General features: G+C 42.7%; 1 protein-coding gene and 1 long non-coding RNA gene across 4 annotated transcripts in view; both read right to left on the minus strand.

Moving 5' to 3' along the window:
- The window catches only part of LOC142047356 (uncharacterized), an 87,767-nt gene extending 64,502 nt beyond the window's left edge, over window positions 1–23,265 (minus strand). Inside the window, exon 1 of the long non-coding RNA XR_012656601.1 lies at window positions 23,047–23,265. This is a non-coding gene — a long non-coding RNA (uncharacterized LOC142047356). The remainder of the gene's footprint in view (window positions 1–23,046) is intronic.
- Window positions 23,266–31,879: 8,614 nt separating this feature from the next.
- Window positions 31,880–60,460, minus strand: NAB1 (NGFI-A binding protein 1). Of its 3 annotated transcripts, none has more exons than XM_032763323.2 (8): window positions 60,214–60,460; window positions 52,703–53,536; window positions 46,796–46,929; window positions 45,360–45,411; window positions 38,619–38,729; window positions 36,845–37,004; window positions 35,346–35,495; window positions 31,880–33,604 (listed from the first exon to the last, which is right to left on the minus strand). In XM_032763323.2, the coding sequence occupies exons 2-8, from the start codon at window positions 53,519–53,521 to the stop codon at window positions 33,513–33,515; spliced, it is 1,518 nt and encodes a 505-aa protein (XP_032619214.1). In that variant the 5' UTR covers window positions 53,522–53,536; window positions 60,214–60,460; the 3' UTR covers window positions 31,880–33,512. The 3 variants fall into 3 exon arrangements, with proteins under 3 accessions (XP_032619214.1, XP_032619216.1, XP_032619215.1); XM_032763325.2 differs by lacking the exon at window positions 60,214–60,460 and adding an exon at window positions 59,451–59,658; XM_032763324.2 differs by lacking the exon at window positions 60,214–60,460 and adding an exon at window positions 59,451–59,654 and having other exon boundaries at window positions 31,880–33,601.
- Between the last annotated feature and the right edge of the window lie 11,629 nt (window positions 60,461–72,089).

Here is a 72,089-nt window from a genome sequence, read left to right on the forward strand (position 1 = left end):
ATTTCCTCAGTGCAGATCTTAAACTCTTTTCAGTATTTTACTGGAATATAAATGCATTGTAAAAGCATCTAGAAATTGCCCAATTTCCTTTTTCATTCCTATTACTGTTGGTTTTTAATGGGGTAATCTTAAGTAGTCGAAGTGAAGTTAAAATATTCCTGTTTATTCCAAAATTTCTGTAAGTGTTCAACTGATAACAGCTATAAAGACAAATACTATCTATACTCTGAACACGGTTATATCTGATACATGTGTGCTCCTGATATTCAGTCATTTCTCACCTTCAGGGCTGCTTCATGCAAGAAGTGGAACAAACGTGACAGCCATGTGTGTGGGTGAGTGCATGGCTGTGTGCGTAGGCGGATGCGTGGGTGTGTGTTTGTGCCTCTGCCTGTTTGCGTGTGGGAGTAGAGGATTGGTGTGAGCAAGAATACGTTAAAAAAATCAGAGCCTTGCTCAAGGTCTTGCACAACAATTTTGTTTGCATTCTCTTTAATTGATTGATTGATTATTTTGTAATCAAGCCCTGGAGTTGGACATCTACAACTGAACTTACAACTAGAAGAGTTTGGGATATTTGTTTAACTTCAGGGAAAGCTACCACAGCTTTTGGGGTCTCTGAACACCTATTTTAAGACTTGTGTGGGTGCAATACCTGTCATTTCTTGGCCCTTGACCACTCTCCACCATGAGCCCTCTTTTTCCAGAGCGCTAATAAAGTACCCAAATGCTCATGGGTGTTGAATGTGTTTGGAACAGGGAATGTTTGTGTTTCCACTTTGTAGTCATCACATCTACTACGCATGGATTGTGCTGTATGTCATACAGTAATATAGATACAACATGCACAAATAAATAGACTATATACACACACACAATACTATATATACATTAAAAACAAGTACAGCTGGCAAATCTCAGTTTAGGAATTAACAGAATTCTAAGGAGTGAAAATATAGTGGCGTACTATAGTATCTGTCTACAGTATACATTTTACAGGGCACCCACCACACAGTATCTAGAGATCTGAATGCTGCCGGCTTTTTTCAGTTTCCAGAATATAAGAAATAAAAGCTGCAGCTATTTTAAAAACAGGCAGGCTTCCAAGGCAGTGGCCTTATTAACCATAACACTGCACAGAATAGGCAGTGAATTGGAGAGCAGGCACCCTATAGACAGAGGACTCGGCTTCAGTTTTAGCCTCCATCCTCAGCTACAGGTACTACTGTTTAACGTTCACCCAAATTTACTGCATCTCAAGCTTCATATAGTACTTTAAAAATACGTATCTGAACATTATGGAGAATACTCTATAGGACAGAACCTACAGTAACTCAATCTAATATGCTATCAATACATGGATTTAGGCTTTGTCTACACATATACTTGCTCCAGTTTAAATAAGCCAGTTTATTTAAAGCCCTCTGTAGACACTTATTTCAGTTTAGATTAAAGCTGTTCCTAGTCAATTTGTGTCAAACTTAAATAAGCCTGGTTTAAACCAAAATAAGGGAATGTCTTTTGAACCAGTCCAACTTAGTCTGTTTAAAAAAAATAAATCTCACCTTAAATTAAATCAGTGTAAATCTGCATCAGACAAGCCCATAGCTCACATATTAATAAAAAAATATACCCTTTGAGGGGCTAGTGCTCCTCTAATTGCAGCTGATGCCATCTAATCCTGTGGAGAGCAAGACTAACCAACACAATGCTTAAAACATTGGTGGCAGCTGGTGGTTGTCAATCCTGGTATTCCCAATTTTGCTAACCCCAAAGGACTTAAATGATAGAGAAAGCCTATAATGACCCAAGCTCTATAGTCTCTGACTCCTCTGACTTCTAAGGGTTAGCTCATTGGCAAGTAACACCTGTTTTATTGTACTCCTAAAAGTACTCAGGTACTTGTATGGCCTCCATCATCCTAGCATTGGTCACCTCAGATCTTTAATCTTTTTATCCTCACAACACCCTCAGGGAAAATATGTAGTAAAAAGTCTATGGGCTGAATTCAGTCCTGGTGCAGGTATATGCAGCTGCCCTGATTTCAGGGGAACTGCATCCTCTAAACCGAGGCTCAGGCTTGCTCCCATTGGAAGAATTGGACCCTGTGTTCTAGATGTTATTTAAATTCAAAATTTCCCCCAGATTGAGCTTTGCCAGCCCCAAGCAGTCACAGGTAAGGATAACATCATAAAATAAATACGGTAAGTATTTTATTCGAGTATAGGACATGCATGGGGATTCCTGATCAGTCAGTAATAAAGCTTTTGCATCATGCATATTAGGCTGGAAACCCTCCAGAGAAATCCGTGTCCTCTTCAGACAGCACTGAAGAACTCTCTCTCTAACTGTAGCCCACTTGGACGTGGAGTGAATTAACTTGCTATTAAAAGGAAAGTTAACCTTAATGGAGCCATTAGGGTTTGTTCATACCACAATCAGTAATCATGGGATCTTATGACTTCGACACTCCTCCTTCCTCACCCCACATCTGTATTCTTTGTTACCCTCAGTTGGTCCATCATGTCTAATTTTAGACAGTCTGCTCTTTGGAGCAGGGACTATGCCTAGATCTTTCTGCACTTCTGAGTGGTGGCGATCATCACTACATTCATTTGGTATCTAATGGCCCCAGACATGGTTAATCATGAAATACTGCATACATCCAGTTAAAGACACCGTGCAGACTAAGATTTTTCTCCCCTCCCATTTTCAGTACAGTCATTCAGACTTTGATCCTTGTGATTTCCTGTCTCCACTGGTAAACAGAGGTGTTAAGGTTAGGCTTTGACAGCCCGCTAATGAAAAAGCCACACCAGAAACGGAAGCAAACAAGTAAGGGAGTCCTCCACCTACTGGAGGATTTTCTGTTCAATCTGAAGTTATGCCAACAATAAAATGACAAGAGAGACTTTAATAGGCAGAAAGGTTTGCATTGGCAACCTTCCTGCAGTGGAATAGTGTGAGCTTATTAGCACTAGATCACAGGTCTGTTTGGGTTTCTATTGTGAACCCTTATTTTCAAGAATAAAAATTAACTGGGCCATAAAAATTAGCTACCAAGAAATGAGCTGAAGCTCCAGTCTGCGGACCAGGGGGAGGTGTGTATGTATGTGTGCTGGGGAAGAGGGAGTCACTGATTGTTTACTCTCATTATACAAATATGTGACATCCATATATATTTGTACAGTGCTTCTCACAATGGAGCCCAATCTTGGTGGGCCTCTAGCATTACAGTAATAAACATGATTATTAAGTACTTATAGGGCTGTCATCACTGTAGCATTAAACACCTCGCAGCCATTACAGGATTTTTTCCTCACAACACCCTTGCAAAGCAGGGAAGTGCTGCCCCTATTTCACTGATGGCGAATTGAGATATAGGGTAGATTAAGTGATTTGCCCAAGGTGTGGCTGAGCTAGCACCTGAACCCGGCTCTCAAGTCCAGTCCAGTGTTCTATCCGCTAGACCATCCTTTCTGTCTACATGGAAAGCTAAAATCCAAATTCAAACGTGAATTGCCCAGTGCATGGGGGTGTTCAGATCAATGGTTGTGGTCCCACCCATTATATCTGGTAAGTCATGATGGTCACAGTGCCTGGCATCTGTTCACAACCTCCAGGCTGAAAAACCAGGAAATAGGAGTAAACTGCATTGATGTAAATTGTGACTTTGTCCATCTAGTTATCTCCTGAGAAACAAGGCGATGACCCAAGCAAGCCAGTAGCACAGTCAGGATTAGAACCCAGGTTTCCTCATTTTCACTCTCATGCTCTAGCCATCAAGCCAAACTGCACGAGCATCCCTGGGGTAGAATTTGTCCCTCACATTTTTAAATATGTGAATAAAAAAGACTGTCTGATGAGCAGTGTTGTAAAGGTTTTATTTCCATGAGATCAGCATTACCCTCAAAAGTGGGGCAGCACCCTGCACAATCACAGTCTGTTCATCTTTGCAGTACTTCCCCCTCTGCATTTTCTCTTTTGAAGTGGAGAAGTTATGATACCATTGCTAGGGTTAGATCTTAGAGATAATTTCTAGAAAAGCAGCATCATTCCAGTCGCTACACTGATTCGGCAGACTCTTACACTCGTGAGTAAATGTGCACACGTTTGGAGGATCAGGCCTTTGGTCTCATCCTAAACACTGGTAACATATAAGGAGACTATCAGGTCACACGTGGCTTAATATTTAAGCTTTGTAAAAATAAAACTACCACAGAACTTACGTCCAGGAGAAGGGTGGGGGAGGAGGGCTGTGGGGTTTTATTTTAAATTTATGTATTTATTGAGCATGAGAAGAAAGAAGGTAATTCCAATGGAAACAGGGTTTAACACCCCTTTCCCCCCGCAAAAGAACAACTCCCCATTCTTCTTTCATGTTTGCAACCCATTCCTTCGGGGCCTCATGTATAAAGGCAGAGAGTGGACATTTAAATAACTGTTAACAGCAAAATTAACTAGTCTAGTTTCTCTGTCCAAGCTCAGAGACTTGAAAACTGTTCAAAGAAAGAGGAAATGGAAAGTTGAAAAAGGCACCCCTCTCAGATGCCTGGGCCAGATCTGTCTTGCTGTATTCCTGGAAGCAGCCTCACTGAAATGAACAGGGCTACATGCGGGGTGTCTTTTTAAAAAAAAAAAATGGGGCAGAGGTCAAAGTGTAAGCATAGAGAACATTATATTATAATCCTGCAAAGATGGGGGAGGGGGAAACCACAAATAAGTAGAAGAGAATGTTAACCTATGAAAAGGGGTGGGGGGAACCAAAGTTGAGGGCACTATTCCCCTTGTCACACAGCAAATGATACTCCTGGCTATCTGCTTTAGGAGGATTTATCCCTCTGTTGAGTTATTCTTTACTTTGTCATGTTTTTTCTTTTTCACTTTTCATTGAAGCCTTAATATTCAGGGAGTACTGTACATTCATTAATTCCTATTTTGAGCAACGTGGTGGATGCAGATGTGTTTAGGCATGCAGTTCAAAGCAGTATCCAGACTGGGGAAACAAACCGATGGTACGATCCAACTCTCTCAATTGTTGCACCTCTTTCTCCCTGCTTCTCCGTCTACTAGTACTCACCACCATCAGCAGTGGTAAGTGGGGGTCTATGACCACCAGCAACACTTGCCCACAATTTGAGCACTGACTTCAAGAAGCTCACCCTCGGTTTTTCTTAGTTGTGTCCGTTTCCAGAAGCATTAGATGCTTCCAGCTATGTCAGAAAGGTTGTGTAAGCAAGGCAGAGTGCCTCTAATATGTGGAGATGCATATCTGTTGGCACGCTCACTGCTTAAACAACTTATTGATTCATACCCAAGGACTGCCATTACAGATTTGCTTGAATGGACTGTAAATTACCATAGTTATGGAATAAAGTTCATACATAAAGATTAATCAGCCATAAACAGAAGTAACAACTAGAGATTACATGTTATAGTTATTTATTTGCTATTTATTTCTTTGGATTTCTACAACAACAAAGAGGTGCCCATCCAAAAGCTCTGGGCACACTGCCATTATTTAAAAACACACGCACAGCATCAGCCAAACCCCAGGCAGCCTCACCCTCTACAGAATGCAGCTGCAACCAAATTATCAGCAAGCAACCCAGGGCCTCAGACTCTCCCCCTTTAGAAATCATACTCTTCTTAACTGCTCAGAAAAACAGGTGGGCTTTGCACAATGACTTGAAAGTCAACACAGCTGGGCTATTTTGGACCAAGCCAGGACATTTTGGTGGTGGTGGGGATAGGCAAATAAAACATATTCCAGAGTGGAAAGTAGAACACCATGCCAGCAGCACCCCCCCACCCCCCGCAATATATCAAGGAGACCACTAGCTTGAGTGCCTCTTTTGATTGCAGTTGTAGGGTTATTGCATGGGACAGAGTCTCTCTCTCTCTCCTCAGATACACTCATTTTTCTTTTCTTCATAGGCCAAAATTCTGCCCCTTTGAACATGGGGCATACTCATTTGGGGAGCAGACTTCTAGTGGCTGAGTGGAGGACTCAGGAGGCCATCTACCCTAGCAGGCTGGCTTAGGGAGCCATGAAAATAGGATGCATTGCCCTAGAAGCCCACATGCAGGGATACTTTGGGCCTAGCCAAACTGCCAGCAGAGTTACTGGACACCACAGCCTAATGCCAAGAGAGTTCTAATTCCATAGCATGCCCTCTTCCTGTGTGGTTGTGCTCAGGACCGGCGCCAGGGTTTCTGGTGCCCTAGGCACCGGGCCATTTCGCCGCCCTGCGCGCGGGTCTCGAGGCTCCGGTGGAGCTGCCACAGGCATGCCTGCGGCAGGTCCACCGGGGCCGTGGGACCAGCGGGCCGTCCGCAGAAATGCCTGCAGCAGGTCCACCGGAGCCGCGGGACCAGCGGACCGTCCGCAGGTACAACTGCAGCAGCTCCACCGGAGCCGCCTGCAGCCCCCCCGGCAAAATGCCACCTCCCCCATAATGCTGGCACCCTAGGCGACTGCCTAAGTCACCTAAATGAAAGCGCAGGCCCTGGTTGTGCTAGGGGTGAAGAGGTCTCTGCTATCTCTTCTCTCCTGCCCCCAGTCCACCTTCCCAATACTGGCTGGAATTCTCTCCCTCTCCCCCTCGATAGTACTGTGGTTTATGTTTTCCTGTGGACCTTAGTTACATCAGGTGTCACAAAGTCTTTGGCTCTGAAGGCAGAAAGAACATCAGTAAAAGAACATTCAGAGCACCAGCTGTTCTAAAGCTGTAGGGACTGGGCTCAAACAGAGGCTGAGCATGCCCCAATGTCACAGTAGTTCAGCAATGAAGGATTTGACTACTCAAGTGCTAAACAATGACTTGCTTATTCCCAATATTATAGCTGTCTCCTAAGAGTAATAAGGGAGGAGAGTCAGAGCTGGATATGGAGTACCTGGCAGCCAAAGTACTTAGTAGCCTTACAAACAGACTCTGGCCCTGCATGTCAAATGTAGGCATCCAAATTTGGCTTCCAAGTTCTGCCAGTGGGTATACAGAGTGGGTAAACTCTCCCCATACTAGCCAAGGTGGAAAAGGAAGTGCTGCTTTTCCAAGCTAGGAAGAGAAATGGACTTTATTAAGAGATGTGAGAGCTGTGTTTCCCCTTCTCCTAACCCCACTTATATACTGTACTTGCTAACTGTAGCCCCATGATACACAGGCACCCATTGTAGCTGCCAAATGCCTCTTTGAATGTCAGTTGGAGTGCTCAGATAAGCACCAAATAAGTGTTAAATTATCACCATAGTACCTAAAGCTAGGGCTGCTCAAAATTTTTGTTGAATCTCTCTCTCAAAGAAAAATTGGGTTTTTGATTAGATGTATTTGGAGTTGGTTGGTTGTGATTCCCCCCCCCCTTCAGAAAACTTTGACTTTTAGTTGAAAAACCAGAAAACCTGAAAACTTTTTAGTTTCCAGCCAGCCCCCCAAATATTTCATTTCAGAAATGGCACCACAGAGCCTCAGGGGAGTTATAGTATGGGCATCTCCTGTTCTCATTCTTCTTTATGGGCAGGCCTTGCCCGCCAGAGTTCTATCCCCCATAATGTTCGTGGCTCAACAAGAAGCGATCATAGTGCATTATGGGAGATATAGTCTACCCAAAGAGTACGACTTAGAGAGGAAAATAGGAACATGAAGCACGAAGCACCTAAATTACAACTCCCAATAGGCAGAATAATTTCTGAATCAAAATATTTCTGGCTTTGATGGAAATATTTTGTTTTTGATTTTTGCCAAAAATCTAAACCTTTTTTGTATTCATTGACATTCTCTGCAGAAAAAAAGTCTGATCAGGTGCTACCTAAGACATAGTTAAAAGCCTCAACAGCCAGAGGGGTCCATCATGATCATCTAGTCTGACGTTCTGCATGTCACAGGCCACAGAACCCCATCCAGTTACCCATCCATACTCCTCTAACAGGCTCATAACTTCCAGCTGAGTTACTGAAGTCCTCAAATCTTAATTTAAAGACTTCACATTACAGAGAACCCACCATTTACTCTAGTTCAAACCAGCAAGTGACCTGAGCCCCATGCTGCAGAGGAAGGTGAAACAACCCCGCACCCAAGGTCTCTGCCATTCTGATCTGGGGGGAAAATTCCTTCCTGACCCTCAGCATGTAGGCAAGGCCCACCATCCAGACACCCGGGAAAGAAATCTCTGTAGACGAGGAGGGATCTGAATTACTAGTCTCCCATCACCAGCCATTGGAGGTATTTGCTAACAGCAGAGGAGGATCAATAATAGGCCATTGTAGGCAACTTCATCATCCCATCCCCTCCATACACTTATCAAATTCAGTCTTAAAACAAGTTGGGATTAGAGGGGGGCAAAAAACCTCTTAGAAGACTATTCTAGAACTTCACTCCTCTGATGGTTAGAAATCTGTGTCTAATTTCAAGCCTAAACTTGTTGATGGCCAGTTTATAGCCATTTGTTCTTGTGCCAGCATTGGCACTTAACTTAAATTTTAACTTCTCTTCCTCCCTGGTGTTTATCCCTTCGATGTGTTTAGAGAAAGCAATCATCTCTCTTTTCAGTCTTCTTTTGGTTAGGCTAAAGAAGCCAAACTCTGAGTCTCCTCTTGTAAGGTAGGTGTACCATTCCTCTGAGCATCCTACTAGCTCTTCTCTGCACCTTTCCAATTTCAATTCACCTTTCTAAAACATGGGAGACCAGAATTGCACACAGTATTCCAGATGAGGTCTATTAAGGTTAACTGTAATAGGTACTGGAATTAATTTACCTTAGTCACTCTCACCACCAGATGATGCTGAAACTGACCAAGATGTGTGTGCCTGTTAGGAAAGAGAGAGGTGTGTCTTTGGAAAAATTCAGTGATAGTGCAATTAATGTACCTGTAGTAGAGAGGGGGCACTATACACCAAAAAAACTTGACAATTTTTGTTTGGTTTTTTACACAGGTTTGACAGTTTGTGTGTTTTCTATTAACACAGTCGCAATGTTCCCCCCTTCCCCGTTCATCTGCATTAGAACTAGACCCAAAGCAAAAAGTAAATGTGTAGAGTGTATCTGTCCAAATCCAAATGAATCAGTCATCTAATATCAAGCAAAATATATTGCTTGAATCCTCAAGTAATAATTAGATAGTGGGAGAAAGGCTGAATACAGAGGGTTAGAAATACCTATAGGTCCTCTACTTCTTAATGTTCTGCTTGGATGATATAATGGATTGTGACAGGGATAGCAGGATTGGGTTGTCCCTCTTGTGTTTCCTAGCAGAGAAAACATCTCCAGAAGTATCATACAAATGAATGTGGAGTCAATTTTTCAAAATGACTTAGGCTCTGAGGTGCCTAAGTCCCACTGACTTTCAATGAGACTTGAGCTCCCTAAATCACGAAGGGACCTTTTAAAATGTTACCTGCAAACTACTTCTGCTAAAGCCCAAATTGCTTAGGTATCTATTGTCACCTGAGCTGGCTGAAAACTTTCCAGCAGAATAGTTTTCAATTGGAAAACGCTGATTTGACAGAATTGAAAATGTTTCACAGGAATATTTCAATATCAAAGATTTTCAAACAGAAAATCAAAATGTTTGCTTTTATATAATAGAACAAAGAAAATTTTATAATAAATTACATAGAGTAACAAAAATCCAAGTGAAATATTTCAGAATATAGTTTTGCAAAACATTCAGAGACTTTAACTTTGCATCTCCATTTGGGATAAAGCCAAATTTAAAATCTCATCATTTCAGGTGGGATAAAAATTGGGGGGTTTGGTCAGCTCTACTCAAATAGTGCAGAAAGTGTGTATATTGGGGGTATTCTCCACCATCTTCACGTGGTTAACTGTGAGGAAATGGCACTGCATTCTCCTTCCAGGAGGGTTTAATAGCAACATAGAAGGGGCAAGGAGATGTGGATTTGTAGTTACTGGGAGCTCAAGGTTCAGTGAGAAATCCTGGCTCTCATCCATAGATCATGGAGCATCAATTCAGCATGCCTGCTCCTTTGTCCGCCCTCCTGGCCCATTGCCCTGAAATCAGTTTTTTTCTTATGTATCCCACAGGAAAGTTACATATGTCGATTAAATGAAAGCCCTTCAAGCAACATTGCAGCAATGTAAAGCACAACAGCTGTAAGCCAGAGTAGCTTGGCATCACAACTAGTTTTGGTATTTATTTCTTAATTAACATTGTACCAGATTATAGCAAAGAGACTTTTTTAATTATTACAATAAAATTGAACCTGGTATTAAATAAGATTTAATTTAAATTAGCTCTTAGATTTTGTTCTCCTGTTGAATATTTAGTTCCAGTCTAGGGTCTGACTCTGTCCCCTGTCCTGCAGTCAATGGCAAAAATCCTGTTGATAGCACTGAGAACAGAATCGGGCATCTAAATTTACACAATGCATTACTGGGTTATGAAGAGGCACTACATTTTGTACCAATTCTACTACTGACCTTTTGCTTAGATACACTTTTACAAGCTGCTATATTATGAACACTCTTACCGAGTAAAAGTCCTGAGCAGCTCCAACTTCAGAGCTTGTATTTGCATCCTGTACCTGTTCGCATTTTCAGATCTGTTATTACAGATTAGAGCTAGGGCTCAAACCACGAAATTCAGATTTGGTTGCAGATTTCCCAAAACACAAGACTCGTCAAATTCAGAATTTTGGGCTAACCTGCTATTGAGAAAAAGTGGGTAATTCAGAACTGACGTTTCAAGTTAGTCCATTAGAGAGAGAAAAGATGGTCATGTGGTAAAGGCACTGGACTGGGAATCATGAGAGCTGGGTTCTGTTTCCAGAGCTGCCAGGCATCCTATGTGACCAGAGGCAAACTATCACTCTCTGCTTTCCCATCTACAAAATGGGAATAATAATGCTTCCCTTCTTCGGATGTGTTTGGGTGCTATAGTGATAAGCTCCATAGAAAAATTCTACCAATAAATAATATATACACTGAAAGTTTCACTTCTGGATCTGAGTTTTCCCATAGTTTGGGGATGTTTACCTCCCACCTCTTCTCTATTAAAAATGGAATAGGTTAGAATAGCAACGCTGTGCACGAAGGCTGATATTCACACTGTTACGCTGAAAGGTGCTAATGGCTGCCATCAAAGTGGTCTTGGATCCAAAGACAAAAAGTGACCTCTAAAGTTAATAGGTGTGCCAAGCTCTCTTTCACGCTCAACGGAAGGAGCAATTTATGTAGTGAGAGAGCTGAAGACAGCGGAGGCTACTGCCCAAGGCACTAAGCCTTATAGCAGTGGTTCCCAAACTTCAACAACCTGTGAACCCTTCACTAAAATGTGAAATCTCGTGAACGCCCTCCTAAAAATGAATATTTTCAGGAATTTAAGTTTAAATCTCCTCAGTGTGATGCTAACATTCACTCACCTCTCACTGAAGCAAAACAGCACTCTAGAGAAAATGACTTAGTATCGAATTACTGAGGTACCTGAACGCTCCTACAGTGACTACTACCTGGTTCTGGCTGGTTTGGCATGCAAATACCTTTTCTTCTACCAGGGCCAGGTGCCCTGCGAGGGACAAATTAGCCTGGACCACCCCCCACGTACAGTGTGGCCCCTGCTCACTCTGCCCCTCATGTCACTCAACTTCCCATCTGCGAAAGACAGGAGTCGAAGTTGCCACCTGCGTGCCTGGGGTCCCAGCTGCCTCCCTGCCCATGATGGGGCTCAGGCAGCTGGCCCCTGCTGGCTGGGGTCTGGGCTGCCGGCTCCACACTCCGTGGGGCTCGGGTTGCAGGCCCCCACCATCTGCTGGGGCTCTGGCTGCCAGCGCCTCTGCTGACTGGGGCTCGGGCTGCCCACTCAGTGCTCCACAGGGCTCGGGCTGTCTGCTCTGCAACTGGGTCACACCTGCTGCCTCCCATGCCCGGGGTCCTCTGGCCGCCATTAAGGAAATTTTTCTGGTGAATCCCCTGTAACATTGTATGAACCCCTCAGGGGTTCACAAACCCCAGTTTGGAACCACTGCCTTATAGCCCAGCTGAGCAGAGCTAATTCAGGTAAATTAGCAGGAGTCTTCTGATTGCCCACTCAGTCTGTAGCCAATATCACAGCTTCTGTGTTGGAGGCAGGAAGTGGGGTGAGCATGACTCAAACAGATTCTTGGGCACAAAGCTCACTGGAATGGCAGACCTGGGGATTTCTGTGCATAGAAACAAATAGCAGGCAGTTTCTCCTGAGTCTAGGGAAATGGGATTTTCTGTACTTTTTTTTTAAATAAAAAAAAAAAAAAAAAAAAAAAAAAGATTACACCAAGACTATACCTAACAGAAACAGCCCTGAAAGGGCCCAAATATTGACTAACCACTCAGGTCAAAGTGGCAACAACGTGTGTGTTCAGGTATTTGATCTAAAATTCAAAACTGAAGATTAATGTGAGTTTGGGAAATAGCGCACTTTCAGACCACTGGTCTGGCTCTTTGCCTTTAGAACAGCAATACAACTGGCTCGATTCACTGAATCGGGCAACCCTGAAAATGAACTTCCTTGTCTTGCCGGGGTATCTTTATTAGTTGTAATCAAGAGTGGTAGTAGCTTCAATGGATGCTTCTGAAATATTTGACACTGGCAAGGTTAACCTTGACTTTTTGCCTTCATCCCACTCCAATGTGCATTCGACATCCAGTAGCACAGACACAGACAAGGCACCCAGATAAGGTTTGTAAAATTTTGTAGATGTTTTTGAGTTGTGGTGGGTGTCTCATCTTTTTAAGGTAGTGAAGGCAATAATAAATAACTGAAATGTTATTAGTCACTTAAATCAATCAACACTGACAGTTACAGCTTAGATACAGCACAAAAAGCAAGAGGTTTACCAAGAACTAGGAAAATGTTAGCATCAATTCTCATAAATTGTCTTTCAGAAGTAAGAAGGCTTGTCCAAAGTTTATTAGTCAGGCAGCCTCTTCCTCTGTGTAACACAGATCAAGGCAAAGTAGGAAAAAAATAATTTTAAGCAAACTCCAAAGCCCCAAGGCAGACATTTTGGGGACAGTAGAGTAGCATCTGTCCCCCTTCTGCACCATCCAGTTTGCGAAGAGTTACAAATACAGCATAACCATTGTATTAAAAACACCACCACACTTGGAGCTTGAAGCTACTGGAGTCATTTAACTCCAGCTGACACTTACGTACAACACTGCTGCTGTCCTTCCCTCCTTTCTCCCCCAATGCACTTTTCGAGACCCAGAGCCTGCACACTCAGCATATTATCACAGCCAGTGAGTCAGAATGAGATCTCCTGACATTGCTCAAGCCACCATGGCTGCCTCTACAGAGGCTAAATCCTGCCAAGTTCTGAGCATCCTCAACTCCTACTGATTTCCTACTCAGACCACCCAGGACAGAGCCCTCTCTGCAATAATCTGACATGCAGAGGACCAGCTGGTAGCTAAAAGGACTGCTGTGGTCTCCAAAAAGTACAGCAAGAACTTATTTGTCAACTGGACCAATGTATTATTATAGACAAGGTGCCAAGCCATAATGCAGGACACAGATGGTTAAGGAGAGATTACTGGGAAAGGGGAGAGTGTAGGAAGCATTCCTGGGGGAAAATATGGGCTATTATACGAGGGATTTGAAGGAAGAAGAAAAGAGATGCATAGACAAGAAATGGAAGTCTAGTACAGGTATGAGGGATAGCACTATAAAAGGCTTGGGAGTGAGTGTGTGAAAAAGATGAAAGGAGTACAGTGAAAAGGAAACACAGGGTGGGAGAGTGCAGGAGGAGAAGGAGGAGGAAACGTAGTCTAGAGATGTAGATAGTGCCATCTAGCAAGTATGTGACACAGCAGGAAAAGAATCCATACTCCGAACTGCCAGTTCTATGTTTTAACCAGGAGACCATCATTTCTGTCCAGTGGGGATGAAGCCCGTGGGTCCAACTCTTTCCCCACAGGGAAAAAAAAATTACAGTACTAAGCCTCAAAAATACAACATTCCATAGTGTTCCTGTTTCAACAACTTCATGCAAGTGCAAACAGCGTAGAGGGAAATGGGGATACAGTATGAAAACAGAAATACATTGGAGTTAGCTGCAGACCTAAATCTTGTCTGGTTTTATCCAGCACATGGGAGAGCAGAGTCTCACCTCTGTGTCTTGCCACACCAGTTCTGCCTCACTAGTAGCAGCCTGGTAGATGCTTTAGAAATCGAAAGGCATTGCACACAGAAAGAGCCATAGGAGTTACAAGTAAGGTGGCCAAATATCTTCTGTTTAAATGGGGGGTTGAGAGAGGAGGCTGGAAAAGGGAGATGTTTGGTGAAAATACATCCAGTGATGCTGAAAGTTGTCAGGTTTTGGTCAAAAACTGGAAAAACGTTTGCTTTGGAAAAACATCTTCAAAATTCTGGGGGGTTGGTCACAATCTCATTGAAATATAATTTTCATTGGGGAAAAGAATAATTTCCTCACCAATTCTAGTCAGAAGCAACATGCACAAGACAATTTTTCACAAATATTGAAAGTCAAACATCACTGGAATGAGTGGTAATTATTCCAAAGTAATTATGTAATGTTAGAAATGCCTTTAGGGCAGGGTCCTACAAGTTCTACCATAAATAGCACTTACTAAAATAAGTCCCAGTAGTAATTGTTGGCAGCTCCATGCCCTTATTCTAGGAGGCACATACACTGAAGATTAGCTACATATATTCACTCTGTATATGTGTCACTGACTATAATGGAGGGAGTTGGGAATATCAGCAAAGAAATGCATGCAGGTTTGGCCATCTGCTTGTATATCACTGAAACTAACAAACAACCAAATATGAACATTAAGAGATGCACAAACACACCCTCGGACAAAGGTATTTTGGACTCCGATCATTAATCTCTCTCATAGTTACATGATTTCCCCCCTATTTTCTATATGCCTATGACTTGCTGACAGTGCACTTATTCATAGCACGAAAGAGACATGGATCCAGAACTAGACCTTTATTTTTTATACCTTGCCCAGAGTTACTTTTTTGGCTCCCACCTACCTTTTTACATCAAATGTTTCATATTGATATTAATTCACTAGCAAACAGAAAGCCGGCTTTACTCCTTTATAATTAGGATGGTTGTGGAAACAAAAAATAAATTGCTAGATAAATGTTATATTTTGACCTTACATAATGCTAGTGATGGTCTGTCACTATTTTAACAAGGTTCTGCCCCAGTGTTTTCCCCCTTGGCCTGGGATAAATCCTTTGTACTGGAGGTCCCTGTGGTCACAGACAGGAGAGAAGGAGGAGTGGAAGCTCTAGTCATTTCTTTTTTTGTTTGAGCAAAACTTCTCTCTCATATGCACAAGAGGAGAAACAGCACCACTTGGCAACTTAGGATCAAGTGCATTGGCTGGAAATGCTTCTTTGTTCCTGACAAATATTTGGGGTGAAATCATGGCCCCACTGAAGTGAATGAGAATGTTGGAATTGACTTCATCCACTGAGTGTATTAGGTGTATGGCAAATCGGGACATCTGGTCAACCCTATTTACCTAGCGAGTCCCAATATTCTGAGCTTTTTCTTATATAGGCACCTATTGCATCCTACCCCCTCACCCAATTTTTCACACTTTCTGTCTGGTCACCCTAATGGCAAAGTGCTTCAGCTGTATAATTTACAGTGTATTTGGCAAAGGGAAGTTAATATCCTGTAGTGTAAATCTAAAGTGGTGACAGGGACCATTCCTTCCAAGGATATTTTTTAAAAACACCAGCCATTTGGTGCAACGCGATCCAGTTCAAGTGCAAAACATTTGGGCCTCAGCTTCCAAAAGTGCCTAGCGATTTGGAGTGCCTATCCCGAGACACAGTAGAGGGCCTGATTTTCAGAAAGTGCTGAGCGCCCAAGCTCTGAAAGAGAGGCCCCTTTTGGGTGTCTCAAGTTGGGCATCCAAAAATTGAAGAATCCAAAAATCACTAGCTTTTTTGAAAATGTAGGCCTCAGTCTTCAGAAGTGGCCAGAAGGGACCAGTGATAATCTCTAGCAGTTATGATTTAGCAGTATGCAGACTGGACAAGGGGAAGCTCCATCAGAAGAAGGGAAATATCCCTAGGTCTCCCTTAATTTGGTGGCAGAACCTCCCAGAAGCCTTCTCCAGCACAGGAATGTGTGAATGTTTCAGAGTGCTTACAAATATTAAGTTTCCTTCACAATATCTCTGCGAGATAAGCAATTATTTTATACCCACTTTACAAATGAGGAAACTGAGGCACAAATACAGGATTAAACCCAAAAATCAAACAGCAGTCAATGGCAGAACTGGTAAGAGAACCTAGAGACCACGACTCTGCCTTTAACTACTAGATTACAAGCACATTTGTACCCTCTAATGGTACAAGAAAGAATATCAAAGGTCTCTTAAATTCTGAGTTTTACTCCCCTCCCCCTAAAAAAAATTCTTCGTTTCATATCTAGTAAAAATCCACAATGTAGTCAGACATATTTCACATGAATTCCTGAATCCAATGTTTCTATATCTACTTTTTATCCCTTTGAAAGTGTTAAGTTGCATATGCCAATCATGAAGTGCTCACTAACACTTAATTTGCTGCTAGAATTTTAATACCATGTATTCAGGATTCCTTGTTTGCCCTGTAAAAAGTCTATTTTCACACCTCAGAAAATGAGAACAAAGCAAGTGCTCTTTGGCCCTAGGATTTAACCACCTATTGTAATTCTTTGTTGATCTAATCTTTTATTTTAATTAAAAGACGTATAGTATGGTTTGCAGCTTTTTCTATCAGCACTTAGCACAAGTTTTGCCATCTGTTGTGCAAGATTCTCTTCTGGAATGATGTAGCACATCATTCCTAATCCCCCAAACACGTAATTCCCTTCAAATATTTTTGATTTCCCCCAAAAATGCACATGGAAGGTTACAGGAATGCGTGTCCCAAAATCTTCACATGGTTAAGGAGAGCCATCTAAAATACTGTCATGAAAGCCAATAAGATAGGTACAACATTATGGTACACTTCTGAGAGGAGTGCAGTTAGTATAAATTTTTTTGTGCTATGTTTGCAACAGATCATCTCAATCCCTTCATAGCAGTTATGTGCATACATAGGTTTGCATTAATTTCCAGGCACTTCATGGGAACAGATTACCAAAGGGATGTGGTAAATTCTCCACTCTTTCAAATCTTTAAATTGAGATTGAACAGCTTTTAGATGCAAGTTGTTCAGTTCAATGCAAGAAATACTAAGAGAAAGTGTATGGCCTGTCTTATGCAGGAGGTCAGACAAAACAATCAGAATGGTCCCTTCTGACCTTAAAATCTATTACTGTATGTTCTAAGCAAGACAATGGAGTTTATCTGGGGACAAATTCTTTCCGTAATGTACCTGGATGAGGTCCTATATAGCTAGTGAGAGTCATACACGGGCTCATACGAGCACAGAATTGACTTCAGTTTTCTTGTAGTGTCAGGCAAATACTTTCATTTAGTTCAGAGAGTTGCCCACTATCATGTCTGGTGTACTAAGCCTTTGTCCATGTGCAGAGCTCAGTTTGGTCAGCATAATGCACACGGTAAAATTCCTATGGAAAGGATTCACAAAATCCAGATAACTATAGAATAAATGAAACTGGCCTAAGCCATATAGGACCTGAATGACCATACCTATATCACATGCCACAAAATTCTGATGCCCTTAGATCAGTGGTTCCCAAACTTGTTCCGCCATTTGTGCAGGGAAAGCCCCTGGTGGGCTGGACTGGTTTGCTTACTTGGCGTGTCCACAGGTTTGGCCGATCGCAGCTCCCAGTGGCCGTGGTTCATTGCTCTAGGCCAATGGGAGCTGCTGGAAGTGGCATGGGCCAAGGGAGCAGGCCAGTGGGAGCCACGATCGGCCGAACCTGGGGACGCGTCAGGGAAGCTCTCCCATCAGCAGAGGTAGCATCTTCTCAAAGCCGCAGAGATGCAGTTGCCCTGCTGCAAGTGTAGACAAGCCCTGAGTGTAGCAACCTGCATGGAACTAGGAGGGAGAAGCACAGGTTGCAAAAGAAAAAGAAGAGTTTGGACGAGGCACCAGGAAGCCAGGCTTTGTGCCTCGGGTTAGAATGGCAACTGCACCATCTCTGTAAATATTCTCTTAATAAAGAGCCCATTTGGTTTCAGGAACATGGAATACTCATGTTATTTCCCAGCACATGGCACATGAAACTTTGAGTTACCTGTCTCTAGTTATCTGAGGTTAAACTAGCATTTTTTTCCCCAGAGGCCACCACGGTACACCAGTGGCACTCAACCTTTCCAGATTACTGTACCCTTTTCAGGAGTCTGATTTGTCTTGCGTACCCCCAAGTTTCACCTCGCTTAAAAACTACTTGCTTACAAAAAATCAGACATAAAAATACAAGTGTCACAGCACAGTATTATGGAAAAATTGCTTAGTTTCTCATTTTACCATATAATTATAAAATAAATCAATTGAAATACAAGTATCATACTTACATTTCAGTGCATAGTATATAGAGCAGTATAAGCCAGTCGTTGTCTGTATGAAATTTTAGTTTGTACTGACTTTGCTAGTGTTTTTTATGTAGATTGTTGTAAAACTGAGCAAATATCTAGAGGAGTTGAGGTACCCCCAGAAGACCTCAGTGTACCCTCAGAGGTATACATACTGTGATAGGGTTGCCCACTTTCTAATTGCACAAAACTGAAAACCCTTGTCCTGCACCTTCCCCAAAGCCCTGGCCCACCTCTTCTCTGAGGCTCCACTCCCCACTCACTCCATCCCTCGTCCCTCTGTAGCTTGCTCTCCCCCACTGTCACTCACACATTTTCACCTGGCTGGGGTACAGGTATGGGAGGGGGTGAGGGTGTCATCTGGGGGTGTGGGCTCTAAGGTGGGGCTGGAGATGAGGGGCTTGGGGTGCAGAAGGGGGCTCTGGGCTGGGGCTGAGGGGTTCAGAGTGTGGGAGGGGGCTCCGGGCTGAGGAAGCGTGCTCTGGGGTGGGCCAGGGATGAGGGGGTTGGGGTGTAGGATGGGGCTCCAGGCTGGGGCCAAGGGGTTTGGAGTATGGAAGGGGGTTCTGAGCTGGGGCAGGGGCACAGGAGGAGGTTTGGGGTGCAGGTTCCAGGAAGGAGTTTGAGTGCAGGAGGGGCTCAGAGTTGGGGCAGGGGGTTGGGGTGTAGGAGGGGTCTTGGGGTGCAGGCTCCAGGCGGCGCTCACCTTGGGCGGCTCCCCAGAAGCAGCAACATGTCCCTCGGTTCCTAGGCAGAGGTGTAGCCAGGCAGCTCTGCACGCTGCCTCTGCCCGTAGGTGCCACCCCCACAGCTCCCATTGGCTGCGGTTCTTGGCCAATGGGAGCTGTGGCGCACATGCTTAGCGCTGGGTTGGGGCAGTACATGAAGCCCTCATGGCTGTCCCTCCACATATGAGACGAGGGACATGTCGCCGCTTACAGGGAGCTGCACAGAGCCAGGTAGGGACCCTGCCAGCCACGCACCAACTGGACTTTTAACCGCCCGGTCAGCAGTGCTGACCAGAGCCACCAGGTCCCTTTTTGACCAGGCGTTCCAGTCGAAAACTGGCCCCTGGCAACCCTAACCCCTGGTTAAGAACAACTGCTGTACACAATAACTGGGTCAGAAGAGCAAGAAAATGCTGCAGATAAAAATGCCACTAAGCTTTATAGACATAAGAAATGAATAGAAGAATAAGCAAGGCATGACTTGCTTAATATCAGTTATATTGAAAGTCGAGACAACTATAGTTAATATCATGATTCAAAGCATTTTACTGACTCCTCCCCGAATTCAAAAAGGATTTACCTCCTTAAAAAAAAAAAAAAAAAAAAAGGGGTTGTTTTTGCCATACACCAAAAGAAAATATTCTCCAATACATAAACATGTTACAATCACATTCAGACACCATGATGAGTGTCTGTACTTCTGGGCTTTTGGAGGAACCTGGCTGCTCCTCATGCCTCACAATGCATCCGAGGCCTGTCAGTATCTGTCACAACATGCAGCGTGTCGTGTCTCACTGCTTAATCAAGCAACAAGCAAAAATGAAAAAGATTTGGATCTAATATGTGAGTGGGCTGATGTGTGCAAAAGAAATGAATATGAAGTAAAACATGCTGGATCCTAAAGTAATAACCATATATATTCAAAAAAAAAAAAAAAAAAAACTGGAAACTGATCCAGAAGGAGAAGCTACTAAGACCAGGTGTATTAGAAAAGTTGTAGTGAACAATTTAATTCCTAGCATTCCAGAATTTTGTAATTAGCTATGAGAAACAGTCAGCTTCTGATCTTGTAATACTGGGAGAAAAGTCTAGCAAATGCCACTGAAATCAATAATACTTAAGGGTTTGGGTTTATTTTGGTTTTTTTATAAAAAAAAAAATCTCTTCTACCCCTATGGTGGTATGTGCTTTCCTCAACCGGTCTTACCAGAGGCCTGGGAGTTTGAGGTTTGAATCATCTTAGCTGTTCTAGCCTGCACTCTTCTGACAGAGAGCTCTGATGTTGTTCTGGTTCTGTTGGAGCACTCACCCAGCTTAGGAGTCACAGCCCGAGTGCTCTACCAACCACTGGGACACTTTGGCCTTCACTTTCCACATTCTCTTCTAGTTCCTTCTTTCACCCTGGTACTATCCCATGCTTCTCATATCCTTCTTCCTGATGTTGCTGTCATTGCACTCATTCTATCACCACCGCTGTCTTCTGGTCTTGTCTATTACCACGATGTCTGGTTGATGCCAGACGTCCTGTCCGTCCGGATCTGGAAGCCCACAGAATCTTAGCCCTGCTTATCTCACACCTCGTGTGGAATCTCCATCTGGTCTTGGGAGGGTCTAGCCCATACGCTGTGCAATGTCCTGTACACAATGCACCACTTGGTTGTGTCCGTTCAGTGTATGCTGTCCTGCCTGCATCTTACACCCTGCTGCATCTTACCCCTGCCACTATATGGACTGTCTCTTTGAGCCTCTCTGCACAGTCTGCACCTTGGGTCCTCTCTAGTGTGGTAGACCCTGCTTCATGGATCTGGTGCTCAGTGGCTGTCCTGTTGCTGCTATGAATAGTGACTCAGTGCTGTCTTTCAGCAGCCCTTAGCCACTGTAGGATTTCCAATGTCAGCCACTCAGCTATCTGTCGATGGTACATCCCATGAAGGTCTTGTCTTGCCATGGCACTTCTTCTGCTTGGTCTTCCTCCCATGTCTGCTGCGCTCTAGGCATCTCTTCAGCAGCTCATCTTTGGCGGCCATCTTTACTGATGTATCCTGATGTTCCGGGTTTCGTCCAGGAACAGTGGCTTGATGCTCACCAAGCCCCGCCCGCCTTCTTTCCTGGCGTGGTATAACAGTCTCTGGTGTTGGACTTGGGGTGGAAACCTCATGCATTGTGAGAGCTTCCGGGTTTTCACATCGGCAGCCTCCATGTTCTCCTTTGGCCAGCTCAACTATACCGGCAGGGTATCTGATGACCGGCAGGGCATATCTGTTTGATGGCGTGGATCTTGTGTTCTTCCCACTGAGCTGGCTCTTCAGGACCGTTCTTAATCTTCGGTATGATACTGGATGTGCTCTGTCTTCCTTGCCTCCTCATCGTGGTTTCCATGTGACTGTGGGACGCCAAGGTATTGTAGCTGGTCTGATGTCTGCTATGTGGCCCGCTGGTAGTCCACCCATCATGTCTTGACTACCTTCCTCTCTTCACTACATCGCCACACTTCTCCAGTCCGAATGACATCCAATATCCTCACTGTAGATACGCGTCAGGTGGATTAGCGAGTCGATGTCCCGTTCATTCTTAGCATACAGCTTGATTGTCATCCATGTAGAGGAGGTGGCTGATGTAGTTCCACTCCTGAACCTGTACCGACCAGTCTTGTGGATTTCTGCTGAGGGGGTTTAAGCCTATGCAGAACAGCAGCGGGGACAGTGCATCACCTTGGTATATGCCACACTTGATGGCCACTTGTGCAAGCTGCCTTGAGTTGCATATATATATATAAATACCCTTGTAACAAAGAATTTTAGCCATGGATCTTATGTTCTTGGGAGAATCCATGTAAGCGGGGGAATAGTCCCGCTATTGTGGGGAACTTTCCCAGCTTATACACTACTCCAGTGGAATTGGCTAGTGAAAGGATCTGAGTCCTCGCTCCCATTTCCTTTACCCAGAGGCCTGCTTGACCTTGATGGCTCCCCTTCCACTCTCCTATGTGGCAGAATCCTTGTAACCCTGACAAGGCTGGCAAGATAGACAAGATTCCTGGCACTCAACCTCCAAACTTCTTGTGGTCAGGGCCGACTTTAGCAAGTGCAGGGCCCGATTTGTACTCACCCAGCAGTGCTCCAGGTCTTCGGCAGCACTCAAGGACCCGCTGCCAAAATGCCGCCAAAGACCTGGAGCAACTGAAGGGCCCAATGCTGAAATGCTGCCAAAGACCCTCCGGAGCGCCGCCAGGCAAGTAAAAATTAAAAAGGTTCCGGCGCAGGGTCCAATTCCAGGGAATCGGGCAAATCAGCCTAAAGCTGGCCCTGGTTGTGGTCACTTAGGACAGAGGCTAGGGTGGTCCCACTCCAGGGTACTCTCTCTGCTCTGGATGCTTCCCTGACTCACTGATCATTACATACAGTTCAAAGCAAATACAATTTATTAAACTACAACTAATTTGAAAAAATAAGAGAAAAATGGGAAAGGTTAAAGGAAAACATGTAGCCCCTCTCTGTGGCATGGGGACATCACAACCTGCGTCTCTGGAACGTAAGGGAAGTTCAGTCTGTTCCCTACATGTGCCAGGCCTCCTCCTCAGGCCCTGGCTGTACTACAGGGGTGTAGCAGATCAGTCACTTGCTCTGGCAGTGGCCACACACCCTCAGGCTTCAGGTGGCAGGACCCTTCCTCCCAGCATTGCCCCCTCTCCCATCAGGATTATTATCCCCCTCCAAGTCCACCCTGCAAGAACTCTTGGGGTCTCCCTGCACTGGTCCCTCTGCCCAGGTCCCTCTTCTCTCCCCAGCTGCTCATGGCACCCAGCTCCAGACTGCTCCAGCTCCACTTCCTGCCTCACCTCCAGCTCCATCACTGCTGCTGCTCTGCCTCCAGCACAGCTCCCTGGGTTGCTCTTCTGGCCCCTCAACCTGCTGCTGTGGCTTTGCTCCCAGCACGGCTCTGCTCCTCTGCCTCTGGCTCTGCTTTCAGGACGGCTTTGCTCCCCTGCCTCTGGCTCTGCTCCCAGCACGGCGCTGGCCCCTGGACTGCTTCTCTGGCTGGCTCTGCTCTCTCCTTAGCTCAGCCCTCTGGCCAGGCAGCTCCAGCTCACACAGAGGATAGGACCCCACACTCCCGACTCCCTCATTGGCCTGCTTGCCTTGTCAATCAGGCTGATCTGGAGCGTTGGCCTCTCCCCATTGGCCCTGGGAACTGTCAGTCTCAGGATCTTGATTTCCCAACAGCCATTCTCCCTTCCTTTTGGTACTGGGAAATGGCCAACCAATCCCCCACCACTAAGTTTTAGTAAGACACCAACAGTCGCCTTACATTCATTTTGAATACAGTGATCAGGTCTGGTTTCTTATTTTTAAGATGATTGCTAATTTTGCTTTCCCAACTAATTTCACCATGACCCAAAAGCCCAGGCATGCCTCCGTGTAGTTCCTGATGGATGCTGCCTGCTATGGCACACAGCTTTGAGTTCTAACAGGAGCACTGATAGGTTAGACATAGTTGGAGGCTCAGAAAGATGAAAATTGCAGGGCAAGCTATCTAGGGGAGAAAACAAGGCTTCAAAACACTGCTGTAGTGTATTTTAACCCACTACAACAGACAGCTGCTTTCAAAGGAAATGGACCATGAGAATGATAAACATGACCTGGGAAAAATAAATGAGAGACTTGCAGAAGACAAATAAAAAACCTGTGCACACGAACAAAGTGAGCTTTTGTTTCTTATTGCAGCCATCTACATTGGCTGTGAAAGAAACCAAACTCAGTATCATGTCTGATCAGGTTACTAATTTAGGCCCTGATCCTGTAGCTAACTCAGCTAGGGTATAAGGGTCAGCCCATCCAGGGCCAATTTCAGGACTGGGACCTTAGGGGCCAAATGCATTGTATTTACTTATGTGAGTATGGCCTACTGACATGAGTAAGGACTGTATGAACAACCCAATAGCAAAGCCAATGACTGTTCATAAGAATGTAAGATCAGCCATACTGGGTCATACCAATGGTCCATCTAGCACAGAGGTTCTCAGACTTTTGTACTGGTGACCCCTTTCACACAGCAAGCCTCTGAGTGACACTCCCCTTAAATATATAAAAAAGTGTTTTTAATGTACAACACCCTTATAAGTGCTGGAGGCAAAGTGGGTTTGGGGTGGAGGCTGACAGCTCGCAACCCCCCATGTAATAACCTCGTGATCCCCTGAGGGGTCCCAATCCCCAGTTTGAGAACCCTTGATTTGGCACTTATATTGTCTTCCAAAAGTGGCCAACACCAGGTATTTCAGAAGGAATGAACAAAACAGGCAATCATCAGATGATCCAGCCCATTGTCCACTCCCAGCTTCCAGCAATCAGAGGCTAGGGACATCAAGAGCACGGGGTTGCATCACTGGCCATCTTGGCTAATAGGTCAATAAATGACTTTCTTTTTTGAACCCTGTTAGTTTTGGCCTTCACAACTTTGCTAATAAGTTCCACAGGTTGACAGGGCCTTGAAATTTGTTCTAGAAAGACTAGAGCTGATGCAATTTAAATTAATTCCAAACTCAAGAAAAAGGACTTAACTTCTAAGATTTAGATAAGCCACAATACTAACTGAAAAAGGACAATTTTGTGGAAAGATATCTGCAACTAGTAGAAAGCCAAGTAAGGTAGAGGAGTACAGGGATGATACAAGACTCAGCAAATAAGAGACGGCTGAATCCCCATTCCACTGTGCAGCTGAGGTCAAAACTTGGCTGCTCCCTATTTTATAATGGCTATTATATTCTGTGTGGGTTTCATGAAACCAGTTTAATTTGATTTGCTTTTCAGTGGTTGTGACATTTTGTACATCCTCCCCTTTGCAGATACTCTATGTGCCTAACTCCTCTCTGGCTGTACAGTAAAAAAAACAATCAGGTATTTTAAAAGCACTTTGAACACCTCACAGAATCCCGCCCCCCATTGATATTTTGTAATAGGGGGTTCATGTCTGTGCATCTTTTTCCAGTGCAACTGTATTCAACCCACAAGCTGTCACAATAGCCATTTTGTGTGTCTTGTAAAACATCCATCCCAAATGTAGGAAACGATGAGATTCCACCTACGTACTCACCACTGAGCATCATCCTACATACTCATGCCTGAGTGACCTATCTGTCAGTGCGTACAACTGTAATAGGAGAAAGGCCTAGCTTGCTTAGGATTCTGTGGGTGTTTAGCATGGCACTTTTTAAGCAGCTAAACACAAATTTATGAAGTGTAAACTTTTAATGGCATATAGATGACTCATTACAGGGTTTCAAAATGCGTAACTATGATGCACATTCTAATTCAGCTCATCACCGGTGGCTTCCAGCTAATTTGTTTGGTTTACCAGGCTGTGCATAAACCTTGGAAATCCCTGCCGAGTCCTATGATGAAAAAAATTCCCTGCATTTGCATTCTTGATATGGTTTTTGAAGAGTCAGGATTTTCCTATTATTTTTGCCAGTGATTTTTCACCAACAGCTTGTGATTTTTATGATCCAATAGTGCTGTATTCTTGCAGCGTTTGGTTACATTTGAAAAATAAGAAACAAAAGCTCAGTTTGATTGAAGGCATAGATTTTTCCAAGATATTTATCTATAATTTTTCTCAATAGCATAGAGAACAAAGCCATCTAGAATCCTTGAGGTAATGAGAAATTAACTGCCTATGCATATGTTTTAAAGCTACAGTAGAAATTCATAATTGCTAATAAATAGATATTAAATATTTAGGAAAGCAAACATGATAATTAAATAAGAACTGGCTATGATGATGTAAATTAAATATGGCTAGACTAAGATACAAGAAGCCAGTGTTTACCTTCACTTACATGTGTGTCCTCTGATTGGTTGCTGTGGGCCTATACAATCATGTATGTCACCCAGTGTACTATGTACCACATCATATTGTAATAGATGATAGATTTCTCTAACTAATATTTTGAAGACCCTTGAATTGTCTTTTTAAGATAAGCAAAAACAAAATGTTTCGGTATCAAAACATCAGCTCCTGGGAAAGCAATATCCTTTACACAGGACGTGTTTGCTAGGGTAACTATACCAAAAAAAAGCCAGTACAGATAGAAGGAGTTTTGTTAGTTTGTCTGTCTGCAAACTAGATGTCTCAAGGTTTTGGCAATAGTGTAGGTTATGGGTTCTCAAGCTCCCGAGCATGGACCACATCTTGCTAGAGAGATTGCCCCATGGGCCGCTGCCAATTCACAAGTGCATAACACTCCCATGGAAGCCGACACAGTTGCTTACCAACTCTAATGACCACAGGTTGAGACGCTCAGATCTAAGTCACTGCTCACTTCATCCTGGTTCAAATACAGACTAGCACAAGAACTAGTGGAAGTTTTTGCCATATTATAAGTATTTGATGGCTTTCATAAGCAAGCATAGGGAGCACAGTATTGCTCCCAACAGGTAGGAGTGCACCTCCCAAAAAACACAGCAAAAAGATGCTAATAGTTTCAGGAGGCAAAACAAAGACTGAAAGGCCATAGAAAGTACACTGACTTCCAGTAGCAACTTTCTCCAGGTCAGGGTTAAAGCTCATAAACAGGGCTGCATGGGAAAGCTTCCCTTAGAGGATACTCGTTCTACTCCATATTAATTTGCTTTTTTTCTGCATTGGTTAGGTTAGAGATCCCTGAGAGCATACCTTATGAAGGAAGCAATTAGGAATTCCATTCTTTCCTCTCCAAAGGGACTTGACAATAGTCATTTTTAATATTCTTCTCCTTCTCTGCCCACAGAGTTCTTCTTCTTGGTGGTGAGTAGGCGTATGTGAAGAATTTATCCTTTCCCCCACTGAATCACCACCGCATACCATCTTTTCAACCCTTCTGTAGAGCAGAAAGGAAGCAAACATTATTTCTCTTTATTTTCCTGTTAAGAAGACATACTGTTAGCTCAGCAATGCAGTTTGGCTGGAGACTAACTAATGATAGAGAAGAAACTAGTATCTCCCAATCAATGTAAGGAGTGCTACCTAAAGGAAGAATTAAAGATTAGTGCTTCTCTATCATTTGAGTCATCAGGTGAACCTATCAGCTTCTTTCTGCTTATTGGCTACATTAAGCTCCAACCAACCCTTCTGTGACTAGTTTAAGAAATGCACAGATGCTGCAAGACTCTATCAGCTGTTGCAGTACAGGTATTCCTGCTTTATCAAAGCCCTGCTGCAGTAGCCATCCCATCCTAATTCTCTATCAGATCTTGTGAGGGTTTCTTAGGCTTAACCCTCGTATAAGGAACAGGAAACGTGTATCTCAGGGATTCCATTCCATGCATGTCATTTCCACCCTTCCTATAAGGCATCATTTTTTTTAAAGCATTATCATGCCATGCGGCTGATAACAATGACTAAAAGAAAGAATTGCTTCTATAGTCACAGTGGCACCTTCTAATTCTGATTTAGCTGAATGCTGAAATATCTCATAATAACCAACTATGATGAAAGGGCCAGATTCCAAAACCCATCATCCATTTTAGTAACCTTACTCCATGAGCAGTCCCATTGAGCTCAGTGAAACTGCTCATGGAGTAAAATACTATTCAGTGTGAATAAGAGTAGCAGAATGTAGCCAAAATGCTTACTAATTCCCAGATCATTATATTAACAAACATGTGGCTTTTAACCCTGGGTCACCAGAAAACTTCTCAGCACTGGGAGCTATTTCTAGAACAGCTGTTCTATTACAAGCTTTATTTTTAAAAGGTGAAGGAAATGAGGCTTTGCAGTTAAAAGAAAAGTTTATAGTCATCATTATGATTCAAATTGTGGCTGTGATTGGATCCTCTTCCCTCAAGCCACATAAATTGCCTATTCAGAATCTCAGTGATAAGGAAACAGCATTTTAAGCAGGTGGCCAATAACCAAAGTTTATGTTACGACTTCTTGCCTGCACCAGGATAGTCACATCCTGGAATTTATGTTGATTGTTAAACAAACACCAGCACCTAGGCTACAATGGTGGGTGGTGGTGTTGTTTTAAAAAATGTTTTGTTGTTTTCAAATGTAGTACCTTCCAGTTAAGGATCTTGAAGCATTTTTATAAACAATGTTAAGTTTCACAACACCTCTGAGATGCTTTAGATATTGTATTAACCCCAGTACAGACAGAGGAACAAGAGGTTAAGGACCTACTCAAGGTCACACCTGCAGTTCATGAGAGAAGAGGAAATATAATCCAGATTTCCTGACTTCCAGATCTGGGCTTTAGCCAGTAGGCCAGGCTTCTTAGGAAGGGGGGAAAGAGTAAATCTAATGACTGGTGTGTGCCTTAAAAATAACCAAACTTGATGAATAAACTGCCTGGTTAACTTCTCTCAGTCCCACTGTTCTTCTCATTCATAACAACCTCCCACTTGTTTGTATGTTGTCTAGATTGTGAGCTTCTGGGGGTAGAGTTTGCCTTCCTCTCTCTGTAATGAGCCTAGCAGTACTAACTTAATGACAAAGCATACGTGCCTTCCAAGCTTTCCACATTAATGGGGAGAGGAAAGGGTACTCACTTCCTTCCTTCCCACCTACCTGTCCCCTTCAGAATAAAAAGTCAGGCATGCTACAGTGAAGGATAAAATGTAAGAAAATTATATTTAGTCCTTGGCAGTCATTTCCCCCCACCTTTTCTCCATTCTCAAGGCCACTGTTTTGTTTTGTTTTATTTTATTTGGTGGGAAGAGGTGAAGGAGGGTGTTTTCCTCCCTGAGTCCATCTGCCCAGGTCAGTTTTGAAATGCTCCTCAGCTCTGACTTGCACCTGATTTCTTGTTCTATACCAATCTGTAAGCAGAGTCAAGATGAGCTCTACCCTGACATCTGGTGGAAAGAATTTCAAAGAGTGTATTTGCATAGGCACGCCTACCCCATCCCAGGCTGCCAAGCTGTGGGACTGCTTTGTGACAGAAATGACTCAACCTTAGTTGGGTGGTACTTGCTAGACAAGGGACATGGGTTCCAAAACCCAGTGAACTGAGAGAGGCTGGGGCCAGGTATCTGTGCCTGGTGGTGCAGTCTCCCTGTAGAGCCAGAAGCACCAGTTCCACCCCCTCCTCTCTCCACTGTGGAATGTCAGAGTTGATTTTTTTTATTCTCTTAAGAATCTAGATACAGGTTACTGAGCTGAACTCACTTTGGGCTAATGGTGCATTAGCACTGGGGCTTCCCTACTATGTGCTGAGATCACTGAATTGAAATCACAAAAGAGCTGAAATTACTGAGCTGAGAGCACTGAGTGCTGTGCTAACTAGTGGGGGAGCCTGAAGCTATACTGAGGAACAGAGCAGCTGGCGGAGTGGAGCAGTTTGTGGGGATGGCTGGAGCGGATTACGGGACAGCTGGTGGAGCAGAGCAGCTGGCAGAGTGGAGTAGCTGTGGGACGGGTGGAGTGGCCCACAGAGCGAGCGGCCCAGAGAGCGAGCGGAGCCGAGCAGTTTGCAGGGACAACTGGAGCAGCTCACGGGGCAGCTGGTGTAGCAGAGCAGCTGGTGGAGCGGAGCAGTTTGTGAGGACGGCTGGAGGAGCAAAGTGGAGCAGCTGGTAAAGCGGAGCAGTTCGTGGAGAGGGTGTAAGCAGAACCCACGGAGAGAGAGGCAGGGCAGTTGGCCCTGGACCACGTAAGGTACCCCTTTCACCCAGGCTGGGGGGAGGGACCTCTACAGATAGACTCTTGAATTCTGGGGTGGTATTGACCAGATACTTTTGGGTTGTTGGACTTTGGGATGATTGGACTTAAGACCCTAAGGAGAAAAGGACATTGCCAAACGTACTTGGAGGTGGGTTTTTGTTAATGGTTTGTGTTATAACTCTGTTTGTGGTGTTTCTCCAATGGGATGCCGCATTAATTCCTTCATTAAAAAGATTTTGCTACACTCAAACTCTGTGCTTGCGAGAGGGGAAGTATTGCCTCCTAGAGGCACCCAGGAGGGTGTGGTATGTAAGTGTCTCAGGTCACTGGGTGGGGGCTCGAGCCGGTTTTGTATTGTTACTGAAACGGAACCCCTGAATACTAAACCCGGCCCTTGTTGCTGCCAACTCAGAGGGGCAGAAGGGCAACCTTTTTCCATTTACAAATCCCTTTGGAAATCTTAGACAATCTGCAGACCCCAAGGGATCCACAGGCCAGGGGTGCCAGAAGGGTGAGGGCCAAGGGGTCATGACCCTCCCACTTTTGAAAGTGGATGGGCCTCGCTCATCCACTTTTCACCAGGGGCCTGGTCCCCTGCCTCTTTTCTGCCTAAGCCCCCTCCCCACCCCCACGGGAGCTCCGACAGCTGTGGGGAGCCATGGACCCTCCATTGGGCTGGGGGAACCCTAAATGCAGCCCCCAGTCCATATCCCCACCCCCCAGGACAGATGGATGGTCTGTGGCTCCCCACAGCTGCTCGGGCAGCTCTTACCATGGCCCGGCTGCTCTTCAACCTCAAAGGTCCTGCCCCTGAGCCAGAATGGAAGCTGGGTCTGAGTAGGAGCTGCACAGGCAGCTGTGAACCCTCCACCTGGCCTGGGGCCCTGAAAGATGGGGACATGGGCCAAGGGCTGCTCTCAGACCCCCTGCCCAGGGCAAGTGGACAGGCAGGACCAGGGCTTTGTGGCCCTGCAGTTTTAGGAAGAATCTGTCACCCCTGCCAGACCTCAGGCTGTAAACTACTGGTCTATACTCTCTCAGCTGCAGTGCCTTTCTGTTCTTATATTTCTATGCTTTCATCTTCCCTCGGACTTGTTCCTCTTCTCTCAGCCCTCCTATCCCTTAACCTACTCCCCCTTTCCCATGTCAATCCTATATCTCACCCAACCTCCCACTTAGTCTCTTCTCCCTCCACCCAGAAACAAGCTGCTTTTCAGAAAGTGAGGTGAAGTGTGGCTGCCGGCCCAGGCACCTGCTGACAGTGGCAGAATGGTTGAGAAAAACTGAGTGACAGACTATTTGCCATTATCCATTGTATGTGAGATCTGGGAACACCTTAAACAGTTGTACCCGGGGGGTGTACACAGCTGCAAATTTAACATGATAAAAAATGCCTCATATATTGGGAATGACATGATCCATTGGACTGTAAACCAAAATACCATCACAGAGCTAACCTGCTGATGACAACTGAGTCATACTGTATTTACAAACTCAAAATAAAAATATCTATTATATACTTTAATTTTAGTAAATTTAATACATTAGAGTTTACAAAATAAATGTATTCTAATGAAACCATATGATTAATGAAATGAGCCATTTCCCCCTCCCCCACGGTAAACCAGACCAGTAAACTCTTAATATATTTAAGAACTTTGTGTGGTCCAGCACAGATTTTGGGCATGCTAGATGTTGACCAAACCAAAAACAAAACAAAATCAGAAGGAAGTTTTCTGCTTCTTTAAAAACTTGTTGCTTGTTAAATTCTATTACTAAACTTGTTCAATTCAAGCCTTTACAAGCTTCCAAACTGTAATACTGTACACAGAACTACCCAGATACAAACCAGTGCTATGACAGACATTACAAACTGAAGAAACATACTTACCACCCACTCTTATCTCTCACAACATAAAGGAGCAAATATAACAATATATTCAACTGCTTATTTCTAGCAATGAAGTTGCAAATTCCATTCAAAGTAAGTTTCTTCTGGAGTGAGACAGTACAATACAATTCAAGAAACATTTAAAATAAAAACAAACGTTTTAATAGTATAAAAAGTTGTTTACTGGTGTTTCTACTATAAAGCTTTGTTCCACAAATCAAAAGTGATAAAATAATTAAACAGGTTTACAGTGATCAGAGACTGCAGTGTAGACATTCCAGCTCACATTTCGTTGACAATTTCAGTACGACATACATTATGATTGAATAATCATTACATATCTAAGACACAGCGAAACTGCAGATGAAGTGCACACCTCACTGTGGAAGTTTATCCATTACTTGTTGACTCACTTCCCCGTCTCAGAGAGCACTGTGGGTAAAAATTATATTCAAAACTAAGGTGTATAGCTATTTTGACTGCAGAGATGCAACTATACAATAGGAGTTACACTGACATTATGGATGTATACAGACACACCACATTAAATACCAATTTCCCTAAGTTAATTCCTTGTTTTTAGACAAAACGGCATTTGCGAAAATGAACATACAAAAAAAAAAGAAAGAGTCAAATAAATAACGAATACAGATGTTAACTAACATACACAAGGGAACATATTGGCATACTGTATGCAGTATATGGTATACTCAGAGAATCATGTGGGTTGGGAAGCACCTCATAATGGGTCATCTACCAGTAATGTATCCCCTTTCCCCTCTTCTCTGTTATTTTATTGTTCCTGGATATCGAATATAACCATTTCAATCCTGATGCATGAATCCTGCATTTTCCATCTTTGCCACACTTATGATTCATTTTGTCTTTAACATCCACAGAGAATTCCAAAATGTTCTAAGTGTCTGAAGCACAACTTTTTCCATCCTGTCCATAATGTCTAGTGTTCTGAGTTCCCTCCCAAATGAGAGCATACGAGCCCTGGTTTAGCTACTCAGTATCTGAAATGATTGTTCTGTCCAATGAAATTGGAGCCAATAAGTAGGATGCTCCCATATTCTGGCTGATATTTTCCTATTCACCATTCCCATGTAGTGGATAGGTATATACTGTAAATCTATTACATACAGGCTGCTGAAACCATTAAAATAACATTAATAAGTGTCAAATGTGTCTGCTATAATACAGGATCAGGTTTATCAAATACTATATCCACATAACATTTTGAACCATTAAATATTTTATGTATTTGCTATTTTTTTCCTACAAATACCATTGCAAACTTGCTGTTAGTTGTATCACTCTAGGTTTTTCTTACACTTTCTCGGAGGATTTTTAACTCAAATGTATAACAATCATATCTATGCTAGATACATTTAAAGTAGACACTGAAATTTCAAGTAAAATGAACTGTAGCCACATCTACCGGACTCAACACGTGTCCCAACATCTAGATTTACTTTGATAAGTTATACAAATACATAATACATTCTTAAATAAAGGAGGCTCACAATATTAATTTGTGAACCTTTCCACATTATAAAACCACATTACAGGAATGTGTATCCACCTGTATTACTGTTTTAGATTGCAGTGTCTCTTGTTTTTCAGTCTCCACAGACTACTGTACCAGTTCTTAGACTTTGGCTATGAAATCTCTTATTTGAATGAGGCAACACTGGTTATTAAGGCTTGTTTGTTTTTCTTCTAAAGATTTATTCTTTATTCTGATGCAATTTTCCAGAGTAGGATGACTATCTTGTATCTTCAGGTTCTGTTTTTATGACCTTCCTTTCTATGTTGTTAAAAGCTGAGTGAGGAAAGTCTTTTAAAATACCAAGGCCTTCTGCAAAAATAAAAAAAGGGGGGGAGGGGGAGAGGAAGAGGAAGAGGAGCTGTTAAAAAATATTGTGTTGAAATAAATGTCTTCTGTGTTTACCCTAAGAAAGTGCCCACTGAACTACATGGATGCTGACGACATATCAATATTCATAGCAGAGGTGAAAGTAAGCTGGTCCGGTCCAGCGTACCAGCAAGAGCCAGTACGCCATGCCAGACTGGACTGGCTTCCGTGGTGGTGATTTAAAGGGTCCAGGCCTCCAGCCACTGCGGGGAGCCCTGGGCCCTTCAAATCCCCGCCGGAGCTCCGGCAGCCAGGCTCCCACGGTGATTTAAAGGGCCTGAAGCTCTGCAGCAGCTGGAGCTCTGGGCCCTTTAATTCACCCCTGAGTGCTGGGGCTCCCAGCTGTGTCTGCAGCTGGTAGCTTCAGGGTGATTTAAAGACCCTGGGCCTCCCAGCCAATACCCCAGGATTTTTAAATCTTGAAAGGCCCCGCCTCTTCTGGTTGAGGCCATGCCCCTACTCAGGACTCCAGTGTACCGGTAAGTCCTTTAAGTTACTTTAACCCCTGATTCACAGAAGACAAGATTCTGCCCCACCCTCCTCTTAAAGCATACAAGTCCTGAACTATGTCAGAACCACCACAGTTCCACTATCAAAATATGGAACAAGCCACAGAGATACTTCTCTGTAACCCCCCCCATTCACCAGGAAGCAGAGCTCAGCAGTGTTGCTCTCTGCATGAGCATGTGGAACATTCCTGGGTGTGGGAAGACTATGGACTAGAAGGTCCTCCAGCCACACAGACCCTTGTTACAGGCAGCAGGTTGCAATAGGGAGAGGTTGGGCCCAAGTTAGGATAGGCATGGATAGGACAGACACAGCATTCTGCCAAGTGCTCAAACAGCACAATAGTCTTAAGAGGAACCGCTACCATACACCCACCCTTGAAACATCTCATTATTCCTAAACCTTGAGGGAGAAGAAAGTCTCAAGACTGCTCTTGATATTATGCCAGTGCACCAGTTTTATATGTAAAATGCTTTGCCAAAGCACAGGCATCCAATTCAGACTTTGTAGTGGAAGAAGAAATAAATATTCCTAACAGCATTCGAGATTTTTCCTGTGTGCCTGTGTTAAACAGGAGAAACAGTGACTGTAAGTCACTGCATAGAAAGGCTAGCAGAAGCACTTAAAAGCCCAATCTACAAAGTCAAAACAACAGAAATCCTGTTGTGGCTGAACCAGGTTCTAAAACGGTTTGATCCAACCCAGATAGATGGGGCCAAATCTTTATGAACAGGGTTGAAGGCACCTTTTCAGGAAGGTTTCGAATATCATTTGGTCCCACTCACACAGACTGAGCCAGATCACGTTACAACCATGTTCCGCCACAAAAGAGTTAACAGCAGTTGTTCTGCTTGGCTGTTTTGTCTGTGTAGATGGGTCCCAAGACTCTTGTCTTATGTGTGAATAGTTATTGCATCTCCTGCCCAAAGCATAACTGAAAATGTGGCAATACTTAAATCTCTCATCAAATGTTTGGTATGTTTCTAGATTAACAAGTCATTCAGAGGTTTCAGTTTCAGCGTGGTTTCAAGGTATCAATCTGCAGATGGTGTCTAGGAACTAAATTCTTCTTTGAACGGGATAAGTAGGTGTGTGGCTCCCCCTAAACTTTCTGAAAGCCACCTGTAAATGGATGTTACAGGGCAGTTTGTGGTGCTTTGCAATGGATAACTCTTACCTGAGGGCTGAGACTTTGCCTCACCACTGGAGTAAAGTCGGATCAGATCACTGCACAGAGGTTTTCCTACATGCTGCTCTCCATCTAGTGAAATGTGTTGCAACTGTCTATTTTGCAGATTTGACATTCGGAGATTCAGGGGCCTCTCACCTGAAAGAGGTCAATACTGAAATATTCAGTATTAAGTATGAATCAAAGCAATGCTAGAAATCAAAATTAAGGCTAAAAAAAAAAAAAAAAAAAAAAGGACACCACCATTTGGCCAGTGAAAAACACATTCTACATTTCAACCATGCAGAAGAGATTTCTAGTACGTAAAATGCTGATTTGCAGATGATCCCTTTTCCTCTCCAGGCTGCTAGTACTGCTACAGATTTGGTATGGCTGAGCAATCAATCCCTCATTTTGCTCAAAAACACTTCATGATCCAACTTTCCCTTCCATGTTGAGCTGCGTTAGTCACAGAATTTAAGGCCGGAAGCCATCTAATCTGACCTCCTGCATACCACAGGCCATCAACACACTAAAGCTAACAATCAAAGTTAGACCAAAGTATCACGGCCTACAAGTGACTAGACTATCATGTGCCACAGCACAGAATAGAAGAGATCAAAGTGCCCCAATGCCCAAGGCTCCTGCAGTGGCAGGGAAACAATTGAGACATACCCAGATAGTGGAGTAACCCTCACTCCCATGCTGCAGAGGTCCCCGTTACAAAAAAGTCTGCATATAGAACATCTCCACTGAAGTCAATGAGGTTTCCCTAGAGTTACTGAGCAGAATCTGGCTCTATATCTGGTTGTATCATTTAGACCAGTGGTTCTCAAACTTTCCAGACTACTGTACCCCTTTCAGGGGTCTGATTTGTCTTGTGTACCCCCAGGTTTTGCTTCACTTAAAAACGACTTGCTTACAAAATGAGACACAAAAATAAAAGAAGTGTCACAGCACACTATTACTGAACAATTGCTTACTCTCTCATTTTTACCAGATTGGAATATAAATATTGCACTTACATTTGTGTGTGATACTTGAGCCTGTTTTTCACTTGTGAGCCTTGTCTGAAGCCAGAGTCCTGGGTGGCAAGGCTAAAGCCCAAGCCCAAGCCGTACTGCCTGAAGCTGAAGCATGTAACTTAGCTTTGCAGGGCCCCCTGTAGCATTAGGTCTCATGCAACTGCCCTACTTGCCACCCCCTAAGACCATCTAAACCCATCCCATGACCCTCCTGGGAGTCACAACCCCCAGGCTGAGAAACACTGATCTAGATGAGCTGACTATCCCCTCCAAGACCTCTACGTAGCCCCAGGGGTATATGTACCGTAGTGGAGAAACAGTGATTTTGACTGTAAGCTCTTCCAGGCAGGGATCTTGTCTTTACCTGCCTGCTTAGCTTCCTCCACACTGCTGATGCTATATGAATAACATCAGTACTAGTAATGATTGCATAACACCAGACAAATTGGCTGGCAGCAATATCATGCCTGGAAGCTACCATACCTTGTCCATCCGCATTATCTAACGTCATGCCATTGGGGCTGTGCTCTTCTGAGCTTTGCCTGTAGTACCCTGTGGAAAGGCGTCTCTCTGAGTGTTGCAGTCTCTCTAACCCTGCTTGGTTACAAAGAAACTCCATCTGTTTTGCCATCACCTTTTCAGACTGCAAATAAAGCAAGAATATATATATATATATATATATATATGGATGTTGCTGTACAGGAAAAAAATAATCCCAGCAGGTAATAAAGCAAGCAGTCTAGATATAGTTCTTTGTTGGCTCATCTGTACATGTGTGCTTTACAGCTACCTCAAAAATATCAAGCAAACAAAATATTTTTGCACCCACTAAAGCAATGGAACACAGTGCATTCAAAGTGCATAAAAACATGGTGTTCTCTTTTAACCAGTCTACATGACATTTCTTAGTTCTTACCTGAGGAGAACAAACTTTCTGCACTCTAGGACTGCAGTCTACACTTAGAGAAATTCCCAAATGCAAGATCACTCTCTTAATTATCAAATTTAGCCCTATTGGAATAAATGGCTCTACAAAATATTCCAACAGCAATGGCAACATCTGCTAAAAACTTATGCCAACAATTTACCAGACATCTTGGAATCTTTATTTTAGGAAATAGCAGTACACAAGTTAAAAAATCTGCCATTGTGAAAGTGTAGGATGACAGTATGTTTGTGGGGGATAAAGGTGTGAAATGTCTGTCTAGAAGATGAAGAAGACCTATACACCTCTAGAGAATGAAATTAAACAATGTAGAGCAACGTGGGAGGAAATGGTGTATAAATGTTTGTCATCAACTTTAGTGCCAAGAACATTTTAACTTTCAATATGATCATGCTCTCAAGACTGTGACTAAACATCTTATGGAAATTAAAAAAAAAAAATCATCAGTTTAAAAAATGTCCATTTCAAAGAGCCTCACAGAAGTATACAAATAGAAAGGGAAGCAAAAATATGCAAAATTAGCATCCACAGATGCTAGCAAACTGTAAAGTTCATTGATTTTTCTTTAAGTATTTTATAAGTGTCTCCATTACTACTTGTCTCTATTAAAAAAGAAAGCGGATTCTTGCAAGGAGCTGAGCCTCTCTTGGGAGATGTGAAGCAACCTCAACTCCCACTGACATCTGTGTGCTCAGAAGAGAAAACTATAAATTAGCTGACAGTGTAAAAGAGAAGACTACGTCCTAGGTTCTCCAGTAAACCGATGACATTTAGAGCAGGGAAGGAACCTGTTCTATATTTACCGACACCACTTTAGATATCACCATGTTCTAGAGGAGAAAACACAGAACCCTGCCCTTAGGTCTTGGCAGATAGGTAAAGGGAGAAACAATTTTCTAACAGTTTGCTTTCAAGTGTATTTTAATCAATGTCTACCTGAGGGTTCTGTTAGTATTTTAAGAACTGAAACATTACTTTTATTTTTAAAAGGGTTTCACTTCTATGAGGCAAGTACTGTACTATCGCATTTGTTCCCAACAGTGGATGGTGCATTCCTTCTTTTGTCTCAAGACGAGATCCTTACTTCCTTGCAATGAATGAAGATAAAACTATAATAGAGTGTCATAACAGCTCCAAGAGTTAAACCCATATTAGCAGTGATATTATCTCAGCTAACCCAGGTGATCTTTGAGAACTGGAGGTAATGATTTTAGTCATCACAATATTATACAAAATCAACCTAGAAAGCAACTGTTACTATTCTAGACAGCATCTCAGTAGAAAGCTGATAGTTTCATGTGGTTTGTCTACCTGGGAATTAAGAGCTGCCAAATCTTCACTTTTGCCTTTGGCCAAGGCAAGTGGTACTTTCTCTTGTTGATAAAGTGTCTGGACTGTGTCCTGGAAATCAGGAAAACCATCCTGTTGAGCAAAAACAAACACGGCATATGATTTTGTTTTGCTTTTAATGAAAAAACAATGTATTGTAATAGTTAAAAGAGAATATTCTTTAACTCTGGTGAAAAACTTGAACTAGGATTTAAAACTCTGAAACAAGTTGACCAAACTATGCTTCAGCAACATAAAACATTGCAGCAGATATGATCTGGCTCATATCACAGAGCAGAGGCTTGTGCCACGCCTAACACATCCAAGTATAAATCCAGAGTAATACCATTAACTTCAATGGAGTTACTCTGGAGCTAAGCCAGTGTAACAGAGCAGAATTAGGCCCACTATTTTGTGGTTGTCTTTTGGATTTAGCAGCTTGGGTTTTTTTGATTTTTTTTAAAGAAATCAATGTTATAAATGCAGACTATTACTCTAACTTTGACCATTTGCATCTGTAGTATCCATGAGGCTTGCTGTACATGCAGAGTAAGATCTTGAGACTGATCTTAGATACACAGCCATGCATGTACTTGCCTATCTTACAGAAAATGCAGTAGCAGAATTTAGTAGCTTAGAAAATTGGGCAAACCACCACAAAATTCAACATGCTGCAAAGACACATAGAAACTATACTGGTCTCCCTGTAAAATAGTAGTGGCTTATCTTTATAAATTCTCTGCATGACAAGCTGCCCACTGAAAAGCGAAGTAGCATGGATTTTGTATGCTGCAAGGAACAGTTCTGCTCTGCCAGGTGCCTGGATGTGAGGCCCCAAAAATTATTTATCCATCTCTAACTTTTATGACTTGCATATCTCCTATGTCTCTTGTGCATGGGAAAATTGCAAGTTCCGTTACAGTCATTTGCTGTATGTAGCAAGGTTCAAGATTAAATATTCATGCAGTTTAGTGCTGTACAAGCAAAACTCATGTAAAGCAATGGAGATGCATCATTATTCACAAGAAATGCAGCAGGGAAGAGAGCTAAATCAAGGGAGGAGGCTGGAGAAAGAAGTAGAATCTAAAAACAATGAAATTCATAACTAGGAAATCATAGTGCCCAAGTAACATTGTGCCCAAGTAACATTTTTAGGAGGATTACAGGCAGTGCCTATAGCATGCTAGGTACTTACACACAGGAAACCAGTGCCTGCCCAAAGAGTTTATAATCTAAGAAAGGGAAATGTAGCATCCCCAGAAGAAAAAACTGTAGAACGATACACTGCCTCTGACTAACAAAGGAAAGGGAAAAAAGACAAATACCTCGTGAACAGCGAGGCCTGTGCAATCAGTGGCCTACGCAACAGTGATCAGACAAATCTGTGCCACTGTGAATGCTGTCAGGAGGTCTGCTTCCCCCTCACAGTGCAACTCCATTCACTTCAGTGAGGTTACTCTTGCTCCTTGAGAGGAGAATCAGGCCCAGAGTTTTTTACGCAGATCTACCCCACCACACCCCACTCCAATTTCCCCAATGGAAAAATACAATCCAGTGAGTATTTACCGCTTTAGAACAGTGTAAATTCTCCATAAAACCGCACCTGGAAACACCTACTTTTACACTTAGCTCTTAGTTTATTATGGGGTGGGAGTTTTGTTTTATTTTTAAGAAGAGACCTCAACTCTGTCTTTGAATGCCTTACATCTATATGTACATGTAGCTGAAATTTTGAATATGGACGTACAACAGCACCAATGATGTAATTTAGTGGTATAAAATGTGTTTGCATATATTTACACCAGCAATTGTATGTCAGTGTAAAATTGAAGTCTGTTTTTCAAAAGGAGGCCCACTGAGTACGTATGGTTTCTGCTGCTTTGTGTTATCCTCACATACATTTCTTCAATAGCCAATTGGATTCTGGATCACCTTTCCTGAGATGTGTCCCTACCACACTGTTCTTTTGTTCACAAAGACTTATGATATAGGAATGGATGGATAAAAGAGGCAGCAGCAGGTTAGACAATTCAGCATGACATCCGTCCATGGCCTACTCCTAGCTAAGCATGCCTCTCCCCATTCCTCCTCTCTACAGTGTACTAGGGGTCTGCCCCACACAGCGCATGTGTTTCTTCCATGCTGCTCGGTTGTTTTTAAAGTGGTTTCTTATAGCAGATGTTCTCAGCCTCACATGTGTACTTCCTTTCCCGCCAATGACACTTTTCTTACATGAACAGCCGATTTTAGTGCTTCTGTTCTTTTGATCGTGCAAGAAAGAGAAACCCCACAACTCTGATCTTGGTTCTCTTTTCAACCTGCCTGGCAATGGTGTAGGTGGGCATCTGTCTTCCCTCTTCTCTCTCGAGAGCCAGCACTGACTGCAGATGTTTCCTCTGAGCCTCCTCTTTAGTCTCGCATTCCCCTCTGGGTCTCCTACTCCCACTGGGCTTTTTGAACTTGGCAGGCTCAGGCTCTCCCACTCCCCCACCTCTGTTTTAACACTGCCACTCACTTGAAGACTCCTTTGTTATTACCATGGAAGAGCAATAACTTTATAATTCTCCTCTTCTTTCCCCTCCTGGCTGTCAATATTATATGTGGAAAGCGAACCTCTTCTCACACAATTTAAAAATGCAGAAATGAGGAGAATGAGTAGCCACTCTCTCTAGGCCATTTGCGCAATATACCTGTGACCTGTTTTGTTTTCTGAGTTGCTGCCACATGACTCATCAGAGATGACAAAATAAGGAGTGCCTCCCCCTACCATAGCCTTCACAGAATGAGATGGCTGCTTAGTGGGAGAAGAGAAAGCTGTTTGCATCTTTACTCTTCCCTACTGCTCTTTATCCAGAAGAAATTTAAGACTCACAGCACTTTCTTTTTATTCACTCCCAACTCCCATCCCAAGTAATGCATTCCTTCTCTCACTCCCTCTATTCCTTTAGCCTGTTTTCCTAGAATCTCTCTCTTTTCTCTACACTCAACTCCCACAGCCTCGCTGCCCACTCTATCAACAAAAAGGGAAGGGCACACAGGGGAAGAGAGAGGCTTTTACAGGTAATCTAATGTAATTTGTGGTATTTTGTTTCTTTGGAATGCTTGCGTGAATTTAGTGATTATGAAGAGGAAGGATTTGCAAGAGTGGCTGGAGGCAGGCAATGTGCAACTTTGCCCACACAGCCCTGCTGGTACACCTACATCAAGCCTAACCTGCAAAATCCCAGATTTTTTTTAAAAAGGTCACTTTGCCTGTTTCCAAAAGCAGTCATTTACACCCATGCAGCATGAGGTGTGAAACACTTCTAAGTCAGCATATTGGCTTTTCACATTGCACAGGTATGACTACCTAATTGGCAAGGCAATGGCAAATCATGCTCCAATCCTGCCTCACACAATAAGTGAAATTACCTTTTAAAAAGAAAAGCCAAGATCAGACCTGATGTCTCCACAAATGAAAAGCCAGAATACTAACCCATCGTACTTCCTCACTCTCTGTATTCAGAGACAGAAGATGCAGCAGTACAACTTTCAAAAGCACAGGGACACTACTTACATCCACTATGGAAAGAGAATTCTGCAATATTTGCTACAATTTTTCCTCAGACTTCTACCTTTTGCTAGAAAAATACTGCTAACAAAAAAATAAAAAGGTCAATAGTGAGATATGTTTCCCCAAGAAAGTAACCCTGCAAAGGAAATGTATAGAGAAACAATCTAACTATATATTTTTGAAAAATTAATATAAGCTGGAATGTAAATTAGAGCCACAACTCATTAACACAAGTGAAATAACTGTCCTGCCACATAAATGCTATCTACAATAATACAGAACTTGCAAACCTACAGAAAAACGTGGTGGTAAAATTGGGCCTCACCACTTCATGAGTCATTCTGTATTAGTCGGGACTATGTCCTCTTTAATGAAACAATGTTTTGCAGTGCACAGCAGTAACAGGAAGATTCAGAAAAACATCATTTTGTAGACTGAGGACATTCAGTTCTTCAAGGGAAAAAAAAAATCCAAAAAAAAATCATATGATTGAACTACTAGTCTTTTAAAGTAAGTAGAAAGAGAGTGAACACATTTCTTCTGAACTATTGCGCTGAGTTCACTATTAATATTAACTATTGCCTTAAGGTTCACTACTCTGTAAATAAGAGAATACTTTCTCCCAGTGGTATGTAAGTCTCCTCTCCCAAAACAACAGCCTTTCAAAGAACAGCCTAAAGTTTCAGCTTAAATCTACTATGTTTTTCCATGTTTCCATTTTTCCCCATTAAAAAACCCCTACCCTACCCCCCCCCCCCCCAAATCACACTCTCATGGCTTATTTCAGTTGCTTAACCACTGTTAACGGAGACTGTGGAATAGTCTAGCAAGAGAAGCAGTGATAGCACCACTGCTTGAGTCATTTAAAACTAGATTGGGCAAAAAGCACTGGAGAATATACTATAGGGAACCACAGTACTGTATATTGGCCATTGATAGTGATGGTGTAGATCAGTGCTTCTCAAAGTGGTGGTCCGCGGACCGGACCGTGACATCGGCTGCTGGTCCGCGGCGAGTTTCCTCATAAAAGCGTTGAATAGGATAATAATATGGCACCGGTCCCTGGCACACTGGAAAAAAAATTGCCAGTTCCCCATATCAGATAGCTTGAGAAGCACCGGTGTAGATGACTCAATAGGGCTTTTCCTAGCACTAAATTCTGGGTTTATAATACTAAAAAGCCAAGATAGGTCAAAGTGAATCCCAACACAAACACATAGAATTACTGGCATGGGAGCTGTGAGTAAACCTTCAGAGCACACATTTACACAATTCAAATTACTGTATATTTTAAGTGCTGTCCAGGGCTGTAATCCTTGTGTTGCACAACAAAATGACCAGCGTGCAATATGACTACATTTAAAAAATGCTTTTATTTATATCTGGCTTTCAAACTAACTTCTCATTTTAAAGGAGAAAAAATGCACCTGTTTGAGTATTTGCCACATGAGACTAGCCGTTGCTTAGATAACAAATGTAAATCCTTGCACTCCTTTGAAATAGTAGATTTTACATATGGCATATCATTCCTCACTGAAGAAATTAAATGTGAAAAAAGTGCTATTTCAGTGTATTGCAAACCCTTACATTACAGTTACATGACGAAGAACATACCACATACCTCCATGTTACATGCTATTATAGTGCAGACCCATACTTAGCACATCGTAATGTACTATACCATTTATTTTAGTAGATGATATAAGGAGAACTGTAGCTGCATCAGATGATACCCAAGCAGCAGTGAAAAGGCTAATCAGTTAAAAAAAAAATATCATAAAGGAAGATGAGCCAGTCATTTTGGATACTTATCCATATCTATGTAACAAGCTATTTAAAATGGACTTAATTTACTTTCCAGCAGAAGAAACTTAAGATACTTAAGACCTTAAGTAATCCTTAAGGTACTGCATATGCTGTCAGTGTGATCTCGAGAATATTTCATCTTAACAAAAAATTCCCAATAGAACTTATGTTTAATTAAAGTTGTGTGTAGATGTGAAGTGTGTGTGTGTGTGTGTGTGTGTGTGTGTGTGTGAGTGAGAGAGAGAGGAGAGATATGCATGCAGACAGATATAAGTACACACTATCTGAGTGTGTGCGCGCGCGGGCTGATAGATACATTTTCATTGCAATTGATTTCTCACCTATTGACAGTTTTGGTGATTTAGTTATAGGCACATATGGCCCATATCCTGCCATCAATTCCTATGCAAAATTCTCAATGAAATCAATAGAGCTCTGCATTTTGGATTTGATCCAAAGCCCACTGAAGTCAATGGAAAGACTCCCACTGACTTCAGTGCAATTAGGCCCTATAAGAAAAAAAACTGACGGGAGGATATTGCTTAGAGTTTGCAATACAGTTTCCAATGGGAAGAATCCCACTCACACATGGAAAGCAGAACTTGGACTAGATGTTCCATGGGGATCACAGGGCAGAATTCTGGCCTATGTTTTTATAATCTAAAGAAAACCAGTCCAATGCACTTTCTATACATTTAATTTTTTTTAAAATTAAAAATAGGATACAAACAAAAAATCTGAGTAATCTATTTTGTATTTATTTTTCCTAAATTAATATTAATACTATGACAGAGGTGCCTAATTAAAAGTAAAAATTATTTTCTCTAAGTTTACAGAATTAAGTCAGAGCCTTACAAGAATTTCCCTGAGCCACAGAAAAACAAAATAAATACACATAAGACAATTGAGTTCAATGGAAGGAAAACTCCATGAAGAATCTCTAATAGCTTCCCCCACTTTGGTCTCTCAGGGGTGGGCAGGATTTATCTCCCAATCTCATGGCACAAATCAGAGAGACTGCAGAAAAAGCCTGAATATCCCTTGGGATCTGCAGCAAGCCCACTGCACAGCGGTGGCCATACATCTATGTCAGCTCTGCCCCAACAGTGCAATTCCCCAGTCCTTCTTCCCCTATTCCACCTAGTATCTTCCCTGTCTCCACACAGATCCCCAGGACCAAAAAGGAAGAATGTTATCAGAAACAAAACGGATACTGCTATACAAAATTGTAAGGAATCAGCAAATCGTAAGCCATGAGCAAATCAGGTGCTCTCTAAACTATTTCTTTTAACAGGTTCTCTAACTTTGGGGCAAATCAATTTTTTGAATGTAAAACTTAGCATGTAGCAGTCACAATATCATACCTCTAGCTTAATTCTCTTCGGTGACAGTTCATCTCTATCTCCACATTTAGATCTAGAAGAAAAAACACACATAGTATTGATAAACAATATAAATATCCTGTCTTTACATATAAAAAGAGAACCAAATTTATCTCTGCTATAACTCACTAGATTTAATACCATTAAAATCAAGGGTGAATATGACCCACTTAGTGGGGGGAAATATTAATTTAGGGCCCCATCCTGCAACTCTTAACCACCCAGCTGATACAGTGGAAGTCATTGGGAGTACTCGGCAAGCAAGGATTTGCAGGATTGGGTACTTAGGAAAACCGCTGAAACTCAACTAAGGGCAAGGAAGTTTAGTCAGCACGATGAGGTGACAGAGCTGAAAGGTCTACTGTTTGTGCTAATCAGCTGTTAGGTAGAAAGGGCATTACTGGGGGAAAACAAGGGGAATGGAATTGGGGCAAAACCAGAAAAGATCATGCAGTGGGACAAAAAAAGGCCCCTCAACAAATTAACCCAAATTAGGGTGAAATTCAGCCCCGGGCAGAATAGCAGCACAAGACGCAGGCATCACTTAAGTCCTCAATAAAGCAGTATGTAGGCCTACATTCTGGTGTTTTGAACAGAGATGAATTTCACCTTAAAGCAGAAAGTTCCAGCATGGTCTTTATGACAAAATGCCCTTTGGCCTCTGTTACCCAGGATGAGAGAAGACACTAGCACAGTTGGGCACGTATATTAAACAATATTCTTAAAAAATTCCTGAAAATATATTTTCAACACGGATATTACACATATCCGAGAGATATCAACTTTTGATAGTAATATACAGAATATACTGAAAAATATTAGTCATATCTATGGATGTGTTTTGTAAAATGCATTTATTCTATAATATACAGATAATAACCTGATATAAAAACATATTCTGTTTTTCGCTGCTTGATTTGATAACTATTTTAAAAAGGGACATTGTCCATTTAAATTTGGTCCCAAATTATTATTTTTTAAAACAAGTGTTTATAAACTACCCTCAACTACCTTTGTCTTTCATAAATGCTCTGGCTAAGCTGTTTAAGCCCTGACGATTTATATTAACCTTGAAATAAGAAACGACTCAAAATTTAAAATGCTTGCTTCTTAGAGATGGTATATTGAAGGGTACTGTATATACCGTTACTGAATCTGGAGAACCAAAAGGTTGATGAAAGGATTAAAATAGCTACATGCCAATAAAAATGAGTAACAATATGAAAGGTTCCATGGTTTACACAGTATTACGATGATTTCTATTTTCCATATGTATGTGCTCCCTCTTGCCTAATGTAAACATTTTGCTAGCTGTAGAGGAGGAAGAATGAAAAGAGATTTCTAATGCTTCGCAAGAAATTCTATTAAACAGATTACTTCATAGAAAATAAAGTTCCCCTGAGTTTATTAAAGCTTACTTGGTGGTCCTGTATGTGTACTTGTATGTAACTTCTCGAGAGATCTGCCGAGCCAGCGCAAAGAGTTCATCTCTCCTGGTTAACAATGCATTATCTTTTACGCACAGCTGAGCGGCTGCTTCATTAACTGTTAGCTGGAAGTTAAACACACAAAAATATTCTTGACTTCCTCAAAATATCCCCTATTGACCCTTGTAAAAGTATCCAATTGTGTTACATGATGACAGTTTTCAACACTGAGTCACATTACTTATTTTATAATGAATCTGGAGGATTTCCTCAAATTGTGAATACTCATCCTTTCCCAGATACTTGCCTCAGTTATAAAGAGACATAAATATGGTAGATAAATTTAGTGTTCTTTAAAGTGTTTATTATAACTCTCTCTGATGTAAGCTACCTTTTCCTCACCTCAACGTTAACTAAACTCCAGTATGAAACAGCACCTCCTAATGTTCAAAGATTTGGCTCCCAAAGATTATTTTTTATAAATGCCAGTGCAGAAGAACATGCACAAGGCTTGAAAAATCCACTTGACAGTGGTGCGTAGGAAGATTTCCCTGATGAATGACGTGTAAGCCATCAGTTTCTGCAGAATGTAAACGGTCTTATAAAAAAAGTATGTTTCTCACCCTTATGCTTGTGAAAATTATATCTGAATGCAAATCAAATCTAAACCAATGCAGTGATGTCTTCCTGAGCCTGTTGGGACACGATCCCAGTGTGTCTGAGGCTGCCCATACCTTTACAAAGCAGCAAAAATGAAATTAACAAGGCCCGAGTCAGTTTCACTACTGCTATGAAATCATGTAGGGCAGTGGTTCTCAAACTATTTACCATTTTGGGCCACATGAGGCCTACACTGTGTTATGTGGGCTGCATCCAATACTACCTGTATGACCCTGAGGATGTCACATGGGCCACAAGCTGCCCACAGGCCAGGGGTTTAGAACCACTGCTGTAGGGAGTGATAAAACTGTCAAGAACAACAACAACAGTTTCAGGATGTTGCTATTTCAGAAACCTAACAGCAGCAGCAAAGACACACACTGAAGTTACTAATGGAGGCAGAAAACCCAAAACACAGACACTGGAGAAGGTGTATATCCTCCCTCCTGTCACAGCAGCCAAGAGGGTGGCTAGCACTTTGTATTTATCAGATACGTACCAGCCAGAGGCTGATATGACAGATGTTGTTTCTGGACCTTTCTTGGAGGAGACAACTATTAGAAGTCTCACCACCCCTCTGCTTTCCAAGAGCTGGATTTTTAGGGTGATGGGCTTCTCTCTGGAACATTCTCCCTAGGCCTCATAGATCTCTATCAATCAGATTACTGGATACCTGCAGCAAATATGTTTTTTAAATGCAGTCAGCATGTTGCTTATGAATCAAGTTCTGCTATTCTCCAATTGCCACACATACCTTCTGGGAGTACAAAGTTCTAAGAGCAACAGACCAGCTACAGTTCACTGGACAGGGACAGGGACAGGGCTGGTCACACACGCACACACGGCAGCACAATACTTTGCAGCACAGAGGTGGAGGAGTCTGGGAGCAGGACAGTAAGCTTGCAATTACACTGAAGCATTGTCAAAAACTATGAACAACTTGTCCCCTGCTCCTCCCCACTGATGCTTCATATCTTGGTATCTAGAAAGCCATCCCCATATCTCTCATGAAGACCCCCTTCGTAAGCAGATCTTTTAAAAAATTTTGCCTTAAAGGATGAAACAGGTCATGCAAACTTTTTATTCATCAGACAAGCTTACTGGCTTGAGTTGGAAGTTCTTTAGAAATATAACTTAAAAATTATCTTATCTTCAGTTTGAGTCTGTGATGTGGCCTGTTTTGTGGATTTAAAGAATATTAAGAAGCTGACCAATCCCCAACTAAATCATTCCAGCCAGGGCTTTGTCAAGACTGACCTTAAAAACCTCTAAGGAAGGAGATTCCGCCACCTCCCTAGGTAACCCATTGGCCTGCTAAACCCAGGGTGGTGAGTTCAACCCTTGAGGGGGCCATTTAGGGATCGGGGGCAAAAATCTGTCTTGGGACTGGTCCTGCTTTGAGCAGGGGATGGACTAGATAACCTCCTGAGGTCCCTTCCAACCCTGATATCCTATAATTCTATAACCTCAGAAGTAACTACTGTTCATAATTATATTTCTTAAGCGTATTTCATGTATTCAATGTGAATTTACATTAAACTATGCTATTTACAATATAGACCTGAAGACCCAGGAGAGGCATTCTGGCCTAGCAGCTACTGAACTACATATACATGTATTGTTTGATCCTACAATCACTGAAAGACCACACCACTTACTGAAGTCAGATGCACTACAGTGACAGGATCAGAGCCATTTTATAATGCAATTACTATATATTGTTAACACAGTAGACAGTATTAAAATCATGAGTAAGACAGTTACCTAGCAGACCAGAAAACTTAAGGGGTGATTTAAAAAAAAAAAAAAAAAAAAACAAGAAAAAGAAACCCACCCTATATATTCTTTTACAGAAAGATGACTACAAAGCAAATAAATGGAAAGGCAAGACATTTACGAATACACCACTCATATAAAAGAACTGGTATTCAAGTGTTAATCTCTGTATATTGCTTTTCATTTACTATGTTTTAGATATCCTTTGAGCATCATTCTTCACACACAATGCTTGCCACTTCAGCATCAGTATGTTATTCATACTGTACACTTGCATAACAATTCACATTACTTCATAACTGGATATAGTCTTAGAAGGCTGCAATAATAAAACAGATTACAAACACTTTTGTTTACTCCTGGCAAATGCTCTATCACAATACTGAAAGACAGCCAAATATTTGGTGGGTTTTTTTGGGGGGGGTGGGGAGTGGGGAGGTTTGTTCTTCTTTCTTCTCTTAGTCAGTTTCTCCACGATCACTGCAAACGCAGCCTTACTGAGCCAGAAGTACGTGTCACGGCTTCCTCCCTTTTAAATAGGCAGCAGACTGCAGCTAGCAGGTAGAAAAATTCAGTGTTGTGTGCCACAAAATGAGAATCCCTTCCTGGGAATTCTAATCGTAAAAAGCAGGAATTCTAGCAACCATTCTAGTTAAGAATTAGATGATTCCCCTGCCACACGTAGAGAAAATTAAATACAAAGTCTCTCCCCCAGCTCCTTTAAGTCAACAAAAGTAAATAACCTAAGTGAAGTCAGACAACATAACTCACGTATGCTACTCCTGTGTTTTTTCACCCCCATGATTTTCTTGTGTTTTACATGTAGTCATACAAACACCAAAATATTAAATACACAAAGTTATATTTGTAAAACGGAGCTGAATCAAACACCTAAAAGTCACCAAGTTCAAGAGTATGGCCAAAACAATCTTCCTTTAATCCAATCCATTGTGCCTCAGTCTCATAGCCCCATATTTGGAAACCTGTGCAATACTGAGACAACGGGATAGGTAAAGACAGTGTTTTAATATTAACTCAGAACTTCCTTCTTCTGAGGGTTTTATGTCAGACCTTAACATTAAGTCAATGTTGGTTTTAGTTTTTTTCTTTTGTCCTTTGTAGATAGCCATGATAAAAAAACCCCAATAAGCCTACTTTTTGAAGAATGCCTAGCACCCACACCTCTCTCTGGCTTCTACTGACTGCTCAGCACTTTTGAAAGTTGAGGTATTTATGTGCACCTGACACGGTAAAGAATGAGAGGTCTGAAGAGTAGCTCTGTGTAAGCTTGAAAGCTTCTCTCTCTGACCAGACGCAGGGCTGCCCGGGGGGGTGGGGGTGGGGCAATTTGCCCCAGGCCCCGCAGAGGCCCCCAAGAGAGTTTTTCGGGGGCCCTGGAGCAGGGTCCTTCATTCGCTCTGCGGGCCCTGGAAAACTCTTGTGGGGCCCAGGCCCCTGGAGCTTCTTCTGCTCCAGGTCTTCGGGGGCAGGGGGATCCTTCCACTCCGGGACTCTCCGCCAAAGTGCGAGGTCTTTAGCGGTGGGATCCCAGGTCCCCCTGAATCCTCTGGGTGGCCCGGACCAGACGTTGAGTCCAATAAAAGATATCACCTCACGCACCTGGTCTCTTTATTATTACATATTAAGAGAAAGGAGTGAATCCTGCCTCTCCGCAATTCTTCACCATTCTGTTTAGCTTGTAGTGTCAACATGCAACCACATCATTGGTTGCAGCAGCTCCTTCTGAGCCATGCTCTCACAAGACAACTTAATGTTCAGTATTAGACAAATCCTCTCCCCAACATTGAGCCCAAAACACTCAGCTGGATGATGGGGGACTTCTCCACAGGAAGAATCCCCTTCCCAGGCTTCAGTGCCTCTCTGCAGCTGCTACTCCAGACAGGTTACAGTAGAGTCTGCACGCCTTGTGTGCCTCTATTCTATGAAAGGGAAGAGAATGAAGGATCACTGAGGATCCACCCTGCTCCAAATCCTGACTGTACAGCAATGTACACAGATCTCCTAGAGCCTGCAGGGATTGCACATGCCTGGCAGGGACTCTTCAAATTCTGCCTCCAACGCCTGTGCACTTGGCCTGCAGTCATAGAGTAACAGGACAGGATTTGCATCTGTATGTTGGATGACATTATCATAACACTGAGCTATGCATTTGCAACACAGTGCACAAGTAGGAACTGCACTGCTAAATGGGCATGTTAGTCACATGGCCAAAATCACCACAAGTTTCACCGATATGTAGTAAAAATCCCTATGAGAAGTTATTACTGGTTGTGTGCAATTGCTTCTTAAAAGTAAATATTAATTTTAACTGAGCTTGCTGTGAGGGCCTATAGTTTACATTACAGATGACACACCTACAAAAACTTATATTTAAATTGTAATTTTAAGTTACAGAAATGAAAACAAGTATAAAACCAGTAAGCTTCTTTGCCACGCTTGTAATGTGAACATAGTCCTTCCTTTTGGGAAGTACACCTCATGACAAATCTCAAATCAGACTGAAATGTTGCAATCACTTAACTGTCAAGTGGTGATGCAGCATTCGTTATATCAACACTTATCTGGCACCGCTTTAGTTTATGTTCATTCTTCTGTAGTACCCTACTTGAGCACTAAAACACCAATTCTCAACAGAGACAACCCTACTGCATTACAACATAAACAGTTACTAGCTTCCAGAAAGAAGGCTAGAATGAAAGAGGAGTACATGTGTATGTATGTTTAAAGCAAGGTATGTAAGCAACTCTGCTATTCTTCAGGCGTCTTAAGGACAAGCCCTCAGGTCAGAGCCTACTCTTCACTGGGGCTATCTACCTCTGCAGATGACATCAGCACATACTTTTTACAGCCCAGGCACCACTCCAGATTACCTGTACTGTGTCCAAAGAAATGCAAAGGTTTTACAACTAATCTCAAACCCAATCCAGAGAATAACTAGGTTTTGTGGGCCCATGTCTGCAGAATTCCCTCTGCCTCACACCAGCTATACAGTGAGGCCTAGAGCAGAGGGAAGGCAGCTGAGCTGTATTAATCAAGCCAGGTAACAAGGTCACCTGAAACAAGCAGTTTCAAATATATGCAGAGGAGACTTGTTTAGTCTCTAAAAGTGGAAAGCGGTGCAGAAAGGCAAAACTGGTCTGGAGAGAGGCCCAGTGTTTAGAAGCCTTTGTATAATAACAATTTGCTATTTAAAGGCTTGATCTGTTCATTTCTGTTTGTTCATGTCATCTATTTCAGAGACACTTAGAACTCAGAAGATGTGCATCTTAAATCACTAGTGCAAACACTACAAACACAGGAAAGGCTGACTTGCACAAACACACACACTCTTCTCATTATATAATAGGAAGTGAAACAAGTGTCCATAGGAAAACAGCAGCCTACCATCTAAAAAGGGGAATGGTAACAGGGAAAGCTCATTCCAGCCTGAGTTATTTTTACCTCGTGGAGTGTGAGATGTTTGCCATCCTTTCTTTTCGAGTCAAATCTGCCATATATTGCACTGTATTTCCTAATCTCCTCCTCTTTGCGAGGGTCCTCGTCGTTCATCTCAAAAATGTGACCAATCATCTTTGCTAGCTTCTTGTTTGTTTTCAGTAACTCCTTTACTTCATTCAAGTCACTTTTGGGCAGGGAGGGAACCATACGTTCCACGCATTCGGCAACTGACAGAGCAGCCGCAGCATCTAGGGTCTCACTGTTTTCCTTTGGTGAAGCTGGAGAGCCAAGGTCAGCAGGGGAAAGGCTGTGTTCGCTCTCTGTAGTGTGGTGACCTTGCCAGAGTCTTGATTCATTGCCACTCTGCAGCAGTAAGTTTCCTACCACTTCAGATTTGCCCGCACCCGCACTTTGCACGCATGTGGTGGCAACACATTTTGGAATCTTCAAGTGAGACTCCCTGGTATTACTATTCCTTTCATAACTAGGGCAGGATATTCCCAGCCAAGCAGGGGACCCTTCTGGTAATTTATAGATTGGAATGCTACTGACTGGTAAGGAAGTGAGAGGCTGATTAAAAAGACCAGGATTTGTGACCCAGTCCCTCAAAGCCTTTTGCAGTCTTCGGACATGAAGAGGCTTGCTAGCCATGCCTACAAGAGCCATTATCTCCAAGAACTCCTCTTCGCCTGCTTCACATAGCTGCTGTACATCATCACCTCCCTGCTGAATGAAGGCATCAAAGTAGAATAAGAGATTTGCTTTTTGTAATATTCGATAGAGTTGCAACTCCCCAAGGGTTCTGGGTAAAGCTGACGCCATCACAGATGATAGAACCTGCAGAGAGTAAGAACGTTAATTACAAAACAGTCTTTAAACTACAAAATCTAACTCATATTCCTAAACCTACGGATGTTAGAGAGACAAGGTGGGTGAGGTAATATCTTTTATTGGACCAACTTCTGTTGGTGAGAGAGAAGCTTTCAAGCTTACACAGAGCTCTTCTCCAGGTCTGAGAAAAGATGAGCTCTGTGTAAGCTTGAAAGCTTGCCTCTCTCACCAACAGAAGTTGGTCCAATAAGAAAATATCTCACCCATCTTGTCTCTCTAATATCCTGGGACCAACAGGGCTACAACACTGCACAGACTTCAGGTTATTAACTCAGAGGGGAGGGTATTCTTTCTCGTTATAAGATCTTTAACAGCTACAAAGAAAGGTGTTGCATTTTCCCCTTTGACCAATAGGCATGCTATTGGATAAGATGCTTTCATTTTTAGGGACAAAAGTCCACGGCTGAAACATTTCTGAATAAAGCTCAATGGACCCCATGCTGAAATTTCAATGAAACTGTGAAGGAAAAAAAGTAGTTCAAGGATGGACTTAGTTTATTTTCAGTTTCCCCCTTCAGATTTGTTCCTAAGAACACCACGCTATATTTCTTTTTCTGCTGCTTAGTGGAGCTCTTTGAACTATTTCAATTCAAAATATAAACAGACTACCTCAATGGTAACATAATACTTGCCTATACAATAAAGGAACAGCCCCCTCCCCCCCAGTCTCTGACTTCTCTTACCCCTGGACTCACCCTGTCCCCAAATGCCTGGATTAGGGCTGGGAAAATAACCTTTCAGACATGTTGTAAAGCCTAACAAATCTGTGCTCTGGTGGACTGCAGTGGGAAGGTGCTGAAGTATCAAGAGTTCCTCAGGTACCTTGTGAAGACCTCATGTTTTCAAACAGAGGGGAACCTAGTGCCTGCCTCTGCTCATCTCAATTTTGGCAGTTTCACCCAAAGGGACAGAGAGAGAGATTGACAAAGTTAATCTCGGTTAGCAAAGTACTGAAGAATTCAGGGCTGTTAGAGCTTAAATCCACACCTTGAACTCTGCTTGGTAACTAATAGGCAGCCCATGCTTATTACATTGATGTTCATGCCCTTGTCATGAAGCCCCACTCAGTAAAAAGGCTGCTGCATTCTAAATAGTCCTAACATGCAGACCCATCTTGAGCGCAGTGCTGCAGTCCACACTCCATGGAAAAAGTGATCTACTTTCATATCTGCAGAGTATTTGTTTCAGTATACGGAAAGGGGCATCAAAGTCCCTTGTTACCCATAAATCCTGTGAATGCTACTGCTGACAACCAGCAAAGCCCTGGGGAATTTCAATTTTTTAAAAAATTATAAATATCAACTCAAAGGTTAGTTTTACAGATTCAGTGGAGTAGTTTCCACTATTATTGTTTTAAGCTAAATCATTGGTCATGAAAGGCTGGATTGCATAATTTATAGTGTGCTACGGAAGCACTGGGACTACAATGTGAAACAGGTCGGCTAATATTCTTCCTGATCTCCTCTCACTCAGCACTTTAAAATGGACAGATTAGAAGCCTGCAGGGAAAATTTTACAAAATGTGATGCATTCTACAAATTACTGGTCAGCGCAATAGCTTTCAAAAACACTTTAATACCAGAATGAATAACTGTGTGTATGCAGGGACGTTGCTAGGAAAAAATTAAGCAAAAATTATTTTTACATTTTTATGACCTTCTGCCATTAACAACAGCCCTTAAACATCCCAAGAAAATTGCAGGAACCAATAATGTTAGAGCTGAACTTTGTTACCAAAGATTTAGTTTTTAGATGCCTATTAAAAAAAAAGCTTTGATTTAATACTACCAATGAAACTGAAAATTAAGAGAGCTATGTAAACTTCACAAGCCAGACATGGTAGTGACAGGATGTGTGTGAACATTCAGGTATGAAAAGTACTTGCACAAGTTTTATTTAATTTTGTCTGAATCACAATTGATAGCATTAACCGTTTTGAGCAGCCACCCTAAGTGTCCCAACTGGTTAGACCAGAACCTAACAAGTTATAACCTATGAAAGGTAATATGAAATTGTACCACTTTATAAACATTAAATATCACCCTTCTTGGGAGATCTCAGCCTCCCAACCTCTAGCCCCGGTGCAATGGCTGCTTGGGTCCGGCAGATTCATACTCTCCTCTGGCAACACACAGAAACATGCTCAGAAAAAGCTGACACTGCAGGAGACAGCCCATAGCTCTGTCAGACACTTCCAACTGCAAGTCTCTGCCCTCTGTTATGGTGTGAGAAAGAGACGTGAACTACCAGCACACTGGCATCACAGCTCAGGGACCTGAAGACCTCTCCACAGTCTGTGGGGAGCCTGGTTTTCTCCTCCCCGCATCCTCTACCCCTGCTCAACTTTCCGTGCCAGCTTCAAGCCTCATTCTTCCTGTCAGCTCACTGTGGGGGAAGAGACAGGGAAGAGCACCAGGGGAGCAGGTGTGTGTGTGTATAATTAAAGAGCAATCCAGACTGGGAATGGAGGACCATGGGACTCTACAGAGGACATATGGGAAAGAAACATGTAGAAAGTCAAAACAGAGTGGGGACACAATGAGGAGAATCCAGATTAATAGTCATGTGAATAGGAACAAATAACACTAATGCAGACTTTTTTAAACATACAAAACACCCAATCTAGGGAATTCCCCTAAACAAGAACACTTTAAAATACATTTAAGGTTGCATATAATCAACAATACAGCCACTAATTAAATCGTCATCCATCCTTTGCAACCCACAGTAACGCATTCTTCTTCTGACGTTGCCTCACTCCCACTCCCCATCCACCGTGTATGTTCTCCCTCTGAACACCATGTCATCTGACCTCTGACCACAAATATTAAATACTGAAAAAACAAAACACAGCGTTATTACAGACTTTCAAACAATAACTTACCAGAATGCTAAAGCTTTATTACAAACAATTCCCTCCACTAACACACAAACGTAAACAATCAGAAGTCTACGCTACACATAATCATTTACTTCAATGCCACCCCAACATCCTGAACTATCAGAAAACAACCATTTCTAGCCATTCCAGCTGGTAGGAGCAGAGGATGCACATTTTGCATGGAGGTAGAGGGAGGAGGCATACTAGCTGTACACGGTGGATGTGGGGAGGGAATGCAGAGAAGAACTCAGGGTTGTGGGCTGCAAGTGATTTCCCAGCTTTTTTATGGTTGTGTTATTGCAGTTGAGCAATTTTAACAGTGTTTTTAGTAGAAGTTTGTTTCGGAGGGATAGTATTACAATTAAGCTGTCGCTAATTTAAATAGGAGTTGGCATAACGGAAAAAAAGTGAAATGTCTTGCCTTTTTTTTTTTTTTTTTTTTAAAACCTTTAAGGTTACATTTATTATAGCCAAAGCATGTTAGTACTACAGTACCTCTGCATCATTGCAACCTGAGGCAAACAGTTTTGTTTTTGTTACCAGTTGGTATTTTTGAAGAATTTTGAACTGTGACATCAAGTTCATTCTGCCCTGAAATGGAACAAAAGGCCTAAACCTAAGATTGTGTTTAGAAGGAAACTGGTAACGTTAGTAGGTCCAAATTTGGAAAATCTGTTAAAGTGTTTGAGCAGACTGTGCTAATTTACTGATTTCTCCAGCCTGTTCCTCAGCCAAATTCTCAGCTCACACGTATTGAAAATTAGGTGCTACGAGTCAGATGTCAGTACCAATCTTCAACGAACCAGAGCGTGCACATGTTGAGAGATTTGATAAGAGTTAATGATTATAGTGAATCTTCGCTGCATCTTTTAGATTTCAAATATAATCTAAACTGCTTTAGTCTCTCTAAAGGGAGACAAAAATAGGGTACCAGTGCTCTGATCTCGCAAGCTGCTCTGCACAAGTGGATACATGATCCTGCATGGAGCTCCGCTAACATCAATAAAGCTTCACACAGGCATGGGGGTCTGCTGTGCAGAGCATATTATAGGATCTATTCTAGTCAGTGTCCTACATCACCATCCTTACTGTGGTAGCTTTGCCTCCAGGCTCCGGTTATTACAACAGTACCCGTAAGAAAGTCCTGCATATAAAAAAAGTGATTATTCCATAATATATTCTGATCACTCTTGGTATTTTGAAAAGTCTCCAATGACAAACTACATTCAGATTTGAGAGTTAGCTACTATGCATATTCATTATATTTTCGTAGCAAGTCTTTCTAAAAGACCTAACTATGGAAACAAGTTGCAGTAGCCAGACCTAAGAAATGTTAAGAGGTAGACAAGATTATTGTACCAAAAATAAAAAAAAAATTCCAAGGTGATTCTCAAGTGTAGTCCATTAAACATAAATTTCATAGTCAGATACAGCAAGATGTGTATCTACATGATAAAAATTTTGAAACTGTAAGGCGACTGGGTACTGGAAAAAATGACACCACTGAACCTAAATATTTATTTACCAACTATGAAACATTGATTCTATGATTCACTACAGATGTTCCATTTTTAGTTAATCTTGCTATGCCAAGGCAATCCATTAAGTTTTGTCTGTGGCTGCCAAGATATTAGTTACAACCAAATTCACAGATCATGTCCACTCTTTCACACAACTAAGGTGCAACTTGGATCATAACAGAATTAGCCTGAAAGGAAAAACAAGCAAACCAGATACCAGAAAAATATTTATCAATTTTATATTTAGATTTATATTAAAAAAAATCTTTACAATCCCTGAATTTGGGAGAAACAAGACACCTAAAATCAGTAACCCAACATTTCACCTAGGTTTTGGAGATCCCTATAAAGACACATGACCTTTGTAGGTCCATTTATTAAGGTGGTTTTGATTTTCTATTAATGATGTGCATACACAAGCATGCATGACATATTACTGCACATGTGGGTGTATGTACTAGATATGAAGTAAAACAGATACCAAAGCACAAAAGAATTGCACTTATTTTTACCTAATCTGTATTTCTACAGATCAGATGAAGTTATTTTTTGAAAAGATTTTTAGCAATGAGATACAACAAACCGAATCCAGACAAAACAACTAACAAAGCAGTAAATTAACCTTTACAATACTTTTTAGGAAGTAAAATCATTAATTTGTGCAGTTGTAAAATCCCTCTATTACCCAGAGCTCTGGGACACAGAGCCCACAACCTCACACCAATGCCCTAACTGGTACAGTTGGGATTGCACCCCTTCCCCCAACTCCAAAGGAAGAGACAATGCAAGGATGTTTCTGTACTTTCCGCCTACTCCCTCATCCCTTTTGCACTGGATTTCTCTGGGAATCACCCACACACACACACACATGAATCCGCCCTCTCCTTCCGGCAATCTGCAGCAGCAGCAGCAGGAATAAACTCCTCAGCAGAAGCAACGAAAACACCCCACAGGGCAGAGAAACAGCATTTTTTCTTTTTACAATCCACTTTATCTTTCTCTCTCTCTTCCCTCCCACCCCATTCTTCTCATCCTTAATATATCTACAACTATAATACACAGCCCCTCATCATCATAGCATCCGAGCACCTAAGCAAGGCTGAACAATAACTTTTCATTTCCCTTGGAAGAGCTTTCCCAGACCCTTTGCTGCAGGATAAACGCAAACATAGATTTTCACACACTTTCCAGAAGATAAAGCACACTTTGTAAGAGGAGCCACACTCCTGCGCTGCATGCTACATACACTTTACAAAAACACAGGTACATAGCTAGACGATACATAATTTGCAACAGGGTAATGCAGTGGGTTAACACACACTCTGCAACAGGCTGTCTGCACGCGCACCCCCGGCCAGACTTTGCAGCGGATCCCAAGTTTTGCAGCAGGCAGCGCACACGCTCGCGGGGCACTGGCCATCTCCTTACACACTCGCCGCGCAGGAGGGCACCTACATACTTCGCAGGAGGATGCTACTGCTGCTGCCGCCGCTGGCCGCCTGGGGGTTTCCTCCGTCCTGCCCCGCTGCTGCAGACTCAGCCCCGAAGTTACTGCCAAGGACACCCCCAGCCTTCGCGCTGCCAGCCCAGACTCCTCCTCTCCCCTGGACGGGGCGGGTGGGGGAGCTGGGCCCCTCCACCTCTTCCCTGGCCGGGGCTTGGCGCGCGCGCTCAAGGAGGGCGGGGCGGAGGGAGCTGCCTCCCGCCCCCGCCGCCCCCTCCCGCGCGGTCACATGGGGAGATTCCGCTCTTGCTCCATGCGCCGCGCTTTGGCGCCCTCCCACGCGCGGCCGCGTGACGCAGATCCTAGCGTGGGCCGCGGAGGGGTGGGGGCGGCTGCGGGCCCGGCTGTTGCGGCCTGGGTGGGAGGGGGCAGCGGGGCGGGCCCGGCCCAGGTGGGGGAAGCGGAGCTGCTTTGGGCGGGGAGTTCCGTTCTCCCCCCGCAGGGAAACCGCTGCTGGCAGGGACAGCGCGCGCACCCCGGCCCAGGCGCAGACCCACCCTCGGGGCGTCCCACTGAGGCGCACGGCCTTGGGGGCGCCGCCCAGCGGGGTGTTGCCGGGGAGAGCCTCGCTCAGCCGGTTCCGGGCGCTGACGGCCCCGTCCGCTAAGCTCTCGTCGTCCAGCTCAGCCCCGACCCGCGGGCGGCCCGACCTGTGGCCGTGGGGGGAGGTAACCGGCTTTTCCCGGGAGCCTCTTCAAACCCGCCCCTGCTCACCCACCGGCTTGTGGAGAATCGTCTTCAGTCCCTGCCTTGCTCTCTTCGCGGCCACAGTTTTCACATTTAGCTCAGCCAGAAACTTTCACATCACCAGGAGCTGCTGCAGTAGCTAAGAATCCAGGGGGGTCTGTCCTAGAGACAGCAGCGCTGGGTGGCGGCCAGATTCTTTTGTCTCTTTCCCATTTGTTTTCTTGGTGAATTCGTCTAAGCGAAGGACAAGGCAGGCAGCTGAAAACAGATGTTATCGGGGGCGCTTCTTAAAATTCCCTCTTTGGCAGGGCGTGTATCCATGATAGATCTTCCTCGCCCAAGTTAACAGGGGAAGGTGGAAGGGTTTTGCCACTGGTTTCGCTGAACTGGGCTGTTGTGTGAAAGTGGCAGCGATGGAAGATGCAGAAGTGGAATTGATAGTAGCCTGGTTGAAAAACAGTCTGTATGCAGGTGCATGATTGAAAATCAGGAGTGAAGTGCAAAGGCTTCTCTTCTCCTCAGCACTGTTTTCACTTAGAAGTCCCAATGTGATAGTCTTTGGGAATGAAATTCGGTATCCAAAGCATAGTTAAAGGCTTTCCTACATCAATCCCCAACACTAACCCAGAAGAACCACATGAAAAAGCAATTAATTTGACTTGGCCGTCCAGTTGCTGCCCTCTTATCTGAGACTGCCAACAAAGATGCAGATTATTATAATTTTATTATCATTGATGATTGACAGTTGTGATGGTGGTTTACCAAGAACCAGACCACTTATACACAGGCCTTCAAATGCTGACAACTTTCAGTCACTTACCAACATGAGCTGCTTCAAAGTGGGGACCTAGAAAGGAAAAACTCTGCCTTTTGAGCCAACCTAACACTCAGGGTATTCTCAGATTTAGCCATTATTCCTTTGTCTAGATCTGAAAGCAAGTGAACAGTAAACAAGTGTGTCCTCTTTCTCCTGTCTCATGTCAATGACTGTAAATATACAAACATTTATTCTAAACTAGTAATCAAACCAGTAATAAAAAGTGAAACTTTTATAAAAGTAAAGGAAGTATTTGTAGATGTAATTCAATAATATGTTGTTAATCTTAAAATTATTGTACTGGTAATAGTGAAATTATGCGTTATATGAAATTGTTCTTTCCATTTGTTAATAGACTGCTCTTTAATGGGAATGCGGTCTGTTATTTACAGAGACTTTTACTGGTTGGGGTCAAGAATCAAACTGGTAATTTAGGTAAATTTTCCTTAGAAGTACTGATAAATGTAGTAATGACACAAACCATGAATTAATGTAGACTATTAATTTGTTGCCAATATTAACTGTGCAATGAATCAAAATAATATTCCCAATGGAACCAGCAAAAAGTAGTGAGGTGTATACAGAATAAAACAAACTCTCCCTTTTTTGTGTACCAAAATCTTCCAGCAAGGCTATTTCTTACTGTCTCCTTGATTTTAATAATGCCATCTAATGATGACAGCTGCAATGCTATTTCAGGGAATAATTTCTAGCCTCTTTGTGTACCAGTTTGATTAGAATATGGTGAATTGATTCCCTTTTTCGTAGAATTTTCTTTTCCTTGACAAAAAACCCCAAAACAAAAAATAGGATTTATTTTTGTTCAATATCAAGATGAGGCATTGTGTCCTGGCTCACCAATTATGTGATTCTGTGCTGGCCTGAATTACAATTCTAATCTTGTTCTCCATTATTGCTTCATTAGACGTTCATTTCAATTTTATGGATTTTTAAAACATACAAAATATCCTCAGACCAAGTAAACTGAGGGAAAGCTATATAATATACAATAGTTAGCTAGTATTCAAAAAGCAAGGCCAAGCAATTGATTAAAGGATAATTTGAGAATTTGACAGCATTTAAATCCTGCTTAGTGGATAAGAGGGGAAAAAAGACAAAGTGTAAAGAATGAGAAAGCAAAACAGGGAAAATCTAGAAATGTAATAAAACAGGTTTAATTAGTGTTAGGTGCTCACCTCAAATACGAATTCTTTTCTTGCAAATTTTAGACTACATATGATTTTTTTAAATAGGTGAAACTTAGCTCTTTTCTTTTTAGAGAAGATTTTCCATTGCCTTAAAATTACTACATTGGTTATCAGTATGCTACTAAAATTCATACTTGTTCGTTTGCATATGTACTTGCCTGCTAGGAGGCTGAGTCATGTGCTAACCCTTTGATAACCACGTTCAAACAAAACTGAGTTTGTTTTTCAATTTTTCAACTATGATGTCAGACACCTTTTAAAAGATTTATTCAGGAAATCTATGGTAGATCATCCACGATATCAACTACATACTTAAGGACATCTGAAAACCAATATGTGATCTAAACAAGTTTGTAGAAAGTAAAACATACATTTTAAATGAATATAAGGCTGAATTCTGCCCTCAGTGACACTCATGCAACCTCTGTGAAGTCTCAGTGAATTTGCACTGATATAACAAGGCAGAAGTTGGCCTGCAGCCTTTTTCATGTTTTCTTACAGGAAACCTGCTTTTTGTCCATGCTAGATGCCCATTTCAGAAACCTTAGCAAAATAACAAATACTGTCATAATGGAGTTGAGTGAAAGCTTGTTAAAGCTGGTGAACATACAGGAAAAGGCAGTTAGGCTCCTTTTTGGAGTAAGATAGCTGAAACATTATAAGCCACTGCTTAAAATGGAAGGCCACATGCAATACTAGTCAGAAGCTGAGATACGTGGGTAGAGGAGTTTTGCTGGGGACTGAATGCAAATAGAGAGCTGGGAAGAGGTTTGGTTAAGGTTTGTGTGTCTGTAAGTCAAAGCACCCAGAAGCAATTAGAGAAAGAAGTGGAGAGAAGTAGAAAGCCAGCAAACAACAAAAGAAGCACTTGTAGCATGATTCTGAGGGGGAAAAACACTGGAGAGATTTTTCGGCAGAGTGCTGGCTGGAAAGAGATTTGGAACTGTGAGCAAAGAAACTGCCTCCTGTTTCATTCCTCTATGTTCAGGAAAACAGAATTTTGTGGTACTTCCTTTTATAATTCTTTGTAAATAACAGAAACAACCCACGGCCTCCGAATGTTGGCTAACCATCCAGGTCAAAAGGGATAACAATACCCATTGCCCTGACAAAGGGTGAAAAGGTGGTTTTCATGGTGAGCCTCCTTGTATCTAAGTGGTAGTGCTTCGTCACTCAAAGGCTGCTCTAAAAGTGTTTCCATCCCTTTTTTCTGAAGGTAGCTTTTTCCTCTTCAACTGGATTGGATATTGAAGTATTCTAAGCCTCCTAAATAATTTTCAGAAAAAGCAAGACTAATTAACTGCCTTATTTTTATTTTGTGATACAGTCACAAAGCCCTGCTTTTGTCTTGTCTTTTTTCATTATAACTCTTTGGAACTAATTGCGTTAACCATATATATATTGGCTTGCATAAAGACTGTTTACATTGCTATAAAGGTTCCTATGGCAAATTCTGCCTGAATGTTTATGATCCAGATCCTTTGAGTGCCAGAAATGCAACACAAGGCCTCTCTGTTTTTCTCATTGTCTCTCCCTCCACCCACACACACATAATATGGATGGGTAGGAGTTTAGAAGGGGAGTGCATGCTCCACTTGCTTTATGTACTGAAATCAAGAAATAGGCAGGTTACTGTAGAGGTTGCTGTTTCCAGTCTAACAAACTGCCCTGCCACAAATCAGCAGTTGTTCAATCCTGAACTCATTCCTCAGGGAAAACTGCCACTGACTTCAAGCTTAAGCTCTAGGTGCATGTACAGAAATGGAATAGTCACTGTATGTAGGACCGCTGCAGGGGATGGAAGTAGAGATAGACGAACTCTTACTTAACATGGAGATGGCTATTGTAATATCCTTTACCTTTGGGTCTGGGCCATGAGTCTACTAATGGACTAGACACAGAGGTCCATGCAGCTTTCCTCTCTGGCATACTGCATGGTTCCCATGAGAAAATGCGATTGTGCATTGCCCTGCAAAACCACAAAAATGTTCACAGTGCTACCTTCTCTCCTCCCACTCAAAATGGTTTTGCATACGCCCTTAGGCACTACAATAATGATAATTAGAGTTGTAAAATATCATCACACTTTGGTAGTACTTTCATCTCAAATGCTTTAAACACTGTACATACAGCACAACAGAAACGCAGCCACCTCTGGGGGCAAGGGGCAGTGACATTGCACAACAGTGTGGGGAGTGAAATTTTGATCAAAGACACTGCAATAAACCTCTACTCTTACAAAGAGTTCCAAGAGTTCTTTATGGTGCAGACATACAAGGGATTCATGCAAAACATTGTCCACACATCAAATTGTATGAAACTCAATGTATCTACTCTGTAAGGAAGAAGGGCTATGTTAATTGCTTTAGAGCACTTGAACCCAGGGATCACAATGTTTTTGTTTTTTTTTCAATCTGGTTCTTAGAACACTTAGTCTCACCTCCAGCTTCTGATGGGTGACACTGAAGCTGGGGAAAAAGCACACCCTTCTCCTGGGTTGCCCTAGATAGCAAGTCTGAGATGGAAGGATGAGGTACACTTGTCTTACATGCCTTCCAACATGATTAGATTTTGGGGTGGAAGGGAGAAAGCCTGGAGCAGGTGATGTGACAGCCATAGCGCTCCCCAACAGAAAGCAGGGTAGAAGTGCCTTTTGCAATGCTTTAAGGGAGTTCATACTGTGCCCCGGTCTTATCTCATGCAATGACACAGCATGGAAGCTGGTGCAAAACCTGGCCCTACCAAAGGGTTTTCTCATCTTGGGGGCTTAAGTGCCCTGGATCTGTTTACAGTCTCCCTGACCATTGGGAACCTGTTCTCCAAGGCTTTTTCTGGGGCCAGGGCAGGGTGGTGGGATTGGCTGGCAGGGGCTGAGGAATGGAAGGAATCTGATTTAGGATTAGGATTTTGGGTCTCTTCCTTAGGAGACTGGGACTGCGATTTTGGGACTCTTCATCAGGAGATCTGTTCTTTTATGGATGATTATCTATGTTTTATGTTTGGTATTTTAACTGGTTGTAATATGCCTAAGGCATTGGATAGATGCAACAGGGAAAATGTCAAAAGAAAAACAAAATCAGTGGGATCTAGTGACCTGTATACTACAAGCTCAGCACACAGAATACCACACCTTCATAAGAGCACCTCACATCTATTTCAGACCTTCCTTCTTCAAGTGTTTACAAGCTGTGGGCTAATTTTCATAGATTTTAGGGCCAGAAGGGACCATTATGATCATCTAGTCCAAGGGTGGGCAATCTATGGCCCGAGGGCCGCACCCAGCCCTCGAGCTCCCACCGGGGAGCAGGGTCGGGGGCTTGCCCCACTCCTTGTGACTCCTGGAAGCAGCAGCAGGTCCCCTCTCTGGCTCCTATGCATAGGGGCAGCCAGGGGGCTCTGCACGGTACCCTCACCCCAAGTGTGGTCCCCACAGCTCCCATTGGCCCGGAACTGGAGCCAATGGGATCTGCAAGGGCAGTGCCTGTGGACAGGGCAGTGCACAGAGCTGTCTGGCCATGTCTCCATGTAGGAGCCAGAGGGGGGACATGCTGCTGCTTCTAGGAGCTGCCTGAGGTAAGTGGTGCCCAGAGCCTACTTCCCTGACTTCCTCCTCTAGCCCTGATCCCCCTCTCGCGCTCCAAATCCCCTGGTCCAAGCCCAGAGCACCCTCCTACACCTGCAACCCCTCATCCCGAGCCTCACCCCAGAGCCCACATCCCTAGCCAGAACCCTCACCCCCTCCTGCACCCCAAACCGCAATTTCATGAGCATTCATGGCCCACCATACAATTTCCATACCCAGATGTGGCCCTCGGGCCAAAAAGTTTGCCTACCCCTGAACTAGTCTGATCTGTGTAACCCAGACCATAGAATTTTACCCAGTAATTCCTGCATTCAGCCCAACAGTTTGTGGTTGAAATTCAGAAACGATGCATAAAAGGGTGTAAATTAGAGTCACTTACATGCAAAAGACCTACTTGAACCTACTTACACCTGCTCTACTGATGCATAAGGGTGTCTGAGTGAGTGTAATTTACATGCTGAAGAGCTGGAAGAAGGTGTAAGTTATTCCATTAGGTAGCTGGGTTCATCGCATCCATCAAAGACTGAAACATAGATTCACTTCCAAAACCCACAGAAACCCTTGGATTGTTGCAAAGGTTTAGTGCCACTCTGCAACCAATAGCCCTCAATCGCCAGCCATAATTGGTCCAGGGATCCCAGCCATGAAGGGGCCAGAAGAGGGAATGTAGCCCAAATGTGAGCTCTGCATGGCTGCAGGGTGTGTACGTGGGTGTGTGAAATGGGAGATCTGTGCCCCCTAATTATATCCCCAACCTACACTGACCTTCCTATCTGCCCAGCCAGCCCAGTTTCTCCCTCTTCCCCTTGCATGGATCCCAACCCTACTGAGTGCTCCGCTGGGACATCTAAGAAGATAACAGGTAATATTTCTGCGGAGGTGGCTGCTCTTTCCTTCTCAATTTACTGCACAGATCTAGAGAGCATAATCTGTGTTTTTCATTTTATTTCCGGTTTCTTAAAATGGTTTAAATACACACAGAATATGGAGGTTGCATATAATGTACACAAGAATATGTATGGGATTGATTCCTTTTATTCTAACCCCTTCCCCACAAATCTTAGAGTTTATCGTGGGTCTGTGTAAGATCTGAGTCTCATATGCATTCCATAGAATCAAAGAAAAATCAACAGCAAGCAATTATATTCAGGAAGACAAGACTGCAAAGCTGCCAACACAGCAGCTGGTATAGCTCCCTTAAGAGCTTCAAGCAGAATGTCTCCCACGGTTTGGTTCCCAGCTTCCCTGACTGCCACCAGAAGAGATGAAGTGGGGAGGAGGAGGAGCAAGAGCACAATGTGAGGGCGTATGTGGCACTTCACCTCCTCATTACAGTCTGTTTAATTCTGCTAGGTCACAACTACTAGTGGTCATAACACAATTATTATTTCAAATGTATGTTTTAAACATATTTCTTGGGGATGCTATTAATGTGTGTGAAGAAAACACTCAAACTGTTTGCTTTTAATTATGAAGACCGAAAATTAATTGCATATGCATCTATGCTTTTATTATCTATCATTTAAATAGCGCCAAGTGTCCATAACACTGTGCAATGAGTGGGATGTGCCGAACAGATGACAGTGCCTGTTGAAAGTCAATGCCCCAGAGATTTTACGTCTAAAGGCACACATAGGTGTAAGCTAATGTAACATACTGCAGAGCAAACACAAACACAGAACAGGGTGTAGTTTTGATAGCTGGAACTCCTCCCTGTACAGGGGAGTAACAAAAAAGTTTATGAAGGAGGGTGCATAATGAATATTAAGCAACAGGCTGTTTCAATCAGAAGGGTCAAGATGAAAGTGCAAAGTATAAGGAGTGGGTGAAGTAGACAAAAGGAGCAATTATGAGAGAAGCTTGGGTGGAGACTAGAGAATGGAGCGGTGTGTAGGAGTTGATGAGGGCAGAGATGTAGGCAGGGCAAAGCTGTGCAGAAAGTTAAAATGAAGAGAAGTTTTAACCTAATGGGAGGGTGGAAGCCAGGGAGATATGGTCAGAATGGCAGGAGAGAAAGCAGTTTCAGCAGCAGTGTAGGGTGAAGCTTCCTACTGATTCTCAAGATATAGACTAAGAGTATAAGGCTGGAAGAGATGGTTACAATCATCGAATGTGACCTCCTGTATAAACAGAGGCCAAAGAGTTTCACCCAATAATCTAGTTACTTAGGCCCTTGTCAATGAAATGCCATAATAAAATAATAAATAATACTAGTCTGGATTAATCCCTTAAAGGAATTCTCAATCTTTGTCAGACTTTAGACATTTGAGTCATTTCAGTCCTTTTAGGGAAACAAACTGAGAACTCTGCAAGCACATGATTAATAAAAAAAATACTTTTCCCTTATATGGCCCTGTTCACCTGAGGATCTCACAGGACTTCACTAACATTAGTTATGTAATGATCTTCAACACCATTCCATTTGCAAAACTCTGCATGTGTGTTATTTAGCAATGCCGACTGAAGTCAATTGAAACTGTTCAGCAAAAACTTTACATATCACTTTGGAAATGGAGGTCTTTATGGTCTTCTCCCATGGGGTATCGCAGGAAGTCAAAGCAACTTAGCTTGTACTAATGGGGTCAGAAGGCGATTCATGAAGAAGAAAGGCAGCTAATACCATATTGCTGATGGCATCTGCTTTGTGCAAGTTAAGCAACAGAGTCAATCTGAATTGTGCAGAAAGGGCCTAGCAGAAGCAGGAAGAAGTAAGGAATAGCTGCTCTCCATGACAGGTTCCCTTCCTTAAACTGCAAAAGCTCTAGAAATAGAACCCAAATATCAGCGGCGCTATGAGCAACTTCCACATGTTCTGTGTCCTCCAGTGGCCACAGTCACATGACCTCCTCCACCACTGAGAGACTAACAGCAACACTGCACAGGGGCCAGCAGTGTTTTCACCGCCTTGAGTATGGGACGTATATGGAGGAAGGAAGGACTCATATGAACAGGCCTAGATCCATAAGGTTTCCACGGCCATCATCTGTGAATCACAGACATAAATGTGAATGCTTGGCCACAATTCCTGCCAAGTCCACACTCTTGCCTGCCACATCATAGCAACTGGAGGATGCACCAGTGCTGATCTCCCAGCTGTCACTCAGGAAGTACTCCAGGTGTGTTCTCCTGAGCTGGGTAATTTAATGCAGTCTCATTAAGAGAAAAGAATGTTCATGTCTGCTAGGTAAAATATACCCTAATGAATTACAAAAAGGTGAGTGAGTTCAATATGCATGGACTGAGGGACAAATAGGACTAGTTAGAACTACACAAAATGCAGTAAGGGACTGTGAAAACCTCCCCCATGCAACTCTACCAATTCGGATCAATCTGGAATTACAACAACCTTGCAATAACTATCTTGAGCCTCTCCTTAATAGAAACAGATGGTAGTTCAATGGGTTTAGGATACTGACAAACAAAGATCGGGATGGGACCACCAAAAAATTCATTCCTTAAACAAAGCCAATATGTGAACTCCTGTTTCCAGAGGTGCAAGGCAAGTGCATTGCATTAACACCAACTAAACCCCCACGCATGTTGTTCCACATCTTTTTTCAGTGCTAAGAATATTTTTATTTAATTCTTTGGTCTGTAAAAACAGTGGAGGTGGGGGGGGGGGAGAGCAAACCTGGTTTGAGTGACAGTGAGTGTGACTTTGCACCCCAGGAGTGGGTGTTTGGCTTAGCATCCAGTCACTTATATCTCATCAGTACCCTGAGGTAGTTTTTAGTTTGTAACTTTAATCTTTTAATCTTTCTCTCTCCCTGTGTGTGGGAGAGTAGCTCTTGGTGGGTAAATTCTATAGCCTTTCTCTCTCTCTCTCTCTTTTTGCTTTGTGCATGTATGTAGTGTGTGTTCTGTATGCCTTACCTAATTTTGACACCATGAATAAAAACTGAGTCCACAAGCAAACAATGAGTGGTGTGATCATTCCCAGTGCAAGAGCTTCCATATGGATAGGTACAGAGACAAAACACCTAAAGTTTCTTAAAGACAAGGCATGTCAGAGCCAGCAGCACAGGCCTTCTTTGTAGGAAGGTGATTGCCCAGGAAAACGAGCAACAACTAATAAAAACTCTAACCTAGTAATAAAAGACTTAACTACACACAATTTTGTATACTTGCATTTGAGAATAATGGAGCTCCTGCAAATGCAACATCTGTGCAGTGTCTTTGACCATCATCTAAAGATTAGAGCAAAGAGTGAGAAGTCAGGATTCCTAGCTACTAAACCAAGATGATTAGTTTACTGTGTGATCTTAGACAAGTCACTCAGACCAAACATGGGTGCTTAAAAATGGGGGTAAAATCCTGGCTCCTTTGAAGGCAGTGGCGAAAATCCTATTGACTTCAGTGGGACCAGGATTTCACCCAAGGTAGGAAGCCATCTAAATCCATATTTAGGCACTTTAAAAAATGGTCTGGTTTTCAGTTGTGCTGAACACTCCCATTCCCCCACTGACTTTTATATGGATTTAAGCACCTAACTTTAGGCACATACATTTGAATATTTTGGTTCAAGCCACAGAGTACTTCAGTTTACCCATCTGTCAAATGTGGATAATATATATTTACTTCACAGGGGTTTTGCAAAATCAAATGTTTGTTAGGAACCTTGAATCCCCAGGTGAAAGGCATTATAGATTTGCAAAGTATAATTATGAACACATTCCAGGTCCTTTCTTGGAGTAAGAAGAAGGCATCTACACTCTCCAGCATCTTCCCCCTTGGCAATGATTTAAGTGTAGGCAGTGGTCATAATCAGGAAGTGCCTCCTCCGATTTACAGCTGGTGATACCACCTGTGCCTGTCTAATTCCAGCCAAAACAAACCTCCTCATGTCCACTTGCAAGGAAGGGCAGAGGATCCAACAACGACAATTCAGAGTCAGAGGGAATAGTGAAAGTAGTGGTTCTGGTTTAAGCACTGACTCTTTTCTGGAGGTTTTCTGCTTTTTTACCAGTGGGATATTTTCTCTTTCTTTGTAAATACAACAGCACTGCCCAGTGAGAGAAAGAGACTCTGTAGTACATTGACTGACGGGTGCACTTCGCAGCAAGGGCAGCATCTTAGGCCAGGTCTACACTATAAATGTACATTGGTATAACTACATCACTCAGGGATGTGAAAAATTCATAGTCACACTGACCCAGTGTAGACAACAGTATGTTGATGGGATGGCTTCTCCCATCACCATAGCTACCACCTCTTGATGATTACCTGTTCTGTTCATTCCCTCTGGGGCACCTGTCACTGTCCACTGTCGGAAGACAGGATACTGGGCTAGATGGATCTTTGGTCTGACCCAGCAGGGCCGTTCTTATGGTATGTTCTCTTGTGGAGGAGGATTAACTATGCCAACAGGAAAAGCTCTCCCATCAGCGTAGTAGTATCTTCACTGGAAGTGCTACAGTGGCGTAGCTGCAGTGTTGTAAGTGTAGACCTGCCCTTAGTTATTGCCTAAGGGGTAGGGATATGACCTGGTTGGACAGTCGATTATCATTAATAAAGGGCTTTATCAACCAGGACTGAATTTAAAGGTACTGGGCACTAGGGAGACCACAGTGGTGGGTATACTAGTGTGTAAGGCCACTACTCTTTCCTTCAGTTCCCTCAAGATGGGAGAGTTTGCCACAAGGCCTACAAGAAATTAGCCAATTAATAATGTGTAGTAATGATAAGGCAGAAACTCAGCTTGGGATAGCACATACGTGTGTGTGTATAAATTCGTTGTATATTTTCTCTCTCTCTCTCCTACCCTTAGTTTGTTGCTCATCTTCTCAGAGCATGAGCTCTTTGGGGCAGAGATTGTGTCTTATTAGTTGCTTTTACAGTGCCTAGCACGTTGTGGGTGCTACTGTAATACAAATAAGTTATAACAACAGAAGTCTTAACTAGAACGGGGCGAAATTTTTTTGCTGAAACTTTTTTCATCAAAAAAATGCAGATTCAGAGACACCAAAATGATTCCTTAATTCGTGATGTTTTTGCTGAATTGTTCTTTGGGATTGGGGCGAATTCAGAAAAAGTCAAAGTGTTTCAGTCTGACATTTTTAAAATGAAATGTTTTGATTTTTCAGTTCAAAATGCCTTTTCCTTTTGAAAATTCCTTCCATTTCATAAGGGAAATAACCCCCTAAAAATCCCACTCAAAATCAAAACAAAACATTTAGTATTAGATTGACCCAAAATTTATTTTTTTAAACTTTTTGAATCACAGAAGAATTTTAAAAATTTCAGTTTTGAGTAACTCCAAAATGACTTATTGTTTTTGATTATTCAATACTTGCCAGCAA

Source organism: Chelonoidis abingdonii, chromosome 10 (genome assembly GCF_003597395.2).
Source record: "Chelonoidis abingdonii isolate Lonesome George chromosome 10, CheloAbing_2.0, whole genome shotgun sequence".
NCBI lineage: Eukaryota > Metazoa > Chordata > Testudines > Testudinidae > Chelonoidis > Chelonoidis abingdonii.

Excerpts from the sequence above, each read along its gene's own strand:
- NAB1 (XM_032763323.2), bottom strand. The coding sequence starts at position 53,521 with ATGGCGTCAGCTTTACCCAGAACCCTTGGGGAGTTGCAACTCTATCGA. Across the intron at positions 38,730-45,359 it reads CGAAGAGAATTAAGCTAGAG|GATGGTTTTCCTGATTTCCA; the intron begins GTATGATATTGT and ends TTTGCTCAACAG. Across the intron at positions 33,605-35,345 it reads GGCAAAGTCTCAGCCCTCAG|AAGGCCTTGGTATTTTAAAA; the intron begins GTAAGAGTTATC and ends TTATTTTTGCAG.